This window comes from Pseudorasbora parva, chromosome 8, assembly GCF_024679245.1.
Source record: "Pseudorasbora parva isolate DD20220531a chromosome 8, ASM2467924v1, whole genome shotgun sequence".
Taxonomy (NCBI): Eukaryota; Metazoa; Chordata; class Actinopteri; order Cypriniformes; family Gobionidae; genus Pseudorasbora; species Pseudorasbora parva.
In genome coordinates this window covers 22,640,809-22,712,897 of record NC_090179.1, presented here as the reverse complement: position 1 = coordinate 22,712,897, position 72,089 = coordinate 22,640,809, and the positions used below count along the sequence as shown (strand labels likewise).

The following is a 72,089-nucleotide window of genomic DNA, read 5'->3' as shown; positions in this document are numbered from 1 at the left end:
ATCAGACTATGCAGTCTAATATCTATGCAGACTAATATCATAGAACCCCCCATCCCATCACCACAGACCAGAAGAAGGAGGTGTGCCTGTTGAAATTCAACAGACATTGGAATGGAATGGCTTCCATACTTGTAGAGATGCTTATTTAAGAAAAGATTTCCAGAACTATGTGTACTGAAGCATTCCACACATTTTATTCATTCTTGGGGTCAAATTGACCCGCGAGGGAAGGATTTGTTACATTTTAAATTTCAACCACAAAACTCCTTGAATCCAATACATTTTTTGTGCATTCGTGGTTCAAGTGCAACAAAAAGGGAAGGGTGGGGGTAAAACAGTCTTACCTGCAGAAATATCAGCTGTCTGTGAAGTTTTATGCAAATTCATTAGTTTATTAAAAGTTGATGAGTAATTCTCTAGGTTTTAGACAGAGGAATCGTTTTAACTAATTGTATTCTCCCTTCAAAGAATTGCATAATCTTGCATAATGCACTGTGAGTTAAATGAGCACACAGAAACCCCTTTCTGCCCCAAGGGTTCCGAGATGAAAAACTGATGAGCTTCTGAAGAGCTTACAAGTGGAAAGTCCTCTGGTACAACAATCAGACATCATTATTTGCACTAATTGTGAAGTGCTACCAGATCAGAGCTTATGTGAAATACTTTGAGCTATTTATACATTTATTTAATTTACTTTGAGCCATTTATATACATAAATAGCGACCTCACAGCTTGGTCTATAATTTATGGTTACATTGTTAAAATCAACATTTACCAAACCGTATGCATTTAAGAAGTTTAGCAGAACATTCACTCTTTAGAAGAAATAATGTTTTTTGAGCACCAAATCATTAGAATGGTTTCTAATGGATGACACGGAAGACTGGAGTAATGACGCTAAAAGTCACCATTACAGTGATTTTAAAATATATTAAAAAGTTTTTTAAAAAAAAGTAAAATTGCACATAATATGCAGCCTTGATGCGCATAAGAGACTTTCAAATGCAAAAAAAAAAAAAATCTTACTGACACCAAAATTGTATCTTTTGAAAAACAACCACCAAATTCAATAAATAGGCAGCAGGTGACAATAAAATGCTGTGGAGAGGGGTCATGGTTTAGCGGAGTCTGTCCCTGGGTGCTTCTCAATATCCCTCCTCGTTTCCTCGCTCCTCCGTCCGCCATCCTATGACCCAGAAACCGATGGAGCTCAGCCATCTTGTAGGAGATCTCAATTCTCTAATTGCACCGCGAGGAGGCGAGGATCGAGGAGTGAGGAAGCTTCCTGAGGAGTCATGAGCGAGGATACACAGGTGGATACTTTGCGGAAGTGTTTTATCGACTAAACGAGACGCAAGCATTAATTCTCCTCCCCCTTCATATCGTGCCACAGTTTATTCATTATTATTATTATGTTTACATGTACAAGACACAAATGTATGTCAAATAAAAACAACTGACAGTTGCAGAATTATATCAAAAAACAAGAAAATGAAAGAAACAAATAGAAACTAATACTATACATCAATGAATAAAAAGCAGTTAATAACTGGGATTCGTTGTTAATAATAACTGGTAATATTAATTAAAATATGGACAAATGTGGTATTTTGTGAAGGCTGAAGCTCACAATATAAATAGTTATCTCTAATATTCAAGAATCCCGACTAAATCGAGCAGTGCAGTCATTATTAATTGACGCCATTAAATAGCCTAACAAGCCAGACCCACATCAAGATGTTTGGTCTGGAAACTCACCATAGACAGGGCTCAATCCGAGGGGCGGGATAAACGGTTGTCTTTCAAACTCCCTCTGCATGCGATAGGATAGCGCTACACCAACCAGAGCAACGAAGGTGAAAACGAGATTGTTGATAGATTAAACATTCACCGTATCCGGTCGGCTAAACTCCGAACACATCTTCCCTTCTTAAGAATGACTTCAGTGCCGTTCTTTGTTCTTTTCTCAGAGAAAAGCTTAACTCCAAGTCTTCCAGAATCGCAGTCAAAGCTGATTCGAAGACCGCCGCCGTTCACCAGTTTCTGTGTTTACTAGAAGCACGCAAGCGCAACTCGGCCGTCGTCATAATGGCCCCGCCCGCCGACTCTATACACGATGTGATTGGCCCGTCCAGATTGAGAGGAATACAGCTCAGAAGGGTATTGAGAGTTCCTAGACGACACTTGCGGGCAGATTAAATTTGCTCCCGCTAGGGTGCGTCTAGATTTCTAGGCTAGTCGTTAAAGGGAGCTAGGATATATCATTTCACTTGATTCAATTCCTCCGCCCTCGCGTCTTTTCCTCGCGCCTTTCCCTTGCGTCCTGAAGGGGTGGAGCTAGGGAGCGAGGAAAGGAAGCTAGGACTGCGACCCAATTCGCATACTATCCATACTAAATAGTATTCGAAAATAGAATTAGTATGTCCCACATAGTAGTATGTTGAAAAGAGTATTCCAACGATACCCGGATGGTTTACTATTTCCGGTCCGAATTCAAAGTATGGGTGCGTCTTAATCAGCTCCCTAGTTCAGTTGTCAGGGCACTGATCAGGGAGTCAGCCCATTGACTTATGTCCCGATCAGTGCCTGACTAGTGAACTAGGGAGCTGATTGAGACGCAGGGTTGTATTGATGGGCACTCAAACGGCTGATATTGCCCACAACCCATTGCGAGTCGGACGAGGATTCGATTAGAACTACAAACGCGGATAAAAATTGTAAAAAACTACAAACATGCCGGATGTGCGAGTCTGACGGTTAAAGGTCCCGTTCTTCGCGTGTTTTCGAAGCTTTGATTATGTTTACAGTGTGCAATATAACATGAGTTCATGTTTCGCGTGTAAAAAAACCCAGTATTTTTCAAAACAATTTACTTATCTGTACAGCGCTATTTCCTCTGTCCTAAAAACGGCCTGATGATTTCCTTGTTCTATGAAGTCCCTCCTTCAGAAATACGTAACGAGTTCTGATTAGGCCAGCGCTTCCCGCGCGGTGATTGGACAGCAGCTTATCACACGTTCCCCGGAAAGGTCCCGCCTCTTACCATAAGGGGAAGATACGTGCGCTCAATGTTATTGCAAAAATGTCTATATTGCCTTATCAATTTGAGTCGGAATCAGACCCGGGGAATATCGAAGAGGATCGATTACAACCTGCTCAGGAAAGACTTTTGCTGGATGTTTCAGAATGGTAAGCTGTCTATTCAGTAGTTTAAACTGATCATTACAGACACCAACAATCGATGGTGTCTGAATGAATTACTATACTTTTATATGCTAAGTTTTTCGGATTAGTTTCAATTACCATCTAACGTTAGTTAACAAAGCTAAACAGCGTTGCACTTTGTGTCATGAGTTACATAAACTGTTAAACGGACCGACTTAAATAATAAAATACACTTACCGGTTGTCCACCATAAACAACGCCTTCTCCAGACAAAGAGGGAACGGCGTCGTCTTTTAAGAATAATCTTTCTGCGAATCCGGCATTAAACTGATTGAGATTGAGGAAGCAGTCCTCAGCAAAATGTTCTGCACATAATTCTAAATTGTGATTATAATTTTCCGGAACCGAGTTAAACATAAACTGTAGCCATTGATCTCTACGTACAGCGTCCGTGGGAAGGCCAAACAAAGGTGATTTGACTCCGGGATGAAAATAACAGCGTTTCAATGGCATGGCGACAAACACACTCTACAAAAACAACGTTTCCTATTCTCGTCGTGCGATAGCAAAAGGACCACGCCCCGTGTTCTTGTGGGCGGAGGGTTCGTCAACAAACGGTTTTAGTTGCGTCATTACAGCAGGAAGTGCAGGGGTGTAGTCCAAACCAACCGTTCGCTGTAGGCTTTGAAAGGGAACTTCTGTTAAATAAAATATCTCGCTTGGCATTGAACTTTGAGCTTTATAATTTTACAGGTATTATGTATGCTCTAACAGCAACATTACACACTAACTAAAGTTTGAAAGATGGAATCGCAAAGAATGGGACCTTTAAGTAGAGAGGTTTAGATAAAGGGGTTTGAGTGACCAACTGTCAATATTTAACCTGACAAAAATATATTTATTCAGTGTTGTCCACATTATATTTCACCTGCAGCAGCATTGTGAACTTTTGTAATGACACGTTTGGCCTTTCACTTTTAAATGCACCTATTTAAACTGAAAACACATGAGGAGAGTCTCTGCATTAAAGACCCACACATGGCAGATCAATGTGCGGCTACATTTCTCTCCGATACGGTAGGAGATTAAACTGAAAGTGGAGGATTTGAACTGTGACGAATCTGACGATGCCTTACAGGGAGGGCAGTTAAACGGTGACGGGATGCACGTAACTAAGCGACAGAGTCCGTTAAAGATGGCGAAGTAGTATGTCCAGAAGCTTGCATACTTTTCTGCTACACACTCAAAAGTATTTACTTTTTCTTCACAAAAAAAGTACATACTTTTAGGGTGTAATATAAGTAGGCGAATTGGGACGCAGCATAGGAAAGGAAACGAGGATGCACAAATAAGAATTGGGAAGCACCCCCTGTGTCCCTATTAGCATATTTAATAGTATTCAAAAATAGAATTTGTATGTCCGAAACTGTAGTAAGCTGCATGTAACTAAGCGACATAGTCCATTAAAGATGATGAAGTAGTATGCCCGAAAGCTTGCATACTTTTCTGTTATACACTCAAAATGATGCACTTTTTCTTCACAAAAAGAGTACTTTTAGGTCGTAGTATGAGTAGGCTAATTGGGACGCAGCATGTGATGGGAGAGAGTCAGTGGATCAAGCACAAATGATGAACACCTGTCTCTTGTTGGAGTAACTGGTGTGGAGAGGGAATATATACCAGGAGGAAACAAGGATGAAGAAGAAAGAGCTGGAGACAGACACACACTGTGACTCAACTTGGGAAATGCAGAGAGGACCTGCTATAAAGAAAACCGGTGACTGATACTGAGAGATTTTGAAAGGACGTTTGATTTGCACGATGAGCACCGTGTTGTAACCTGAGGGAACTAAGTTAATAAATCCACTTACAAATCCCAGTGAGCTGATCCCCTCTCTTCTTTCTTACCATCATGCGAACTTTGCTGCAAATGCTAATGGGAATTTATTTGCGAATGAAACAAAGCTGGGTGTAGCCTGACTACACAGCAATATTGAAACCATAAGCATCTTACAAATCTCACAGTCAATATGACAAGTAAACAGCAATTTGCTATATGTCCATTCTCACCTAGTTATTTCTTTATTTAACGCTCCCATATCTCTCATATGCCACGGCGGATGAAACATCATCTGGTCAAATGCAATTACAAGCATGCTGAGTCATACTGGTCTTCTGTGTTGGAGACATCCGATGATGTCTCTAAAAGGGGTTAAACTCACTCATCTATAATGTCATTTATATAGATCAGTGGTAAAACTGCATATCAACTATCAGGTGGTCTTGTTGACCCATAAAGGCCTGTTCACACCAACCACCATAACTATAACGGTAACTATATTAGCATCTACATCAGCGGTCAAAATTATTCTGTTTATTATAAGCTTAAGCTCTTTACAGCAGGATGAATTCTGATTGGCTTTCTGAAAGTGATTCAAATTATTTAATTTGTCTGCGCCCTTATCCTGATAGCTGTGGTGTGAATCTTAGCATTTTTTTCTCTGATTGAAAAAGATTATCGGTATCTTAAAAAAGTGTTTCAGGACATCACTTTGAAGGCCAAAACGTGGAAGCGAGTTAGCTCTTCCGGTTCCATCGCCCCGAAGTCAATGGTTTTTTTTTTTTTAAATTATGGGTTTGAATTTCTGAAATAAGATCTGTGATGAACACAAGCTCAAGACACATTCATTTTTTTTATCCAAGACATAAAATACAACACCCTACTCTAGATTTTTTAAGCTGTTACAGGTTTTGATATAGGCGGTTGCTAACAAGTGGCTAATGGGAGTACGGAGGCTGTCGAGATTACATTTTTACATTTAATCATTTAGCAGACGCATCCAAAGCGACTTACAAAAAAGGGGAGAGCAATAGAAGCAACGAAACAAACAAGGCCAACAACCTGTAAGAGCTGTAAGAAGTCTCAGTTAATTAGCACAGTACAGTTTTTTTTTTTTAGATTACACTGCATTATGTTAAAAAGGTAAGCTCAGTCCACTTTTGCAGCCTCTTTATGCTCATAATTGTGCTCTTATAAACTAAAGTCTAGCTCAGATGTTCTGGGAAAATGTTTTAGATAAAAACTGAAAGAGTTGTGGGAAGCTTAGTAATGCAGACCGTGGTGTAGTCCATAGCTTACCTTTAGCTTTTTACTTCTGGCAACTGCATTTAAGCTTTAAAATTCATAAAAGTTGTGTTCATCTGTGATCATTTTCTTGATGGACAAGACATGCAAGTATCATAAACTTTTGTTGATCACAGAACTTGTTTTTAGCAAAAATCTATATGTGAAAATCCTATTGAGAGAGATGTTGTAACGAGACTGCGCCCCACCCCCTTCCCCCCATTTTGGGAGTCATGGTCTGCCAGGTATTGGATTTGGACATGACTGGAGAAGAGATATTCTGATGATTACCATGTACATAATTTTCCAAACTCAATGGAACATGAAGTTTTAATCCACCCCAGCCGATCTGAGAAAGCAGCTGCTGGTAAACATATGCCATTTTTTCACCACAGGGTGTCAGTCATCATAGTAGTGCTGCGATGCTGGAGTGTGTTGACATCTGATGAACACGATCCTTTATTTATTTGTATTAAACATTTTGAAAACTATTCTGTCATTTTTCATTGTCAATAATTTTATTCTATGTAATATACATGTTAATGCCAAAATGATTAATATTCAAAGTAACTAGGCCTATAGCTAGTTGACTGTCATTTTCCTCCAACGTTACATGTACGTACTGAGCATTTAGTCTAAGGCTGGACTAAAAGCACCAGCGCACACAAGCATTCCTTTTTATTAGTTAAATTCATTTAGAAATGTAAACTTGTCATCAGGTATAAAATATGGTCAGTATGAGAAAAACGCTGTTAATGAGAGGACGAGCACTAGACTGTTGCAGGATAGCTATTTATAATTCAGAATGCACAAAAAAAAAATATAGAAACATTTCAGGAACGTGCAAGGTAACGTTAGTAAGTTAAAGCGTCTAACGTTAGGTCTCTGTTCCATTCTGCTGCAGGCAGCTTGTATGGATTGACGTTTCTGATATCATCCAGCTCCTCTAAATACCTCTGCCTGGCACTGGTAGCAATTTCTCTCTGTAGTTAACCTCCATTTCTTTTTATTTTGCATTTTAAAATTTCTCAGTTTAAACGACGTGATAATTCCTCGAGCCGTATTTCCTGCTCCGATCTCTGTATCGCTTTTACAGTGTTGCCCCTGGCAACCGATAGTCGGGTCCCAAAATGATGGACGGGCGCAAACACCGCCCAATTTGTCACGTGACAGCAAGCTACCATGACGTATGTCCTCATTCTCAATTGTGTTTTTGTTGAGGGAACCAGTGCGATGCTAACTGCTGGTTGGCCTACAAAGTGCTGTCATACCTGCACCACTCTATAGTTATCATCCTTGGTGTAAACGGGCCTTTAGATTACCCTACTGCAGATGGCCATACCCAAACACTTCACAGATCAGCCTAATTCACACAATCTATCCATCTATCTATTAATCTATGTGTTTTCAGAATCGAAAGTCTTGGAACTCTTGTATGCTGTTATGCAAATATCCATGTGCACATCTCAAAATAGTCTGATTTATGTTCACCCCAGTTTGTTGTAAACACACTGCGCTCGAGGGTTTAACTTATTTTGAAGCTCCCTGAAAACAACCCTGATTGTTTAATATTCCTGTATTTGATGCTGCTCAAAATCCAGCATGTTTTACATATGCATAGCTAAAACTTAACATAAATTTTCAAATAATAAATTGGCAAGAAAGACGTTTTATGAGCGTTTAAGACCAATATGGTTCCTTTAAACAGAGCTGCTCAGCGAGAAGGAAGTGTCAGGACTGAGACATGATGACAGGCTGTACAAAGTGACACTGATTTCACTAGAAGTGATTTGTGCCTTTTGGATTCCAGATGGGCCCACTTGTCTGTGAAATCAGCTTATAAAATGAGAGTACTTTTATGTTATTTTGCATTAGTTTAAGATAATCTTCACATAGGTCTAACCCTGAACAATACAATAATCAACATAATCAACAATAATCATTTGAAGCAGAATTAAAGAGATATAACGGGCGACAATTGTTTAATTAACCAACAGTACGATCTGAAGGTAATAGCCAAGATAATAGCATTTCTTTCTCTTAATTGGATCAAGGTATAGCAATTAAAACATTGTCCTATCATCTTCTTGCAATCTTGTTCCTCGTGACAGAATGCAGGTCAGACCATCTCATGGGAGTACCGTCTACAACACAATAAAACATTTTGAGAAACTCCCCCTCCTCCCCAAAACGATCAGTCAGTGCTGTCTGGCGCAAAAAAAAAAAAAAAAAAAAAAAAATTGTCTGAAATGCCTGAGTGGTGACTCATGATTATAATAAATTGAATACACTGCACTCTCTTTTCATAGAATATACCCTAATAACAGCAGTCATTATAAGATAGTCATTATGTTTTCTGAAAAGAGGACTATTAATATTCATTGACAAGTAACTAATGATACTGACAAACAAGTAGTCTAACTGATAATTATGAATTTGCATTCATCAAATGGGATTTTTATGGGATTTTATGGAAATATACTGGACCATGTTTTTTTATGGTCATGGAAAGCTGTAAATAAAATAATAATTGTGTAATAAAAAGTATGGATAAGTCATGGGAATTTCTTTCTGTGGTTGTGTGTCTGATATCTAATATATATATAGCTAAGGTAGAATAAAACCAACTTGGTTTCATTATGCTTTTTTAAATAATCCTTTATTTCCAATTCCAACTAGTCATTCAAACTGATTCACAAATTAGTTTGAATGATTCTTTTTTTTTTTTTTTAAACATGCAAATATGTATGCTATTTAAATATGTATAGTTAAAAAGTAGAATTGAATTAAAATGCTTTTAAAAGAAATTACATAATTATATTGTAATTTAAATCTTTTATTTATTTATTTTTTGTTATATTTTAAGCAAAAGTTGTATCCCTAATTTCACACCTGTGGTGTTACAGGATGTTGCCCCTTTAAGAAAAGGGGGAATTGTATTTGGACTACTTTCTGTGTGTAAAGGTCACAGACAAACGACAACCAGGATCTTTTTTTTTTATTTTTTTATTTTTTATTAAAAATCATAGAATTTGCTTTAGGGCATCGATAATAATATTTTTACTGTATGGCAAACTTATCTGCTGCTGAACAACAGAGTCTTTATAGACAGACAGTGTATAGAAGCAGACCTTGTTGTAAGTCTATGGTGTAGCATTACGTCTGTGGTGAAACCCATTAAAGTTTATTAGACTAAAGAGCATTACACAAATAACCTTATGTAACATAATTGTTTTTATTCTAAATTATTTGATATCAGTATAAAGACCCCGATTGCCAGCATTAAATTGCATGAAATTATTACATTGCTTCTAGAGACCACCTTTGAGGAAACTTGCAGAGTGTAAACACCTGCCTGTAACTTTTTTGCTTTATGTAGCCAATTTCAAACTTCAAATATTACCATGTTTATTTGCTATGCATTAAAGTAGTATACAACATATCCCTGAACTGTGCAAATAAATGTTGAATACAAAGTGTTGGATAAACACAAGGAAATACCGACTCGAGTATATTGAATTTGATTTTTCAGGTGTACCGTGTGAATATGGGAATGTTTACATCTGAAAGCCATGTTTTCCATTTGATTTTTGACCCATTGATGGTAAACTATAGCTGCGTTTCCACTACAAAATCTCATGATGAACCGTTCTCACAGAATCAAATTGGAATTTGTGTATTGCAATTCCCGAACGAATTACTCTTATGAATACTTATTACTGAATCAAGAGCACCACACCACACCAGACAGATTATTCTTATGAGCTGGATCTTTTATATGTAGGCAGCTCAGCCGACTTGTTGCCTCACTGCCCTATCATTTAATGACTTTGCAGGCAGTGTTTGCGCACTATGTCACCACAAAACTGATTTCGGAAGTGAGGAAGTGAAGCTAACTTTTGATTCTGATGTGCCTTGATGCCTTCCTATCTTGGAATGCATCCTCCGAAGGCAGCGTTCATTCGTTTTCAGGCACATCCAACAGCTTATGTGTTTCTTATAAATCACTAATCACTAAATCACTATTTTTTTGTGAATACATAATGAACACTTTCTTAATTAGTGGATGAAGAAAATACAATGGGCCTGTTCAAAGACCCACACTTGTAGTTTTTGCACTTAACCGTTTGTCTGCTTACTTGACATATTTCCTGTATTAGGCCCAAGTGTTCATGCCGTGAAGACTGCAAGTATTTGTAGAGCTTTTGATAACCCGATGGGACACACTTAAACCCTATTCTGACTGGATTAGATTAACATGGGGACGTAGGGGTAAAGTAATTATTACCAGAGGTTCTCAGTGATTTTAGTCCCGTCCAAATGTGCCATCTCGGTAATCAGTACTGACATGTAATGATTACCGAGACTTTTACCTTCTGTAAAAAGGTCCGGAAAAATGACTTTGGGTAATACTAATCCTGTTCGAATAGACCCGCTGTAAAAATGTATGGTAAAATTCCGTCATTTCCTGTTTAAAAGTTTTTAAAAAGCGCATTTTGCGAGCTTGGAGGCGCTTGAAACATTCGGTTGTGTTGTAGGTGGTGGGACAACTCTGTGGCAAACGTCCAGTATTTTCCGCACATCATTTAAAGCAAAAAGAAGATCAAAAGCACTTATTAGAGGCACAACACTTATTTTAGTTCCAGGAAAGTGTCTATTACCAACACAATCCAATCAGAATCGTTAGACTGGATCTAACTGTTTATTAAAACACATATTATATAGGAGACGGAGTTCAGACTGCGCTCATGTTGTGTTTGCTCACATGGTAACGGCAACTTTATACACACATGACGACACGGGGGTTAGCGTGGTGCGTAAAGCTAGCTACTCCTACCACTTCTGCTAGTTTTATTGAGATGGCTTATCCCGTGCGAATTGGCCATCAATATTACAGATGTCCTGAGGTAAAAATTACTTTACCCCCACATCCCCATGTTAAACTAATCCAGTCCGAATATGGCTTTAGTCTGGTTCCACAAACAGGGCTTAGACTAAACCAGGATAAAGCCTTAGTGAGGACATTTATAGCGTTTATAAACATGCCTTAGAAAAAAACATTAAATTGTGTGCATTTTGAGACAAAACAATGGGGCTTATATTTTAAGATATGTCAGTGCAAGTAAATATCATCAAATTATTTATGAGTAACCTAAAAGGTTCTTTTAGGTTACTCATAGCCAGACTATGTCAGTCCTATAGTTAGCCGAGATAATGAAATGACGGGTATTACTTATTGGTTGTTTACAGAGCTCTATTTTGATTTTCAATACTTTGCATTTTAAATAGACTAACATGTCTGTTCAGTAGTCTATATGAAACAGAAGAAAATTTAAAAAAAAATTAAAGACAATTTTCACAGACTTAGTCTAAGCCATGATTAAGTCTTAGTTTAATTAGGCCATTTAAGTATCTTTGATAAAAATGCTTTAGAAAAAAAAATGTGTGTGCATCTTGAAACAAAACAATGCCACTGATATATTTTAAGATAGACTTTAAGATTTAGTCTGCTTCTGTGAAAACAGTGGTATGTTTACCATTAAATGATATGTAGCGTTAGCCTAGCTACACTGAAAAAAGTGTGTTGGGTTTACATGATTTAATTGTGCACATCAGTCCCACATGAATCAATTAAGTTAAACAAACATAATTTGTTAATGTAACATCAACATCATGGAATAAATACATTTTAAGTGATCCAGTTAAGTAGTTTAAAAGTGAAATTTATATGGCTTCCTGACATTATTCAGGCATTCAAAATCATATCACTTCAAATTCATCCACTTCAGTTTCATATATTTTACTGTTACACAATGAATTATAATACTACACTAGCTAGTTGACAAACCTTTAGCTAGCAATAACAAACATTAGCATCTCAAATGCTAAGCATATTTGTAATTTAAATTGTTCTAATAATTCCAACCTAATTGAATATTAAACACTATAAAACAATCAAGTCTCCCCCTTTCTCATTGTGCTCAGAAAATACATAACATAACTCTTTTACATATAAAATAGCAACATTTACTCTATCCTGATTTAGCCATATGCAAAGCATGCTGGGAACTAACAAGCCCAGCAGTTTCAGTTATGGTGCATTCACGTGCTCTCGGAATTATCCTACGAGTTTCCTAGGTAAAAATTGCACATGAACGTCCTCCCTTTTCAAACTTTTAGTAGAATGAGCTCGTAATCACAACTTCAAAAGTGGGAATTATCAAATTTCCAATAGCACGTGATTAGTTGATGTTCATGCCAGCTTAGATAAAATGTATTTTGTAGTCAACTACAAATAGCAAAAGTAGCTTTGACGCGCGCAATCTCTTCCAAACAACGCCATGTGATCTACGACTCTTCTTTCTTTCTTTCTTTCTTTCTTTCTTTCTTTCTTTCTTTCTTTCTTTCTTTCTTTCTTTCTTTCTTTCTTTCTTTCTTTCTTTCTTTCTTTCTATTTTGCGGATTGTCAATTAGATTGTATTAATGCTTGTCTGTGTTGAAGCACGTGCATTACGTAATTCATTTACATGCTAATTTGGTTACCATTTTCAGCATCATCTACGTCAGACGAGGGCTCGGCTGAACTGAAGTAACAGAGAGGAAATGTTATGTTAATACAATGCACTGTGGGTGCGTAATGGATAATTGCAATTCCAGCATGATTACAGCGGTGAGTCGGTGCCGTGGCAGCACAACAGTCACCATGCGCAACATTCCTCGCGTGGTCGCAGGAATACTGCTCCAAAAGTGTCTCCTGTGAGGAATCGGTGAAGTTGGCTGCATCAGCTTTATAAATGTGAGGATCAAAGTTGCTTAGACAGCAAGGTGAGTTTTATGGGAGAGGGATTATTGCATTGCGCTCTAGAACAACACAGCATTATTTTCCAAAGATTTGACCGTATGCGTTCAATGCGAATTGTGATTGTTAACGCATCCACCTCCACATGCTCTTTAAAAGTTGCGTCGTGATTCTTGATTAAATTGAAGCCGCATTAAGCGAAGTTTATGGTGCTGTCATTGCGTAAGCATGCGTAAGTTGGAGATGGTGGTGTTTTGGCAGGTTTGCGTGGTTTTCTATTCAAGCCAAGAACAAATGTTTCATTTTTATTTTCTGAAACACAAGCACAAGTGAAGGTCTGCGTAAAATGTCTAATTTGAAGTGTAATGAAATATTATTTCTTGCTTGGTTGATATAGAAGTTTTTATTTATTATTTTTTTATTATTCTGACAATGTAATAACTCCAAACAAATAGTGATGTGAATGTGATCTATTCAGCTGTGCCAAGCCTTTTGCATGACTCCCCATTGTAAAATCCAACTGGTAATTTCTCAGTCCCAAGTTGTTTATTAGCCGGTCAAGCTACAATGTTTAAAAAAATAGCTGGTAGTTTTTTATTGCTGGTTAGTGTGGACAACCACATTGCACCTGCTATATTAGACAGGCTTCTGGTCAAAAACGGATTTTGTGTAAACACAGATGTGTTTGTCTTTAGGTTGCTTTTAGTCCTCGCTCTCCACCTGTTTTGTGATGGATTGAGCCACGATGTCGCAGCTGTACTACCGCAGAACGGATAACTCCTCGTACCGGGACCGCATTCCCCTGCGGATAGTGCGCGCCGAGTCGGAGCTCTCGGGGCAGGAGAAGTCCTACCTCAATGCCGTGGAGAAGGGCGATTACGCCAGCGTGAAACTATCGCTGGAAGAGGCGGAGATTTACTTCAAGATCAACATCAATTGCATCGATCCTCTCGGGCGCACGGCGCTGCTCATAGCCATTGAGAATGAGAACTTGGAGATCATCGAGCTGCTCCTCAGCTTCAACGTGTATGTCGGGGACGCTCTGCTCCACGCCATCCGTAAAGAGGTGGTGGGAGCCGTGGAGCTCCTGCTGAACCACAAGAAGCCCAGTGGAGAGAAACAGGTTTGTGAGTGATGTGTTTAAAGTGCTTGTCTGCAATATTCTGCTAACGCACATAATCTCAACATTCCAGTAAAACTATAGGCTATCAATATTCCATAACATAACTTAAATACATAGTTAAACAGCTTATTTTTGAGGTCTAAGATTTGGTCTCTTGCCTAGTGGAAACCAGGTTTATTCTAAACTTGTGTTTAGAAAATGCTGTTTAAATAAAGCATAGCTTTTAATTTGAACTATGCAGCATCTATATGCAAAATATTTACATTATTAGTAAAACAATTTTTTTATGTGAAAATAAAAAAATGACAATTTTAGTTTAGATAAATAATTTTTAATTGATGATTTCATGCTGTCACTCATTAACCATGCAAAACAATTAATTGTCAGATTAAGTAGATGCAAACATTTTTATTTTTTATTTTTTTTAAAGACACAATATGTAAGATTTTTGGGTTAAAATATCTAAAACCCACTAGAACAGTGTTATTTTGTTGGCGTGTGTACTTGCATCATCCAAAATGTTTCCAAGAATGTTTAAATCCAGAGAAATATGCAATTTTAACCAGGACATAGACATTCAATGACATCATACCTCGATTTACGGGTTTATATAGTAGAAACCATCATGGAAACGCCAAAGACGCTTTGATTATGCATTTTATGAGACAGGCGAGCAACTGTTTGGGTGCATTCATCTACAGAAAATGAATCATTGTAATAGCTCAACATAAGTAGTCTTATTGTTTAAATCTCGTATCTTTAAGTCTAATATTGCAGTGTGCAACAAGTCTCTCATAGTAGCTGCCGAGCAAATGCATAGAGTAGCATTATAACATAACTTCTAACACACTCAAATGTATCAAATATGATAAAACAGTGATGTGTTACCCCGCATACACATGAACAAAAGAAGCGAAAGCATTGCCTGGTCTTACCAGACTCTCGTACATTTCTATTGTAGAGTCTGGCCACTCTCCATTGACAAGCGTTTATTTCCGCGAAGGTGGGTACTCTGTGGAAGTTTAAAACTATTGGATCTGCCATAACCAATCGCTAACGTTTGGTCGTGATGTATGTCATGTGCCCTTCGCCTGTTTCACACATGGAAGTCCGTCACAATAAATGTGCAGGCCACCTCAGTGATAAAACCATAGGATAAAACCTAAAACTCGTGCATTCGGATTGTGTTTTATTCACGCCACGGTGGAGAAGAGAGTTTTGTGATCGGGAATGCGCCGCCACTCCCTCTCTTCACTGATTGGACAGGTACAAATTTGTTCGGCAAAAACAAAAGAATACACCGCCGTCCCAGACGTAGTACTGAAGGAAAATGAAAAATGAGCGGAAGTGCGTAGGAGGGCAGAGCCAGGCTAGCGGAAGCAGTCGTCTGTGGCAAAATAAAAGCTAAGCGAAATCAAGGCGTCATCAAGCTACGCCTTTGTTTTAAATTGCAACCTATAGTGGTGGAAAATTACATATTGTAGCTTTAAATTAATTGGGTTAGCTTTGGCCAAGTGATGGATGAATGTGTGGCAAAATTATTATATCAGGCACACTTGTGCTTTCAACCGTAAAAGTAATAGGAAGCGTTTTCTTCTCCCTGCTTATTTATTTTGCTATCTAACTATGCAAAATATTATATGAATAGTGTAATTGTATTATTTGCGCTTTGTATTGTTTTTCCCTAATCTCTCTGACCCAACAGACATGTTGTCATTATTATTCCTGAAACGAAGCCCTCAAAATGGCAGAACTTATGGAGTCTGAATTTAGTTATTTAGCTAGATCTCTCTGTACATGCAACTTTCAAAACATCTCTTATCAAATCATCATGTAATCAACTCATTGTTGCAGATAGGAGTGCTTTTAGGGCTGAAAGGAATTACGTCTTCAGTTGTTAATGCTGATATATGAACACTTTAGAAAGAGTGTGCTTGGATGCCTGCTTCTTTTCAGAGGAGAAAACTGCCTGCTATAAAAAAGCTCTATGTACAGACACTCAGGCATGTGAACTGTTGGTCTAAAAATTGTTTGCTTTTCAACGGTGCGACCTTTTTCTGGGCCTTACTTCTATGTCCACCCCTCTTAACTTTGATTTAATTTCATTTTGATGTAATTATGAATAGACTGGTTGCTGAGGCACTGATTTAGAGAAATGATGGCATGGATGCACCATTCACTAACTAGAGCAGCTGCACATCTGATCGTCCCCTCCTCAATCCCTGAGCACTTTCCCCCCGCTGTCTCTGTGTCTCTTCCTGTCTATGTCTATTAATGTCACATTTAAATGCATTTGATATGCTAATGACTAAATCAGCATGTCTAAAGACCGCAAGAGGGCGAGTGAGTACACAGGAACAGGTTGTTTGATCTGATATCCTAATTGATGATTCTGATGATTATTCTGAAATTATGATATGATTCTCTCTTCGTGACGTGTTGCTTACAGAACTAGTAATTTCTGAAAATCTATTAAATGAGCAAAGTGGCTATTATGTGGGAAAAAGGGAAATTGGTTCTTTTCTTAAAGGTGCACTATGTAGTATTTTTGCAGTAAAATATCCAAAAACAACAAGGCCGTGTCATTTATTTTGTTCAGTTGAGTTCTTACAATTTCCCAAATGTTTCTAACTATTTTTAAATTGTGAGAAAATTGCTATTTTAACCGAGGAGCTGGGACATCTGAGGAATCGCCTGTCAATTTCGTCATATCTGCGTTACCCTTGGTTTCCGGTTTTATTCTGCAGAAACGCTTTACTCTTAGCAGTGTGAACAAGTTTCACAGCAGCTGCTGAGCGAGCGCACGGAGTAATGTCATAACATAATTTTAAACACTTAAATGTATCTAATATGATAAACAGAGCTGCGTTGCCTCATACTCATGACCGGAAAAGCAGAAATGGTGCCGGCGACTGTGTCCCGTCATAAAAAGTCTTGTTGCTGGCGAGCCGTGTTTTTGCGTAACAATCGCTCCTTCCTCAGCTCCTCAACACTCTGTCCTGCTCTGCTTCATACTACAGTAATTTTAATAATCACATCCATAAAAATTATTTCTGCACGAGTTCTAGCCCGATTCTTTTCCACCGGCTGATGGTGAAGACCACATGTCCCAAGATTCTAAGCTCAAACTTGGCGTCATCAAACGACGCCTTTTTTTTTTTAAATGGACGCCCTCTAGCGCAGTGGTTTCCAATCACGTTCCTGGAGTACCCCCAACAGTGCACTTTTTGCATGTCTCCTCAATCAAACACACCTGATTCAGGTCATCAGCTCATTAGTAGCAACTCCAAGACGTGATGAAGACCTGTGTCAGAAAAAGGACACATCCAAAATGTGCACTCTTGGGGGTCCTCCAGAAAAGTGGGTGGGAACCACGGAAAAAAATACATAGTGCAGTTTTAAGGTGAATGGAGTACTTTATTATTATTATTATTATTATTATTATTTATTATTATTAATATTATTATTATTATTATTATTTTGCAAAAAGGTCTTAGAATTACACTCACATGACAATTTTGATGCCATTTCTGGCAAAATAAAACATTTTCAGTTATAGAAGTCATTGCATTCAAGCTGAAGTCTGTTTTTAAGTCTATTAAATTGTCATCCATGATTACTTTTTCCACAACTGAAAACATCTGATAATAGGTCCAATTATTTTAAAATGGTATTTCAAGTTTGGAGTGAGTTGCGCTGCTCTAATCAGGTCTTGGTAAAATGATGCTGTGGTAGAGGCCTTTTTTCATGTCCCTTAGCTTTGTTGGAAATTTGAGTAATGAATCCAGAGAATTGCTTCTTTTCACTTATTAAACACAAAGCTGAGTTGAACTGTCATCTTAATGACATTTCAAGTCAAGCCCTCTACTTTTCCCATTCTTTTCCCTTCACCTCTCCGATCTATTGTGGTTAAGGATGAGCTTCAAAGCGTCATATTGAAGTAGTAGATAGTCAGTATGGCTGCCAGACTGAGCATGTCTCTCCAAATGGAGCCGTCATTATCTTCCTCAAATAGTCCAGCTTTTGCCGTTGTCACCGTGGGTTTGGAGCTCTTGTGAAAAGGATGGAGATATCAGTCGAAATGTGCTAATCACCCCTCTACCTTTAAATCGCACCTTTTCTTCTCATGTAGCTTTAATTTATAAAATCTCAACTCATCTTCTCTCACTTCACTCCTTCCTAACTCGTTATTCTTTCTCACTTTTAGTCACTTTTTTTAGCACATGCTGTTTGGCTTTCTCTTTCACACTCTTTCTTTCAGTCTCTCACTGTTTTTTGTATATCCATCTCCCCCAAATGTGGTGTGATCTTCATGTACCAGTGTATATCTTATAGCTCCCTCTTTAAGCTGCTTTAAAACTTGCTTCATATAAAGGATCAGATATAATGCACAACACTATTTTAAAGCAGTGGTTCTAAGCTGGTTTTACAGATTTTACTTTCAACCCCCATCCTTCCCCCGTACTTTGTAATCACAATGACCTAAAGCCGTAAAATTATACTTATTTTTATTTGTTTTGTCCAGAAAGCTTATTTTATTTCATTTTGGTAATGTTTTATTTGAGTTTTGTTACTTTTTATTTTATTTACCTTTAAATGACTAGATTTTATCAATAGATACAAATTAAATAAATGGTTTAATTGCATTCTTCATATTCTTTCAACTTCAATTGAAAATACACTGATCAGGCTTAACATTATGACCTAATATTCTTTTGTTCCCCCTTTTGCTACCAAAACGGCCCTGATCCGTCAAGGCATGGACTTCACTAGACCCCTGAAGGTGTGCTGTGGTATCTGGCACAAAGATGTTAGTAGCAGATCCTTTAATTCCTGTAAGTTGTGAGATGGGGGCCTCCATGGATCTGACTTATTTGTGCAGCACATCCCACAGATGCTCAATTGGATTGAGATCTGGGGAATTTGGAGGCCAAGTCAACACCTCAAACTCGTTGTTGTGCTCCTCAAACCATTCCTGAACCCTTTTTGTTTTGTGGCAGGGCACATTGAAAAAAGTTGAAAGAAGCCACAGCCACCAGGGAATAGCATTTCCATGATAGGGTGTACATGGTCTGCAGCAATGCTTAGGTAGGTGGTACGTGTCAAAGTAACATCCACATGGATGGAAGGCCCCAAGGTTTCCCAGCAGAACATTCCCTATGCATCACACTGCCTCAGCTGGCTTGCCTTCCCATAGTGCATCCTGGTGCCATGTGTTCCCCAGGTAAGCAACACGCACCCACTCAGCATCCATGTGATGTAAAAGAAAATGTGATTCAGCAGACCAGGCCACCGTCTTCCATTTCTCTGTGTTCAGTTCTGATGCTCAGCCTACTGTTGGTGCTTTCGGCGGTGGACAGGGGTCAGGGCGCCCTGACTACGGCTATGCAGCCACATACACCATAAACTGCGATGCACTGTGTATTCTGACACCTTTCTATCAGAACCAGCATTAACTTCTTGAGCAATTTGAGCTACAGTAGTTTGTCTGTTTGATCAGACCACACGGGCCAGCCTTCAGTCCCCGTGTGCATTAATGAGCCTTGGCCGGCCATGATCTTGTCGCCGATATTTTTGATGTATACTGACCACTGCATACCAGGAACACCCCACAACTGCAGTTTTGGTGATGCTCTGACCCAGTCGTCTAGCCATCACAATTTGGCCCTTTGTCAAACTCGCTCAAATTCTTTCACTTGCCCATTTGTCCTGCTTCTAACACATTCACTTTGAGGACAAAATGTTCACTTACTGCCTAATATATCCCACTCACTAACAGGTGCCGTGATGAAGAGATATTCAGTGTTAATAATGTTATGCCTGATTGGTGTAATTAACAATTTCATGCATAACCATTTGAATTCAGCTCAAAATACCTTAAATTTGGGTCTCTATGCTGACCTCTTATGGAAAAAAGATAATGATATATTTCATGACAATGTCATGCTATAGCCCAGTTTATAAATTTAAGTTTTATAAGCAAGTAGGTTAATATAGCCATGAAAAGTGTTAACTTGTTGGTGCTATTAGCATTTCAATACAATAACATGGCTTAACCTGAGAAATGAGTTTGGAGACATGGCTATTTGATGCCAAAGGCAGGTGTGGGGAGTCTTAACCAGTATTATTTTTTTATGAGGGTACACCACAATGTATGCATGTGATGACCATAGACTGTAAAAAAAAATTCGACGTAGTGTCCGTGACGTCACCCATTGGATTCCGATTGCCGTTCTGAAGTGAGTAGAGACGAGCTGGGCGTCGCCATCTTGCCAGCGAGTTATTGTGTGTCCCTCCCGGATAACAGAAAATGGGCAAAGAGGTATTAGATGACGCAATGACTATAGACGGCAGATAAATGGCTATCCACCTGTCACTCAAAGTAATCACGCCCTTAATTATGTAGAATTTTAAGGCTTTATATAAAGTAAATGAATGAGTTATAAAAAAATTCACCCCCCTCACAGTTGTCATGAAGGTCAAAATTAATCATATAGGCCAAAACAATAATTTATACCAGGCTGTAAACATGTTTTTTTCTGCTGTACAGTTGGGAATTTAAACATGGGGCTCAATGAGATTCTGCTCCCTTCTGGAGCCTAGTGGCCAGTCGAGGAATTGCTGCTTGCATTAATTCCGTATTAGCTTCAAGATAGATCGCGGGAGGTTGCAGCTTGGTGATGATGTGGGAGCTACACTGTTTTTACAACGTAAACTGCGTAGAAGACCGGCAAATTCTAGAATGAAATGGTTGAACAAAATCATTATTTTTGATTGTTTTTGTGTGCACAAAGTATTCTCATTGCTTCATCAAATTAAGGTTGAACCACTAGAGTCACATGACTGATTTTAACGATATCTTCACTACTTTTCTGGACCTTGAAAGTGTTTGTTACATTGCTGCCTATGGAGCGGTCAGAGAGCGCTCCCATTTAATCAAAAACATCTTAATTGTGTTCTGAAGATGAAGGAAGGTCTTACGGGTTTGGGACGACATGGCTGTGAGTAATTAATGAGAGGACTTTCATTATTTGGTGAACTAATCCTAGCGTTTGGCATTGACGAAGATCACATGTGAGCGAAACATTTGCCCTTTTCTCAGTAAAACATTGACTTTTATCTCACAATTGATTACTTCTTCTTTGGTTGTGCACTGTGCAGACTCTCTTGACATGTTTTAGTACATACATTTCACATATGAGCTTGTCCAGACTTCTTGGCAGATTTGCTCTATAGTTTCTGAGGATAATGGATTATTTTTAAGCACCACCATTTAAGTACTGCATCCTTCATGGTTGAATTAGGCGTATGGATTAGTTCTTCAACTGTAGCACTTTAGGACATTAAGTATATTTTTATTAATGCTGATGATGGTAATTTATCCCTTGTCCAAATCATTGTCCTTAAGATGAACATCGTCACAAACTTCAGAAAGAGATTGCTGTATATCCTTATATATTGCGCTGTTCATTCTTCCTTCTATTTCTGTAAGGTGCAATCCTTGCTGATGAATAGCATCTCTTCAGCATTGTGCTTCAACCAAGGCAATTTATTGGAGGTGTTGTTGCGGGCACTTTAACATTTGCCACACATATTGCTTTGGTTACAAAGGCTCGGTCTTACATGACCACAAAATCTTTTCCCTTTGCAACTGGGTCACTATTATGCTTTTCAAGCAAAAACTCTGCCAAACTCCAGACAGGATTTCACACGGTTCTTCTCTGCAACTGGAGCTCTGTAGCTACTTCAAAGTGATCATAGGCCTCTCTAGCCTCTATCCCAAGCGTTTTGTGCTCAGAGGATTTTCAGGAAACTCCTTTTCCTTGGCAATGTCTGGTTCATTTGATGTAGCTTCCATTTCATCATAATTAAACCAACAGTGGGCGCTCCTATTGTTTTATACCCCTTTTCATGATTTATGCATTTGTTTTTCTCTCCCATTTGGACTATTCTTTAGTGTTCATTTTCATAGCTGTCCTTCACATTCTGAATAATAACAAGAGCTTAATTGGGAGGTTTCTATGCAGCAAGGGAGGCTATTCCAGTCATTCACAGTGAGATGGCAATTGTAAAGCAAATGCATCCTTATTAAGACAATTGTTTTCATCACTAAACGCTTGTCAAAACTGTTATTTTAATATCATTTAGATGAATCCACATTTTATTTATTTTTGAATGACATTTGAATGAACTTTTGAATTATTAATTCCATGACACACACTTTTTTTTTCTTCTTTTTCTTTTTAACTGTGACCTGTTGCCACCTACTGGTGTGATAATGCAGTTGATATGATCTTTATTTGAAGCAACGTTACTTTTAAACAGTACTTGATTTTGGATGCTTATAGTTTTTAAAGGCCCACTGAAGTGCCTTGAAACAGAGTCCTGCACGGGTCCATTTTTGGAGACCCGCCCCCGCCCGTACCCGCAAGGTTTAGCACCAGATCCGACCCGTGACCCGTGAAAATTTCAAAATTAAATCCGTACCCGCCCAGACCCGTTAATATTTGGCCCGTTACCCGACCCGTGCCCGCGATAAATCACACACGCTAAAACATTCAAATTAAAATGCTTTCTTTTTTTATCCTACACCTCTCTCAACATCAACAGCGTCATGAATGGGCTAATGAAACAGGCAAAAGTGCCTTTAAAGACTCATTGTCAACAATTTCATATAGCTACTCCACTCACCAGCTTTACTTTTACTTCATCCATTGCTACTCCTGCAACGCTTGCTCCTTCTGCGCTACGAGAGGCATCAACTAAAGTTTCAATGTCGCAGTGGTGGTGACGTGATGGGTTAAATGGTATATCATTGTTGCGTGTATGTGTAATGGTAATTTGGACATAGAAAGTGTAATATCCTACAATATGTTGGATGGGGGAAGAAGGAGGCGGGAACCGGCGAACATTTAAAAGACTTTAACCAAACAAAACGAAAGTAACGTGGGCAGCCCTTCATGGACATCTCCCATGCGCACACGCATAATAAAACATAAACACAACTCAACGTCAAATCCAGGTCATCTGAAATACTGGTGATCTCTCGTCCTTATATGCTTCCGAGCTCCCTCAGAGAACTCGAGACCGGTGTGGCTCGCAGGTGACGCTCATTCACAATCACGCCCCGGTCTCTCTCTCTCTCGCTCTCGCGTTCACTTTGCCACAGAAATATTGCACACATTTTTCATCCGCCCATCCGCGCTACTACCCGCCCGCACAGAGTTAATTATCCGCCCGCATCCCCGCCCGTGAATTTTATAAATGTCATAATCCACCCGTTTTAGCCACTTTTATGCGGGTACCCGCGGCATTATTCAATGTGTTGACGTAATTTCCACTGAAACGGCTCCAGCTGTTAGCAGCTCCTCCCCTATTTTGAAACAGCCAATAGCGTTTCGTTAATATACAGTTTGACTAGAGTGCAAGAGCAGACATTTCTGTTTGGTAAAGCCAGTTTCCTCTAACACTGTTTACCATCATAATCTCCTCCATATCGCTTTGAAATGCAGCATTCTGTGCAGAATTCAAATGGGTCGATATGTTTGTTGTCGGTGCCGACTCCAGCATATGATCCGCTCTGCGCTCTTGTGTCTGTAGTCTAAATTTAGACCAGAGCTGTTGGGGTGTGTGCGCTGCTGCGGTGTGTGAAACTAACGTGAAAACAGACTTCATTCACCTCAAATGAAAGTATATTTACACTGAATCATTTCCTATCACATATATAGTGCGCTATGTGCTGTTCACCATGTAGAAATGAGTAAATGTGTGTTAACAACTGACCGATTTCAGCCGCAGCTTCAGCAGTGTAGGGGGCGGGCTTTAGATTCTAGATTCTTTGATTGGACAGAAGATTTGACGAGAAAGTGAAGTCTGCGATGATGTCACCAAAATCTGAGATTCGTTTTAGCGGAAGTGAGAGACTGTAAATTTTGAATGCTTATATCTCCTAAATGCAAATTGTGTCATAGTTTTGGAACATACCAGCTTATTCATAACTTGCTAACACAGTCATACTAAAAGCTAAACAACTTCAATTTTGATTTCAGTGGACCTTTAATTAATATCTTGAACTAGATTTTGATTTTATATTTTCTGTTTTTGTTTTAATTTCAGTTAATGTTTTAGTAATTTTGTGTTTTTGTAAAAAAAAAAATATATATATATATTTTTTTAATATATATTTTATATATATATATATATATATATATATATATATATATATATATATATATATATATATATATATATATATATAATTAAAAATGTGTATATCTTTGTATTTTATGACAAAATAAAATAATTTTTTATTTATTTTAAGAAATTATAGGATAGTTTATTTTATACTTAATGCAATGATATTCAGATATTTTAAGTGTGACACTTTTTGGGGAGGCTGTATGAAATACAGTGCATTTATGTTGCCTCCTTTTCCCATTTCTAACAGGTACCACCCATCCTGCTTGATAAACAGTTCTCAGACTTCACTCCTGACATCACCCCCATCATCCTGGCTGCCCACACCAACAACTACGAGATCATCAAGATGTTGGTGCAAAAAGGTGTGTCGGTCCCCCAGCCTCATGAGGTGCGCTGCAACTGCATAGAGTGCGTCTCCAGTTCGGACGTGGACAGTCTTCGACACTCGCGCTCCCGGCTGAACATCTACAAGGCCCTGGCCAGCCCCTCTCTCATTGCCCTATCCAGCGAGGACCCTTTCCTCACCGCGTTCCAACTCAGTTGGGAGCTCCAGGAGCTCAGCAAAGTGGAAAACGAGTTTAAAACCGAATACGAGGAGCTCTCCCGTCAGTGCAAATGCTTTGCGAAGGATCTCCTGGACCAGACCCGTTCCTCACGAGAGCTGGAGTTGATCCTCAATTTCCGCGACAATGTCAACCTGCTCCAGGACGAGGCCAATAATGAGCTGGCTCGCCTGAAATTGGCTATCAAATACAGGCAAAAAGAGGTACAGTTCTGTTATGATGACGATGATGTATTTTTACATTTTTAGTGCTATCAGTCGATGAAAAAAAAAATGGTGTCGTCAAACGCATAACGCAAACGCATCTCCAAACGTTTTGGAGACCGAGTTTGCGTACAATTTTTTTTTTTATAAATCACAGCGCACATGCGTTTTGTGCATATGCAGTGGTTATGAATCAGGCCCCTGATATTTTAGGGCTTTTTATGGGTAAAAGTTTTTTATTTTAAAAAAGAGGCTAATTACTTCTTGCATATTGTGATTTACTATTTCTCCTAAGGTTGACTAAGCTAAGGACAAATTACCCCTTCTAATTACCATTAGAAGGTCCTGAGGGGAGCCAGAAGAAACTCAAGCCTCTATTGTACATTCATTTAAAAGCACTGAAGTGTTACAAACCCAAACTAAGAATTGGGTAATTTCTCTTCACACTTGACAAGGTCATCACATGCCTCAATGCTGTATAGATCTCGTAAAAGATGCCCTTTTGACCTGTGGTGACTTACTGCAGTATAGGAGTGAAGGGTTGTATCCACTTTCAGGAGTGTGTAGTGTGGGTTCTTACTATTGCTTTAATTACTTTGCCTCTTGAGTTAAGTCTGTTCACATTCCATGGCTTTGTTAGAAAATAGGCCAGAATCCATAAACTAAGCATTTTGCTGAAATTGTTGCCTCCTTTTGGTTTTGCCAGTACTTTACACCCTTAGGATTTTAGAGGAACTTGTTATATTATTTGGTTTATTGCTTACTGTATGTGCGTCAAGTCACCTTTATTTATATAGTGTTTTATACAATACAGATAGTTTCAAAACAGCTTTACAGTGATAATAATGAGTTAATGATGCAAACAGAATTCAATTCTGCTGCCGATTATTCAGATGAAATCAGTTCAGTGTTGATGGGTTTTCGATTAAATAACTGTGTAAAGTAGCCTGACAAGCCAGACCCACATCAAGATGTTTGGTCTGGAAACTCACCATTGACAGGGCTCAATCCGAGGGGCGGGATAAACGGTTGTCTTTCAAACTCCCTCTGCATGTGATTGGCCCGACCAGAGTTTGGCGTTTACAGCTCAGAAGTGTATTGAGAGTTGCTAGACGACACTCGCGGCAGATTAGATTTGCTGCCGCTAGGGCGCGTCTAGATTTCTAAGCTATATGTAAAGTACATCAATTATAAACCTAGTTTAATTCGGCTATAAAGCAGCTCTGCAGAAAACAGTGATGTCATCACCCAGCTAAATTAACCCTGGTATGCATTGTTCTAATCATGTATTTCAAATAAGTTTTTATTATATGAAATTGCCTCAATCATACGAACGAAAAAAGGGGCTGTACCACAATGGAGTAGTTTTTCTATAATTTCTTTTCGCTTTCATATTTAATATAAGCACATTTCTTTTAGAAATTGATAGATTTATATATTTGGTACTCATTGAAACCAAAAATAAGTAATATCATTTAAAGGTGCACTATGTAGTATTTTTACAGTAAAATATCCAAAAAACCACTAGGCCAGTGTTATATATTTTGTTCAGTTGAGTACTTACAAAATCCCGAATTCTTCCAACCATTTGTATATTGTGAGAAAATTGCTATTTTAACCAAAGAGTTGCTCCTCATGGGGAGGTGAGGAAGTCGCCTGTCAATTGTGTCATATCTGCGTTACCCTCAGTTTTCGGTTTTATTTTGCAGAAGGGCTTTACTCTTAGCAGTGTGAACAAGTGTCACAGCAGCCGCTGAGCAAATGCACAGAGTACGTTCATTTTAAACACACTTAAAGGTGGGGTAAGTGTTATTTCAAAACCGTTTTAGAAAAAGGACACAGGCTGAATGGAATAACAAACTTGTAGCCAATCAGCAGGTAAGGGGCGTGTCTACTATTGATTGTGAGAAGAGTGCCTGCTCTCGCTCTGTGCACGTCATTATTCAAAACACACGAGTCACACATGACAGACATTGGTAGAAAAATAGCCTAACATACCGGTATGCTGCTTTTGCTTGAATATGCTCGTGTGTCATGTTCACTTGTTAGTCCATTTGCGATCGTATTGTGGCTCACTTCAGCGATGATAAAGACCCGTTCATTTTCACACCGTATGGAGCATCTGAATCTCCTCACTGTCTGTTTCAAGATCAGCTCAGAAAATGTTTCCGACAATTAAGATACTATACTCCTAATATATGTCTGTTTCCCCTTATCCGGTCATAATTGTAATATATCGTTAGCTGGACTGTCGTGCTTGTGTTCTATAGAGTTGTTCATGAGAAGAGTTTGTGTTTTTGTGATTGCTGTAATTCTAATCTGGTCATAATTGTAATATGTCGTTAGCTGGACTCGTGCTCGTGTACTATCGAGTTGTTCATGAGAACGGTTTGTGTTTTTGTGATAGAAGGGATGACTTTTCCATTGAATATTCAGCCTGGATTAGTTACATACAGATTCTGCTGTAGTCGTTGCCTGGGTTACGTATGTGTGGGGCAGAGCTATCAAAATAGGGGCGAGACCCTTTTGGGGGTAGGGGCGTGTTTGTTTTGGTGATTTGAAATATCAACAATGGTTACCAGAAAGCACTTACCCCACCTTTAAATGTATCTAATATGATAAACAGAGCTGAGTTACCTCGAACCCATGACCGGAAAAGCGGAAATGGCACCGGCGACTATGTCCCGTCATGATAAAAGTCCCGCTGCTCACAAGGGTGTGTTTGCTCTTCAATCGCTCCAGTAGCCTTGCACAGCTCCACAAGACTAACCGCGGAGATCCACTTTTGCGACGCGACTGAAGCGCGATGTTGTGACGCTTCCCCTCATTTGTGTGTTGATGGGCGTTCCTCAAGTTTACTGCTATGGGCGTGCTTTTGAGCCAGCGGGGAATGAAAAACAAACAACCCGCGAGAGACTTCCCCCAGTCTCCATGTGCTCTACTTCTATTGGATAGTCGCGTCGCGTTCAACGGATTCATTTGCATAAAGATGGGAATCGGTCAGCTTTTTTGATGTGCAGCATTTTTTCAAATGCAGCGCTGCCTTCCCGGAATGCAATGCGGACGCGTTAAAGTAGCTTGACGTCACCCATAGGAATAAAGTGGAGCGCGGCGCGACAGAAATGTTGCACGGACAAGTGGATCTGCACCTGCTGCTCTGCTTCATACTACAGCAACGTTAATAACCCCATCCATTAACATGATTTCTGCCCGAGTCCTATCCCGATTCTTTTCCACCGGCTGTGAGGGGAAGACCACATGTCCCAAGACTCTGAGCTCAAACTTGCCGTCATCAAACTACGCCTTTGTTTTGAATAGGCGACCTCTAGCGGATGGAAAAGTTTAATCCCTATCGTTCCCTATAATTTGGTTAACTCATCCTCACTCTCATCACATGGTAGAGGTAACTCTCCTCTTTTTCTATTGCCCTTTCCGTAAAATATTGCTGTATTCATTTTCTGAAAAGAAGAAATTGTTTTGTTACATATATACATAAACACACTATACTACAATAAACACTATAAATAAATAAATAAATAAATAAATAAATAAATAAATAAATAAATAGCTGCAATCATATTGTTAATGCTACTATGTATAAAAAAATCCCAATGGAGAAATACTGCAAATCCATTGTAGTACAGCTTTGCCATATGGCAACAAGGATATTTTCTCAATTTACAGTAAAACTGTTAGACAATGTTGATTTCTGAATAAAAAATCTAATAGACTTATCAAAGAACCCCCTTGAGAAGAGATTATTAGAAATGAGGTCAATAAAGCAATTTCTGAAGCACTTCAACAGGTGTCTTCCATGTGAGGGTCACAGGGGGAAAGAGAGTTTTGGAGGGACATTCAGATGTCATTTGACTTAAAAATAGGCTACTTTAAGGTCTGCACTTTGAATTCCCTTAGTGCATTTTCTTCCCTTTTTTTCTTCTTCTGAATAATAAGGAAATGAGGAGAAATTAATTGTAGCCATATGGCAACTCCGTACCATAAAGGGTTAAGTTCTCATTTCAGGGCAGTCAAATCAATAATACTGTAGATGTCTGTTACATAAATATACATTGGTTATATTCTTCTCAACTGTGATTATATTAGACACAGTTCAGATTAAATGCCATTTGTTCCAGCAATCATTGGGCAGAGACGGTCTAATCATATTATTATAAATGTTACTAATAATGTCTCCAATTAAGCATGAGCATATCCACTATAAAAACAGATCAGAAGCAGCATGCTTTGTATTACCTCAGATATAAAGATATTTGATCACTAGATTCTCAGTGTTGAGGAGAAGGATTAAAAGTCTATATATCTCCTATTGACGTGCATTGTACTGTAGTGTATCCGATTTGCTCGAATATCCTGCTGAACAAGTACATTTTCCATGCTCTGAAAAGAACATGGGCTTTCATGTGCCAGCTGTACAAAGTTTGTATGACATGACGGCATGGTGGTCTTACATCTGCAGATGATCTGATAAGGGCCTATACATCATAGCTAAACCTCCTTTTAAAGAATCTGTTGGAGTGGAAAAATAGCATGTATTTTGTGCTTAAAGGGTCTCTGCGATTTTTAGTACCCTACACAGTTAAAACATATATTGTAATTTTACAGGAAATTCCTGGTAACTAATTGTTGTACATTTACAGCAGTAATATAGTTTTTAATACAAAATATTATAAAGTTTTGTATTTATACAGCAGTGCTACTGTGATTTATAGTAGTGTTATTGCAGTAAAATGGTGTCATTTATTATATAATTTACTGTATATTTACTGCAACTCAATTGCCAGGAATTTCCTGTAATTTTACTGGACTGAATTACAATTTAATTGAGAATGAAGACATACGTCATGGTAGCTTGCTGTCACGTGACAAATTGGGCGGTGTTTGGGCCCGTCCTCCATTTTGGGATCCAACGCTATCGGTTGCCAGGGGTCAAACAGAGACCTAACGTCAGATGCTTTACTACCTTGCACGTTCCTGAAATGTTTCTAGATATATTTTGTGCATTCTGAATAATAAATAAATAGATTTCCCCACTATCCTGCAACAGTCTAGTGCTCGTCCTCTCATTAACTAAGTTTTTCTCATACAGACCCTATTTTATACCTGATGACGAGTTTAAATTTCTAAATGAATTTAACTAATAAAAAGGAATGCTTGTGTGCGCTGGTGCTTTTAGTCCAGCCTTAGACTAAATGCTCAGTACGTACATGCAACATTCAACGTTAGAGGAAAATGACAGTCAACTAATAAAGTTACTTTATTAATTTTGGCATTAACATGTAAATTATATACAATAAAATTATTGACAATGAAAAATGACAGAATAGTTCTCAAAATGTTTAATACAAATAAATAAAGGATCGTGTTCTAGCCTGGATGCCAGCTGAACTCAGCCCCGCCCAAAAATTTTTTAGGTCGGGCAGTTCGGTCTGGCCTTGCTCCATAGAGGAGTAATTATCCCTGAACAGAAACTGTTCGGACCAATGAAATCATCAGGGCGGGCTTTAGACAATGATGGACAGATGATCAACAGTAACGTAATCATGCACGTCATCAAAGGGGCTTAGATTATATTTTTTCGAATCCTAAAAAGCTTGTTTCTATATGCATTCTCCATCACAATTTCTCTCAGAAATGATGATCATGTTGGGTAAATCCTCTGTGTATCATTAAATTATGTAATTTTTTTACAGCACCGGCAAAGATTGTGTGTTCCAGCCTGATACCAGAGCGCGTACAGACAGGGTTGCCAAGTTTTTACAACAAAACCCGCCAACTACAAGCCCTAAACAATAGCTTCTCGGGGGGGTTCTCCGGGGGAAAAATGGCGTTTGGGGGGTAAAATGTGTGTTATTTTGGCAAGGTTGCCTGCTATATCACAATAGTCGCTTCAACCCGCGGACATAGAAAACAACCCGCGGGGAAAAAAAGCGGACTTGGCAACACCATGGGCAACACAGTGCAGTTGAGCTCTGATTTGACAATGCGTCTCTTCGTTGCTCTGATTGGTTGTAGGTCTATCCAATTGATGTCTTTCCTGGTTCGGTTGAAACACGCCTCATAATCACAGCCCAATATAGCAGTTTCAGACTCATATTCTGACTAGAATTGAGTATGACCACGTCAGGCTAATTGTGTTCATCAGATGTCAACACACTCCAGCATCGCGGTCACTAGTAAGACGATGACTGACACCCTGTGGTGAAATAATGGCATATGTTTACCAGCAGCTGCTTTCTCAGATCGGCTGGGGTGGATTAAAACTTCATGTTCCATTGAGTTTGGAAAATTATGTACATGGCAGTCATCAGAATATCTCTTCTCCAGTCTCTGTCCGAATCCAATACCTGGCGGACCATCCTCCCAAAATGGCGGAAGAGGGTGGGGCGCGGTCTCGTGACGACATCTCATTCTCAATATTGTAATTGAACTTACTGTGTATATTTTTGTATTATTGTCTTCCGCAATTAACAACAAAACAACAGCATATTTTCTTTGTTTTATTAACACTGTGCGAGTCAGTGAGTGTCAGTTTCCAGTCAGGATTTTTTTTTCAAATGTGTAGAAAAAAATTGAATGGAGACCGAGCTATTGCCATTCATTTTCTGTTCTACCTTGTTATTCCAGGACATGTATTTAAACAGAAGGGTCTGATGGACAGAAGTTTAACATTATGACTTTCATAAATTAATTCATTTCATGATGTATGGTTAAGGTATTTAACAGACCCTTTTGTCCAAACATATACAGATTATACAGTAGATGCATACATAATGACATGTATTTCTAGAAAAACATTTACATTTACATTTAATCATTTAGCAGACGCTTTTATCCAAAGCGACTTATAAAAAAGGGTAGAGCAATAGAAGCAACGAAACAAACAAAGCCAACAACCTGTAAGAGCTGTAAGAAATCTCAATTAATTAGCACAGTACACAACTGTTTTTTTTTTTTTTTTTTTTTTTTTTTTTTATAGCCAGCTACAACAAATACTCACGTACGGAAAATACAGAACACTGGATTTGGATAGCTAAGATAACAACCCATTAGGACTAAGGCTGATGCCCCAACTGTTGTCGTTAATGCGGATTCAGTGGCCCAATGGGTTGGTTTTGTATGGCATTCTAGCTAAACGCGCAGCAATAGCCATCGACAGCAAAAACTCACGTACGCAAAATACAGAACACTGGATTTTGGTAGCTATGATAACTATGTAACATACCCGCCTGAAGGCACAAATCCGGATGAGAGATGTAGATATGATCAGTAAGTGCTATTCTGTATTGGTCAAGTGCAATAGGAAAAGTGCAATTGGAAAAGATGTGTCTTAAGATGTTTTTTAAAAATGGCTACAGACTCGGCAGCACGAATTGAGATCGGCAGGTCATTCCACCAGGTGGGAACGGTCCAGGAAAATGTCCGTGAGAGCGATTTCATGCCTCTTTGGGAAGGAACCACGAGGCGCCGCTCATTCTCAGAACGCAAGCTTCTGGAGGGTGTGTAAGTCTGAACAATTGAGTTTAGGTATAATGGTGCAGAACCAGTGGTTGTTTTGTAGGCGAGAACTAGAGCCTTGAATTTGATGCGAGCAGCCATTGGCAACCAGTGCAGTTTGATGAAGAGAGGCGTAACATGCGTTCTCTTCGGCTCATTAAAGACCACTTTTGCCGCTGCATTCTGGATCAGCTGCAAGGGTTTGATAGTGCATGCTGGAAGCCCAGCCAGAAGAGCATTACAATAATCCAGTCTGGAGAGAACAAGAGCTTGAACCAGGAGTTGTGCAGCCTGTTCTGATAGGAAGGGTCTAATCTTTCTAATGTTGTATAATGCAAATCTGCAGGACCGGGCTGTTGCAGTAATGTGGTCAGTGAAGTTTAACTGGTCATCAATCACAACTCCAAGGTTCCTGGCTGTCCTTGATGGAGTTATGGTCGATGAACCAAGCTGAATGGAGAAATTTTGATGAAGTGCTGGGTTGGTTGAGAAAACAAGTAATTCTGTCTTTGCAAGATTGAGTTTAAGATGATGCTCTTTCATCCAGTCAGAAATGTCTGTCAGACAGGCAGCGATACGAACACTGACTGTAGGATCATCTGGTTTAAATGAGAAGTAGAGTTGAGTGTCATCAGCATAGCAGTGATAGGAAAAGCCATGTTTCTGAATGACAGAACCTAATGATGACATGTAGATGGAGAAGAGAAGTGGTCCAAGGACTGAGCCCTGGGGAACCCCAGTAGCTAGATGATGTGACTTAGACACTACACCTCTCCATGACACCCTGTAGGACCTACCAGAGAGGTAAGACCTGAACCACTGGAGGGCAGTTCCTGAGATACCCATCGTCTTAAGTGTTGACAGGAGGATCTGGTGGTTAACTGTGTCAAAAGCAGCAGACAGATCCAGCAGAATTAGCACTGAGGATTTGGAAGCTGCTTTTGCCAGTCTCAGTGCCTCAGTTACCGAGAGCAAGGCAGTCTCAGTCGAATGGCCGCTTTTGAAGCCGGATTGGTTGTTGTCTAGGAGGTTGTCCCTTTCAAGAAACATAGAGAGTTGATTGAACACAACTCGCTCAAGGGTCTTTGCAATGAAAGGCAGAAGGGATACCGGTCGGTAGTTTTCTAAAAGTGCTGGATTCAGAGAGGGTTTCTTAAGCAGTGGGGTTACCCGAGCCTGCTTAAATGCTGTGGGAAAGGTTCCCGTATGAAGAGAAGTGTTGACAATGTGAGTGAGTGCAGGAGTGATTGAAGAAGAAATGGCCTGAAGGAGGTGAATGGGTATAGGATCAAGTGGACAGGTAGTAGGGTGATTGGAAAGGATGAGTTTAGAAATATCTGCCTCGGAGAGCGGAGAGAAGGATGGAAGCGTGTTCGTGTTAGTTGTTGAGATGTGCTTGTCAGTTTGTGATGAGGAGAACTGTTTGCTGATGAGGGATGTTTTGTTTGTAAAAAATGATGCAAAGTCATCAGCTGTAAGAGTTGATGAAGGAGGGGGAGGAGGAGGACAAAGGAGAGAGGAGAATGTTTTAAAGAGTTTGCGAGAGTCAGAGCATTTGTTGATTTTGTTGTGGTAGTATGTTGTTTTAGCAGTGGAGACATTTGTAGAGAAAGAAGAGAGAAGCGACTGATACAAGGTAAGGTCAGTATAGTTTTTAGATTTCCGCCATTTCCTCTCTGCCGCCCTGAGTCCAGAGCGATGTTCACGGAGAACATCAGACAGCCAGGGGGCAGATGGGGTGGGGCGGGCTGGTCTGGATGAGAGGGGGCAAAAACTGTCTAAGGAGGATGTTAGAGTGGAGCAAAGAGTGTTGGTAGCACTGTTAGTGTCCAGTGCTGAGAACTGAGCAGGTGGAGGGAGTGAAGATGAAACCATAGTGGATAGGCGAGAGGGAGAGAGGGAGCGTAGATTACGCCGAAAGGTAATCTGTGTAGGAGTGCGTGTTGTATCAGGAGTCAGTATGAGGTTAAGAGTGATGAGAAAGTGGTCTGAGGTGTGTAATGGAGTAACTAAAGTGTTGTCCGTGGAGCAGTTGCGTGTGTATAAAACCATTACAAAAACCATGTAAAAGCCAATGTAATTCTAAATGTTAAGTTGTTAAAGGGTTAGTTCACCCAAAAAATTTTAATTCTGTCATTAATTCCTCTCCCTCATGTCGTTCCAAACCCGTAAGACCTTCGTTCCTCTTCAGAACACAAATGAGGATATTTCTGATGAAATCCCAGAGCTCTCTGAACCCTCTATAGACATTAGACAGCAATATAATTAACACTTTTAAGGTCCAGAAAGAAAGTAAAAGCATTAAAATCTTCCAGTGGTTCAACCTTAATTTTACGAAGTGAGGAGATTTTGTGCGCAAAAAAAAAAAAAAAAAAAAATTTGACATTATTCAACAACTCGTCTCGACACGCCTGCTACTGGTAGAAACCTCCTGAACTGACCGCAGGGAAGGTTTTTTCTTACTTAAAGAGATACTTTAATGGCTTTGGAAATACTAGATGAGATTTGTCTGATATTAGGTAAAAAAATAACATACTATTCGATTTCTCGCAGAAACCGATCGTTTCGTGTCTTAAAGAGGGGGGTGAAACACTTAGTTTCAGTCAATCTCATGTCAATCTTGAGTACCTATAGAGTAGTATTGCATCTCCGAAAAGTCTTTAGTTTTATTATATTTATAAAAGAAAGATAGGCTGTACCGAGTATTTCCGGAAAAAAGCAAGCGGCTGGTGGCGTATCATGTGGGCGGAGCAAAAGAATGACGATCGCGCAGCTACTGCATGAGAGTGTCTGAAAGCTGACATCGTCATGCGTGGAAAAGAAAACGTTACCCTAATAAACCATGGCTATCAATCAGATTCAACTAATACAGATATGATCCAGAATCGGATCCGGAGGATGAAATAAATTGAACAGGATAAGCAGCAACAGCAGGACGTCCGTCTCTGTGGTATGTACTGTATTTAGTGGCCTGTCAACATTTGTGTGTGTTTACTCGTGGTTTATGTGGAGATGATTTGGTTTATGGACTATTGTATGCGACTAAACCTTAGCAGTAGCAAGCAAAACGTTTTTGCACGTCAGATAGTGTATTAAAAAAAACAATGGAGTAGATTTGAATGAAGAAGCACACTTTGTGTGAACATCCCCTAGGTTTATGTTTAGATGGTTTTACAATAAACAAACTGACACCTATATTGGTCAGCTAAACAAATGTATTTAAACACTCACCATGGATCGCATGCTCCATTGATAAATTTACTATACACGATAGTGTTGTTTACTGATGTTTACTCACGCGACGATAGCCAACAACATAGACATTTGAAGCAGTTTTACTCACCGCCTGCTTCCAAAGCAGGACCGAACCTATATCCCTGGGACCGCTCCGTCAAACCAACAACAACAACAACAAACAGACCCAAACTGACTTTATAGTAGGATACCAAGTAAATTATGTTTTCATTGGAAAAAGTACTTTCTCCAGACTGAGTGTTTGCTTGGCATGTTTCTTTTTATTTTAAGTGACGTTCCTATTTGTCCTGTTGAGGTGAATTAAGGTGCTGTTGTCATTCTCATGGCAGCCCCATGACAGAGTCCTTTATTTAAGCAGGAGAACAGATTGTACCATGCTAATCGGCCCTGACGGAAAACACTTAAACTCATCTCAGACTTGACCTCATCGCCTTTAGAGCGCCTGACTCTGCTGTAATGAGGATGCATTTGTTTGTAATTTGGTTAGGCGCCCTCCCACTTCCGCTTGACATTTTAGATGCTTCGTTAATGGCTTTGGGCAGATCACTGGAGACAAGATGAAGAGGATGAGGGAGAAGAACAAATAAGCAGCAAGAACAAGAGTCAATGAATGGCTGCAAGTTGCAGTTTCAGAACCAAACATATAAGTAAATCTTAAATCTATGCATGTTCCTTTAGGCATGATTAATTATTAATCAATTATTAAAAAGATTGAGACAATTTAGCTTATTTTTTCTCTATATAGTTTTGTCAGTTTTAGCATTCTCTTAACTGTAAGTTCAGCTGTCACAACTATTTGCTGGAGCATCAGAACTCCATTGCATGTCTGCAAAATGTAGTTTTTTTTCTAGCTTTATGAGCTTTTTAGATACAATTTCATCAGTAGATAAAATATACTGGGAAAAGCCAACAGGACTACTGTAGTACACAAAAACAAAATGGATATTTTTATTTATACAGTTCACTTATTTCTAAAGTAAATTCTTGCATGTAACCTGAAAATTCAGAGTTGCTTGTTCATTTTTACACATTTTTAATATGTCTTCCCCTAAACACCACCACAACATATTTTTATCTATTGCTCTTTCACGGCAAGCAACTGTGAATTTTCTGGTTATATGTAACCAATTTGTACAAAAATAAATGTATTGTATTAATATAAATGAATAGAATACATTTGTAGCTGCTGATGTTCAGGGCTGTCGTTTCTCCATGTTCAAAAATGGTAGTGATTGTGCTGGGCAGACTCCATAAATATGCTTCCGAACTTGAATGGTTGATTTTGTAAGACAGTAATTCCCATTTCATTTCAAAGGAAGGCCATTTGCAGAATTTAGTAGACACTGCTAAAAAAACATGTCAAGTCAAATATTTATGGACTATACATGCAATTATAAATCGATAAGAAATTCAAATCAATCAGATGTGAATGAAACAAACTGAGGGATCTGGACTTAAATATAACATTTTAGTGTCAAACAATACAGCTTAATTATTATATTCTATATAAAACGATACCTTTTTTATGAGTTTTGGCTGTTCATTAACACGACAGCGTCTTTTTGGGGGCCTGAAAATACTGAACAGATGAATGTAACAATTTATCTAATATGATAAACAGAGCTGTGTTACCTCATACTCAGGTCCGGAAAAGCGGAAATGATGCCGGCGACTGTGGCATAATAAAAGCCCGATTCATCTTATTAACAATCGCTCCAGCGGCCTTGCTCAGCTCCACAAAACTCGGTCCTGCTCTGCTTCATACTACAGTAACGTTAATAACTCCATCCATGAGTCCTGTCCCGATTCTTTTCCACCGTCTGTGAGGTGAAGACCACATGTCCCAAGATTCTGAGCTCAAACTTGGCGTCATCAAACTACGCCTTTGTTTTAAATGGGCGTGCTCTAGCAGACGGAAAAGTTACATAGTGCACTTTTTAAATAGTGTAATGTTTCTTTAAGTTGATGCTCCTATGTCATAAACAAACTATGTCAAAGTAATATATGTACACAGACATACAATTCTATTAAGTCTTACAAATGGTAAAAATTAAAATTCTGGGAAATCTGACCAAAAAATGTAGGGAAAATGACTTGGCAGCTTGCTTCCCAAACCACCTGTTCATGCTTTGATAGTAACGTATGATTTTCCTGTATTCTCTTCTGTTCTTTTCTCTCTCAGTTTGTAGCACAGCCAAACTGCCAGCAGCTGTTGGCCTCGCGCTGGTATGATGAATTTTCTGGCTGGAGGAGACGTCACTGGGCTGGCAAGTTCATCACCTGCGTTTTCATCGGCCTCCTGTTCCCCCTGCTCTCCCTCTGTTACCTGGTGGCACCCAAGAGCCGCTATGGCCTCTTCATCCGCAAGCCCTTCATCAAGTTTATTTGTCACACCGCTTCTTATTTGACCTTTCTCTTCCTCTTGCTGCTGGCCTCCCAGCACATTGTCTCTAACAATCCCAATCGTCAAGGTCCAAAGCCCACCACGGTGGAGTGGATGATCCTGCCCTGGGTTCTAGGTAACACCACGTCCCTACAGAACTGATACGATTGCATAATCTGGTCCTAAACTGAGCTATTTGTTTGTGTATTAATATATAAAGGAATTTGAGATACAGTTGTGATTTAAATACTTTAAAAGGCAAAAACTGAAAAGACTAAAAAGGCATTGCATCCTTGAAATATTATAGAAGGATTAAGAAAGAATGACAAATGATCGTTTTAAGTAAAATAATAACCTTTACAATTAGATTTAATTAATTAACATTTTACAGAGATAGTTTATCAAAGGGATAGTTCACCCAAAAATGAAAATTAGCTCATGATTTACTCAGGTGTATATGACATTCTTCTTTCATTGAAGAATACAAATGCAGCTAACTGTCGTACGTGAGTTCACAAGAGACTGGTGTTCCAGCGTATGATGCTCCGGTGAGAATATGCTAGTTCTCGCGAGAACCTAGTTTTGTTTTGCTCTATCCTCTGTGCTTACGTGTTCGTCAACGAATCTTGCGTTACGCCTGCGTCCGACATCATAAGCTGGAATGCCAATCTCTCATAAACGCTTATGATGTTTAGCGGAAGTTAGCGATTAGTGTTTATAAAGTTTTAAATATGGATATTTTTTACACAAATGCATTGCTTCGCTTCAGATTAACCTTTATTAACCCCCCCTGGAGCCGTGTGGAGTATGTTTATGATGGATAGTTGCACTTTTGTGGACTTCAAAATTTAAACAGCCATTCATTGTCATTATAAGAAAATTTTCTATATATACCTAGCATGACTTGAGGCTGTGTAAATATAAATTATTAAAATACATTAAAAAAAATTCAGTTCATGCCTTTGAAAGCATAATTTTCATAGGAATTAATTTGAGAAGTTAAAACACTTACTTTGCTCTGCCGGCCACCGTTTAAATCAATGCCTGAGGCTGCAGCTGCGAGCTGAGTGCTGTGAGTGTGATCTCCCATCCCCCATGGGGAATTGAAAAACATGCGGAAATGGCTCCCTCTGCTGGCTGTAGTCTTTAGCCTCTGGCCAAAAATTCCTCCGATGACGCAAATTGACGATATTTGCATCATGGGAGGAATTTTTCCAGAAATAAAAGGCATAAATCTCTTGTCTCGGAGGACATGAGGAGGGGGAGCACAATCATTCGAATATATCAGGGTTTCTACTGATACAAAGCCATATGCTAATCGCTGAAGTAACCTTTTAAAATAAAATTGCATTTCAATTACACTTGTGCATTAGAACAGTTTTACTATATGTTCTCTTGCCAGATACACTTGGACCAGAAAACTATTAAGTTCTTTGAGCACGAACCAACAAAATCTCTTGGCTGCTTTTGCAGGATTCATATGGACAGAGATCAAGCAGATGTGGGATGGTGGATTTCAAGATTACATGCATGACTGGTGGAACCTTATGGACTTTGTGATGAATTCTTTGTACCTTGCAACCATCTCACTGAAGATTGTAGCATATGTTAAGGTATGTTACATCACAACAATCACTGGTGGGAATCACTTGGGAATGGAACAAGAGTAATTTACTCTTCCTTCTTTCCTAACAGTACAGTGGTTGCAAATCCAGGGAAACCTGGGAAATGTGGCACCCCACACTGGTGGCTGAGGCGGTGTTCGCCATTGCCAACATCTTCAGCTCTCTTCGCCTCATCTCGCTTTTCACGGCCAACTCTCACCTAGGTCCTTTGCAGATATCCTTAGGGCGGATGCTCCTGGACATCCTAAAGTTCCTGTTCATCTACTGCCTGGTGTTGCTTGCCTTTGCTAATGGACTCAATCAGCTTTACTTCTACTACGATACTGGTGAGGATGTGAGCTGCAAAGGCATCCGCTGTGAACGCCAAAACAATGCTTTCTCAACGTAAGTCTTGGAAAAAAAAGTTAAAAGTTCTAAATATCTAATATTAATACTTATCTAAGTCAGTTATATCTTAAATAGTTAGTCATTTCAGCCCCTAGACTACAATGGAAGCTGAAAAAAGTTGTGTATAAGTTGCAACTCTACATCCTGTTTCTGTTTGTATTCCCTTTGTAGGCTATTTGAGACCTTGCAGTCTTTGTTTTGGTCCATTTTTGGGTTGATCAGTCTATATGTGACTAATGTCCAAGCCGACCACAAGTTCACAGAATTTGTGGGTGCCACAATGTTTGGGACCTATAATGTCATCTCCTTGGTGGTCCTCCTCAATATGCTCATTGCCATGATGAATAATTCTTATCAACATATCGCTGTAAGTCCTTTCTGAGCACTTCTAGAGAAATCTTCATAATGTCCTACTCTAGTAATTCTTGCATATTACATATAACGTATTTTCTGGAAAATAACATGGTTATCGCAATGGGTCAAAACTAGATTGTTGAGAGATTTTTATTTTTTATTTTTTTTGTGCACTTTATTATAATATGCAGAAATAATGTGAAATATCAGTAAATTAATTCAAGCATTCACAGACATTATGCTATTTACACATATTTTAATTCCCCTCACTGCATAGCAAATACTTAAAAAGGGGTGATGAATTAAGAACTAAACTTTCCCTTGAGCCTTTGATACATAAAAGGTCATGGTATCCTGTAAGTTTCAGAGCTGAAAAGTTCCTCGTTAGTAAAAAAAATAAAACACTTTTATAGACTCCAGGCTCAGAAAATGAGAGCTCTCAAATCAATGACAGATTAGAAGGGGGACACAAGATAATTGTGTGTAAACAAGATACAGGTTGACACTGGATTTGCTGACACATTGAGATTAAAACACAATGCTGTGCCTTCTATATTGGATACGACAGGAATAGTGCATCACGCTTATGTGAGAAAACATGTTTTTATATATATATATATATATATATATGTGATAGTATTGCATTGTTGCAGATCGTATTAATTATGTGTACGTGTCTAACAGAGCATACCTTAGCACACTGTCACAGGCTGGAAAATCCTTTATTTCTTGGTTCATTCGGGATTCGGGATCAGACTCCCAGGGTTCACTGTGTGTTTTTCAGACGGGCTACCAAAACGTAAGAATGTCGGCAGGCCGGTCAATAATAAAAAGTGAAATAAAATTCCTTTCTTTATCTGCATTGTTCACTCTCTTGACTTGATATTTGAAGAACGCACGCCCACTTATGTGTGTGCGGTTCGCGCTTGTATCCACCCATCGGGCGGGCCAAGTAATAAAAAAAAATCCATCGTGGGTGGATAAGATAAATCATTGTGTTTGTTTGATAAATACGTTTTGAGAGCCCTGTCAGAGAATTATTCTTGCCACTTTCAAAACAATCCCTACCATGAACTGACAGGGGAGCTGAAGCTCATTAAATATGCAAATCGTCTTCAATCCTAGCCGTGGGCGTTTACTTCCAAGTCTCCAGTGCGGCACGTCCATCAAAACCCAGCGTTCAGGAGAGAGCCTCAAAACCAGTGTAGAAAATAGCCTACTACTTATTAGTTATGATGTTTTTGACACACATTTCACACACATATATACATAGATAGATAGATAGATAGATAGATAGATAGATAGATAGATAGATAGATAGATAGATAGATAGATAGATAGATAGATAGATAGATAGATAGATAGATAGATAGATAGATAGATAGAGATCCATCCATCCATCCCTAGCTCCTCCTCTCATCAGTCAGGATTTGGTATTCTGATTCTCCCTGAATCTAAATTCTCGAATTAGGTTGTACATTTTAATATTGACATGCTATCTGCAATCCATTGTTGCTTCTGTTCTGTTTACCCTAGGGGGGTTCATCACTGCTCTCCCTAATCTTATCCATGTTAGGCTGCATGGATGCGTAGGGAGTTCTCGCCAGAATAGATCCATACTGCCAATCCAAACTATATGCTAATTGCATATCATCTTTGACAATAGTGGTCCTGACAGAAATCCAAATATGTGCATTTGTTGACATTAGTTGCATTATATAAATCGCTTTAGAATACATGTCATGGTAAGTTTCAGATGATAAAAAGATGTGACTTATATTCTGGAAAATACAGTACAGTGTGCAGCACCTTGTAAGTCACTTTGGTATGAATACATCTGCTAATTTATAAGTGTACATTTCTCTGTAATTAACTGCCTGTCATATTTATGTGGCTTTTCTGAAGGACCATGCTGATATCGAATGGAAATTTGCCAGAACTAAATTATGGATGAGTTATTTTGAGGAAGGAGGCACCTTGCCACCACCCTTCAACATTATCCCCAGTCCCAAATCCATATGTTACCTGATTACATGGATTAAGGTAAATGTGTTCAAGAGGAGGTCAAAGAGGACTGAGACATTTGGGACATTAGGGGTGAGACCTTTTCTTGTTTCTTATTTCTTTTTTTGGTCTTATTAAATTTGCCTTAAGTGAATAATCATATGACATCAGAGAAAAGTGAATTGTATTGATTTTTTTGTGAAAAGTTCATATGTAATGGAGCCATGGGAGTTTCATTACCATTAAATATGCTTCATAAGATGTCTAATGTGCTTGGTTGTCTTTGAATCAGAAGATTCTTTAACATTGTAGAGGACAGTTTCATTCTATGTCAAATGTTTTTGTCCTTTTAGAGAAGAGCCGCTGAAAATGTGAGACTCAACCACCAATACCAGGTAGCTTATCATCAAAAAAACAAACATTTTCTCTACAGTTTTGATTTGACTCTATTGTTTTGATTTCTGTGTCATTGTTCCACCAATTAATTGTACTGCGATTTCCCTAAATGCAGGAAGTCTTGAGAAACTTAGTAAAACGATATGTGGCCGCCATGATTCGAGATGCCAAGACTGAGGAGGGTCTCACAGAGGAAAATTTTAAAGTAAGTATTGCAAAAATTTGTTCACAACTAGCTTAGTTATTTTATACTCACATTGATTTGAGATTTAAAAACGAGTTGCATTTAAGCTTGTTTCCCTGGCCCTTAAAGGATTAGTTCACTTTAAAATAAAAATTAGCTCATGATTTACTCACCATCAAACCATGCATCCTAGGTGTATATGGCTTGTTTTCTTTCTAATGAACATAATCAGTTATATTAATAAATAGCCTGACGCTTCCATCCTTTATAATGGCAGTAACCCATAGTCTATAGTGATAGTCCATAATTTATAGTGAGTCCATTGAGTTTGTAGCTCAAAAAAGCACACCCGTCCATAATAAACGTACCCCACATGACTCTGGGGGTTAATAAAGGCCTTCTGAAGTGAATCGATGGGGTTTTGTAAGAAGAATAACAGTTTGAGCTTCAAACTTAATGGACACTGCCATTATAAAGCTTGGAAGCGTCTGGATATTTATCAATATAACAGATTGTGAAAGTCATATACAGCTAGGATGGCTTGAGGGTGAGTAAATCATGGGCTAATTTCCATTTTAAAGTGAACTTTAAACAATAGATGCAACAGTGGTCTTGTACTTTACACTGACACCTATTGGTGTGGATGAAGCATTACATCACCGCAAAAGTTATTTTAAAGCTACACTGTGTAACTTTTTTAGTTTATTCTTGGCTAAAAACACTTAGGTCTTTCAAAAATATATGTGCTCATTAATGTATATTTAATTCTTTTAAGTAATAAAGTATTCTCGTAAGTTTATATGTCATTGAAAATACATACGGGTGAGGGGTTCGAATGCTGGTCGCCATGTTGGCCCTCCATCTTGAAAGTACATTAGCCAAAGAGGGACATACCCGTAAATTCAAGCTTCGCCTTTTGCGTTTTAACAGTCGATGGCACTCTTGGACGAGGTCGAACTGGAAGCCATGTTCATTTTGGACTAAATCGGCCACCGTAGGAGTTAAAACAAAAACGGAATTGAGAGGAACAGAAACTAATATTCACTGGATGGTCATATACCTTTCCACTGCTAGATGGGGGAAAATATCACATAGTGTAGCTTTAAGTTATCAGTGCCATTGTGTAAGTAACCTATATGACCGATTATTGTTGTATTTTGCAAGTAAAAGTATCCAGTAGTAGAAAGAGATAATAAACTGCAATAAAATTCTGAGATAAAATTTGGGTCATGTGATTTCAACATGGCTGCTACCATAAGGTGACTACTCTTAACTAGAATAAAGCTGTTATTTTTTCCTTGCCCATTTCTAATTGATACACATGTCAATTCCAATTAGTCTTCATCTAATTTAAGTATGCATTTTTACATGGTTGTCAAAATACTAGTCATTGTTGACATACATTGATATACTGCAGTGCTTCGATTAAAAGACACATCACTCTCATCACTTCAACAGGAGCTGAAGCAGGACATATCAAGCTTCCGGTATGAAGTCATTGGAATGATGAAAGGCAACCGGAAAAGTACTCGTACAAATAAGCCGGGCACAGCGGCATCCAATGTTTCTCATCCAGATGGTTCTCTTCAGTATTCCTCTGCTCTTCGGCCGAACAACAAACTGCATTTGTACAATGTCGCTGCAGCGTTACAGCAACAAAACTCTGAGGAGACAAGAGAGTCCATCGGTTGTCTGGTCAATGGATCACCAGTAGTTTTGACTGATCCGATACTCAAAGACAAAGCCAGGAAGGACTTCCCTAAGGATTTTACAGACTTTGGGTTATTCCCGAAGAAACATACCAGCCTCAGCTCAAATAAGATCTACTCACTCGCTGAAGAAGCAAAAGAATCAGTTCCTGACATATTAGATTGGGTGAGAGAGGAAACGCTTGAGAAACCTCTGGCTGGAAAGATTGAACAGGAAGAGAATGAATCAAAGTGCCTGATGGAGGAAGAAGGAAGTGTGTTGGAGGACCAAGAGAAAGAGCACACTGCATCTTCACACGAACATTAGATAAACAGACCTTTTGTAAACAAGGATCATCTGAATCGTACTTTTATGCACAGATATGGGCCAGGTTTTATGAGATGAAAATGATCTCAGGAAAAGATATTTGCTTGGTGTTTTTGGACTCTAGGAACTTCCCAGCACTACAGACTCCAAAAGCAACCATAAATGTAGAGGAGGAAAAATTGAGGAAGCTCGGAAAAGCACTACAGTGTCCAACTGACCTGATAAATAGTTGTATTTTTGATTTGATTTTACATATTTATCCTATACATTTTCACAAACATACCCAAAACGTACCGACCCTAAACTTTTGAATGGTAGTGTGTAAATGAACACGAATACAGTTTAATCTACTTTGAGCTCCAACTAATCTAGACTTAGTTCCATATGATGCACCACCTTATTTAAAAAGAAATATGACTATGCAATTCAAGTCTAGCATTCATAATACAGATGTCTGTAAATCTGGTTACCAGATTTCTAAGCACTATCCTGAAAAGTGTCATGTTGGATACGGATCTAACTCGTGAAATGTTCTGAGCTCTGAGTTTTACCTGACTTTCATGGACCACATGGCAATCAGTAAAAATTCAGCTGTGATTTATTTTGAAAAATAAAAACTCGCTCTCCTGGAAACATGGTCCAAGATTTGCATTCTTTGTTATCTGCATGTTCCACTTACATCATTATTGGCATCCAATTTAGTTTTTTTTATTATTATTATTATTATTTCATGTCAAGCGTGGATAGACCCACCCACCTAATGCTCAATTTTTTGCTACATTTATTTATTTTGAAAAATTAAGACGGCATGTACTGGAGTTTTTCCCTATGCACACAATGTCATCTGTCTTTTTTCCAATCTGATGAGGCCGGTTGCCCTACCCTAGCTGTTTAATATTGCAGCAGTCATAGAATCTTTCACTCTCATAATCGCTTGCTATTTGTCTTTTGTTGCCATGGCAACATGCAGTGCCCGCTCTTGTTCTTAATTAATTGACTTCACAGTAGTTCCTTTTTCTGGGGGTACGCATGCTGTTTTCAATTATAAGTGAATAAAGTGTCAGCAGATCATTTCTCAGACTTTGTTTCTGTGAGAAATATGTCTTTGAGGTAAATGTGGGTGCAATTTTGTTGTGAATCTGTTCCTTATCTTCTAGGAATGTTCTTTGTGTGTGTTTTTTGTAAATAACAGCAATCGAAGAACTAATACTGTTAGGTGGGGATTTAAACTAGAAATCTCTTCGTAGTTGGTGTTTTATACTACTCATCGTCCACTTTATTAAGTGGGTTACATCTTGCTAGTACTGGCCTGGACCCCATTTTGCCTTCAGAACTGCATTCATTCTTAATGGCAGAGAGTCAACAAGGTTCTGGAAATATTCTTTAGAGATCCATATTGGTCCTTATTGACATGATCATGTCACGCAGTTGCTGCAGATTTGTTGACTGCATATCCATTATGTGAATCTCCCATCCCACCACATCCCAAATGTGCTCTATTGAGATCTGGGGACTTTGGAGGTAATTTGAATATGGTGAAATATGTGAGTGCGCTTTATTTCTAGAATAGTTATCCTAGTTTCAGTGATAATAACATAAATAATAAGCCATGTATGAAAAATGTCTAAATCAGAGTACAAGCAGTTTATTATGACACGCTAAAATAACTTTATGAAAAACTATGAATATTTATTAATTTGCTATGCTGAAAATCAACCTATTTTAAAAAATATTGTTAGCTCATGCTAACTGGCAAGCTAAATAGAGGTCATTTTTAAATATGAAGTCCAAATATTTTTATTCAACCACCTAATTATGTTTGGTGGAAAAACAAAGGATGTGAAGTTCAGAACTGTGTCATGCTGCCTCCGAAATCGAATACTAGTATATTAACAGAGTAGTACAGTAAGCGAAAAGTCCCCGGCTGACCCACTACTTTGACGAGATTCGTGCACATTCGATTGCGCATTTGATGGACACTTTACTATCCCATGAGGTCATGGGAGGGGATTTTAAACCCCCAAAAAGTTGGGACACTCTACAAATTGTGATTAAAAACAGGTTGCAATGATGTGGAAGTTTCAAATTTCAATATTTTATTCAGAATACAACATAGATGACATATCAAATGTTTAAACTGAGAAAATGTTAAGAGAAAAATCAGTTGATTTTAAATTTCATGACATCAACACATTAAAAAAAAGTTGGGACAAGGCTATGTTTACCTCTGTGTGGCATCCCCTCTTCTTTTTATAACAGTCTGCAAACATCTGGGGACTGAGGAGACAATTTTCTCAAGTTTAGGAATAGGTGTCTTAGGTCTTCTTTGTCTCATCTTCCTCTTTATGATGCAGCAAATGTTTTATGGGTGGAAGATCTGGACGGCAGGCTGGCCATTTCAGTACCTGGATCCTTCTTCTATGCAGACATGATGTTGTAATTGATGTGGTAAGTGTTCTGGCATTGTCATGTTGGAAAATGCAAGGTCTTCCCTAAAAGAGATGATGTCTGGATGGGAGCATAAGTTGTTCTAGAACTTGGATATACCTTTCAGCATTGATGGTGCCTTTCCAGATGTGTAAGCTGCCCATGCCACATGCACTCATGCAACCCCACACCATCAGAGATAAGGCTTCTGAACTGAGCGCTGATAACATCTAGGGTTGTCCATGTCCTATTTAGTCCAGATGACGTACATCCCAGTTTTCCAAATTTTGATTCGTCTGACCACAGAACACTTTTCCACTTTGCCACAGTCCATTTTAAATGAGCCTTGGCCCAGAGAAAACGCCTGTGCTTCGCGATCATGTTTAGATATGGATTCTTTTTTTGACCTATAGAGTTTTAGCTGGCAATGGCAAATAGCATGTTGGATTGTGTTCACGACAATGTTTTCTGGAAGTATTCCTGAGCTCCTGTTGTGATTTCCATTACAGTAGCATTCCTGTATGTGATGCAGTGCGGTCTAAGGGCCCAAAGATCACGGGCATCCAGTATGGTTTTCTGGCCTTGACCCTTACGCACATTGGATGATATTTTGCACTGTAGATGATGATTACTTCAAACTCTTTGCAATTTTTCTCTGAGAAACTCCTTTCTGATGTTGCTCCTCTATTTTTCACCACAGCATTGGGGGAATTGGTGATCCTCTGCCCATCATCACTTCTGAAAGACACTGTCACTCTGAGAGGCTCTTTTTATACCCAATCATGTTGGCCTAATACGTTGCAAATTGGTCCTCCAGGTGTTCCTTATACTTTTCCGGCCTCTTATTGCTACCTGTCCTAACATTTTTTGGAATGTGTAGCTCTCCTGAAATCCAAAATGAGCCAATATTGACATTTCAAAATGTCTCACTTTCAACATTTGATATGTTATCTACAGTATATTGTGAATAAAATAGAAGTTTATGAGATTTGTAAATTATTGCATACCTTTATTCACAATTTGTACAGTGTCCCAACTTTTTTGTAATCTGGTTTGTAAAAATGGAGGTGGCAACTGATGCTAGTAGGTCACGTGATAATGAGAACATGTCGGATGTATGTCCGGATTACATACTATATAGAACATACTTAAATCAGCTACAGTCTCCTACGCAGTTTACAGCTCCTGTGTCCGCATCACATGTGTCTTGGTGCACACGTGAACAGCATCCGCCAATGGCGAGCTGCCGTTCTGACGTATAACACTGAGTAGGAGACTGGCACAGATGAGAAGAGATTGTTGAATAAAGTCATTATTTTTGTTTGTTTGTTTTTTTTTGCCCCCAAAAATTCTCGCTTCATAAAATTAAGGTTGAACCCCTGGAGTCACATGAACGATTTTAACAATGGCTTTATACCTTTCTGGGAAAGTTGTAATTATATTGCTATCTATGGAGAGATCAGAGCGCTCAGGTTTCATCAAAAATATCTTCATTTGGTCTTACTGGTTTAAAATTACATGAGGAGTAGTTAATGACAGAATTTTTAGGTGAACTAACCCTTTATTTGTGTTAATTATTTTAACTGAAAAAAGTGTTTTTTTTCACTTTAAAAGGTTTGCTGTTCTTTTCTTCTTGCACTTTCCTTTCACATCTCACGATCTCCTATCTGTTTACAGCAGAATCCCTCCGCAGCTTGAGCGGATTATGTTCATGTTCTGATATTTACTACCAGTGTCTCTCGGCTCACAAGCATAGCATGCAACACTTACAGCACGTCTTGTCCAAAAGTCATAAAAGCACAGACGGGAGGGGAGGCAAGAGAGAAAGAGTGGGAAGAAAGTACAGGGGCCATTACCAGATGCGTCTTCATATCTGTCTCATTCTTTTTCACTTTGGCCTTTTTCTGTGAGATTTATTCTAAATAACAGTTTTAAACATCACATTAAACATTTTCCAAAAGATAACACAAATCTTGTTTTGACAGTGTCGATGTTTAGATTTACAAGTTTTTACAAGGAAACAATTGGGGTGTTAACAGGTCAGAAGAAAGAAGGCCCCTGAAGGGAGTATGGTGAACAGTGACAGATGGAATGAGATTGATTAGGTTTGCTTCACATATATGTTTTTTAATTAACTGTTAATAATATTTAAGTTCTGTATTTTCTTCAAGAAGTCTAGGGCCAAAAAAGTTCTCTTTAAGGGCAGAGATGACTGACTTCAGATTGGGCAGCATCCTTAAAACCATGCTAAAGTTAGTATACAGTGTGATGTCGAGAAAATTTTTTTTTAGTATTTATTTATTTCTGTTATTGCAATACTTTTCCACAGGATGGAGCCACTTATTCAAAATGTTCTAAAGGTTGTCATAGATACAACCAAAACTTTTCCAAAGTTATAGCATCTGGCCACAAGAGTGAGCCAAGCACAGACATGAATCTGGATCAAACGGCTGTATCTGATGCTTCAGGGCTTGATTTGTATTAGTGTCAATATGCGGACACTTGGAGTCAAGCGATGGCGTTATGTAAAAACTGATTTACTTTATTCCTGCAGCCTTCGGTTTGCACAAATTTATTCTTCATGTTTTATTTCACTGAAAACTTTCTCTTTAACTTACAGGTTTAACAGTAGACTTCCTATAAAACCTTTTTACCCCCCCCCCCCCCCCTCTCTCTCTCTCTCTCTCTCTCTCTCTCTCTCTCTCTCTCTCTCTCTCTCTCTCTCTCTCTCTCTATATATATATATATATATATATATACACACACACACACACACATGATTTTGAAAAGTGTACTACAACAAAAAAGTTTTTTTGTGACAATGAGCATGTGACCTTCATACAAAAGGTCAGATGTTCTTGCTTATAATGAAACAAAAGTTTTTATCATAAATCATAATTTTGGATATAGATGAACATCAGGATTTAAACAAACTGAGTTCTGCTGCCATAATAAAATGCATTCACTCAAATTGTTATTCTGATTATATTAATTTGTAATGGAAAAATGGGTAGTTAAAAATGCAAAATAGAACCATATATTGAACCCTTTGTCAGTTATGAAAACATTGTGTAACAGCAACATATGTATGCTCCATATTTCTGCAGATATTTTTAATATGCCAAATATCAGCAGTAAAGAACAACTGTTGTCAAATAAAACAATTCAAAAGTTCCTCACCAGCCCTAATATAGACTAGCAGCTCTCTTTGTATATAATTATTCTTTTGTTAGGAATTCTACAACATTTCCTCCTCACACCTCATCTCGTTGTTGAATTAATCCTCCACTCTTTGTGTTTTGCTTATTCAGTGTTAGGAGGTGAGATCATAGAGCCGTACTGGTGAACAGGAGAGGCTGGTGCACTGACAGTTTGCCAGTCTGTCCTGAGCTGAGAGCTGAGCTATAAAAGCCCTCTCCCCCTCAGCTGGAGCCCATTTCTTGCTCTGGAGTCTCACAGTGGGGAAAGCAGGGATGAAGCTACTCTTTGCAGCTACTTTTGCACTCTTTGTGCTGTCTGCCTTTGACCAGGCAGATTCCTCAGCCTATGACAAGATCGTTGCCCATAGTCGTATTCGAGCAAAGAAAGAAGGGTAAGAGTTAATATTAATTATTAACTTGTTTAATTACAAATAGTTTATTTCAATTAAATATTAATATTTCAATTAATATATTTTATATAATTTATATATATATATATAGATATATATATATATATATATATTCCTCAGCCTATGCAAACTTCACATACTGTTACAGTGATGCTTATATATTATTACTGTATATTTTTTCTAATTGAAGCTTTCGCAACAAATGGTTGCGCAACAAATATGTAAACAGTGTGAATGTTGTATTAGTATTATTACTAAATGCAGAGAGGTTTACTGTCATACAAAAAATTTGTTTTGACTTATATATATATAGTATATATATATATATATATATATAAGACTTATACTATATATATATATATATATAGTACTTATATATATAGTATTTATAGTATTTATATATAAGTATTTACAGTGAAATACCTGATTTATTAGTATTTTAGGTTACCTGACAAAATGTTTTAGTGTTTTTTAATATCTTTTGTCACTTTTTTGATCATTTTTCCAAATAATGACTGTCTTATGATCAGTATTAAATAAATACAGCGGCGTTAAGAATGGTTTGAAATTGGTAAATTGCAGTTTATTCTCTTAAATGTAATTATTACATCAAAGTCAAATATTACTCTCCCAGAAGGAAAGCACCATGCTGTCACAGAACAATTTGACACATCTGTTGCACTTTTCTGTCCCAGCTTTACTCATTTCGTCCCGTCTTACCTTTACCTCTCTGCAGACCAAATGTGTGCGCTCTCCAGCAAGTCGTGGGGACCAAGAAGAAATACTTCAGCACTTGCCGTAATTGGTACCAAGGGGCCATCTGTGGAAAGAAAGCGTAAGTGTAATGTTTTATGATTTCTGGAGACTATTACATATCCTGTCTTTTTGACAGAAACTGGAAAGTTCCAGCTGCTCCAATGGTCAAAGGTGAAAGGTCAGTGTCCCGACTGGTAAGAGTGCGTGAAGACTTCCAACAGTTACACGCACATATGAATTCCTACTTAAGCTGAGCTCCGAATGCAGCTTAATAGTTCAATTTACAATGCTTCCTATCCAAATGCCTTTGTAAAATGCAGAATCTGAACGCAATTGTAGATTTACAGTTCAATATGGCTGCCAAAACAAAGACAAAGGATTGCTCGCAGCTACAATCCAAATTCCATGTGGTTCTACGGCACAAACCACCAAAGAGCTGCAGAACCTTAATTGGTATAAAATGGTGAGACCCACTGACATTGTCAGGACATGCCATCGATGATTAAAGAAAGCAGTAGAGCTCGCCTGGAGTGCTTGGCTTGTGTTGAAACACCTTTCTTGAAATTTCTGTCCTGGGGCAAAAATACACATCTGTCTACAAGGTGGAAATGTCAGCAGCCTCTTTGGTTTTTTTAGGAAGCTCCAAACTAAGTGAACTTAATGACTTGTAAAAAAAACAACAACAACAAAAAGATTTCAACATCTAGATCAACAATATACCGTATGAGCGGCAAAGTTCTACTGTGAAGGCTCCAGTGATGAGGTTGTGGTTTCTGGAGGCCAACACGGTCAGCCACAATCGTTGATTCATGCAGAGTTAGTTATGCCTCTCATTTCTTTTTCTTTTTCCGTGGTTGGAAAAGAGTGTAACGGCAACATAGAGAGTTTCCCGGGCCTCTCAAATGTGGCCAAACAGCACCAATGTGAGGTAGCCTCCAGTGGTTTCAAACTTCCTTAGTTGCAAAGCCAGACTTGCCTGGGATAATCTGTAGATTTTCTGCTTATCTTGCAGTTGTGTATATTGAAACGCCAGGAACTGTTCTGCTCCGAGTATTTTCTCTGCACTCAGCAGACCATTACATAGTGGTCTGGCAATCTTTGCAAATATCTGGTTTAGTGTGCTTGGCTTACATAAATGAGATGAGTATGAATGTCTCAGATCTCCTTTAAAGATTGGTGTGAAAAAAAAAAAAAAAAAAAATATATATATATATATATATATATATATATATATATATATATATATATATATATATATATATATATATATCACTGATGGTGTTTCAACGTGCAGATTATTAAGATTGACAATTACTACATTTTGTAGTGTCTGTTTTCATTCAAGTCATTAGTTTGACGTTCTACAAAGCTTATATTTTGCTAGATATCTCCACCATCTGATGGTTTTAGCTCCATCCTAATGGTTTGAACATACAGTATGCTTAATGTTGTGTTTTTCTTTGAAGCTTTCTCTGGTGAGTCACCAGTTAAGTCCAATTGGAAAAGCTGACCTTCTCCCCAGGGACTAATGTGGTTGCATTCCATTTGTATGTGTGGTCTGCAGAAGTGATGTTTTCCTCCCGTTTTTGGAAGAGATGCTTTAGAAACTCATGTTCTAGTGAGGCTCTAATGAGCTCCCCAACATCCCTCAGCTATCACTTCCATATTTCCCTGCACTTCACTTCCATTGAAGACATGGAACCCAGCCATGACCCAAAACTATTGCTTCTGGATCCTCGGTCACATAGAGGACAGCTTTGAAATCCCTATTAGTTTCTTAGTCTCGTGATTGCTCAATCTCAAAGACTTGTCAGTTTCCACTCTTCCTCAGAACTGTCCACAGACTGTCAGTTCTCATCTGGTGATTTGCAGGCTACTGTCTTTAGTTTCTGTGGAATTCAGAAATATAGCTAAATCACATGGAACCGTTTTGCTGGTGTGGAGATTTACATGTGCGCTAACCTTGACTAGTGTCCATCTCTGAATCTCCACCACTGCTGGAGTATGTTTATTATCGGCAGCTTTGAGAACTTCTCAAGGGATTTTAACCCTCCAGTGGTATTTTCTCAGAGGAGCTTTTAAAAAACCTGTTTCCCATTATCAGCTGTTTATTAACTCTATAATATGGCTGCTGTATAGTTGGTATAATTAGCTTCGGTGAGTTTTATTGAACCCATTATTCATATTAAGAGCCTTTTATAATGCATATGAACTTTATAATGCATAGGAACTGGCTAAACTCATAGTGAATGGAAAAGAAAAAGAAACCTGCAACAATGATGCACAACCTTGGTCTGACAGAAAATGTTTATGGTGGCATTTACAAATATAATTGAAGTTCTGAAGTATGATGCTTAGTAAAATATTACATTTTAAAGCATGTGTAGATTTATATTCAGACAGTTTAATAATTTTAGAATTTCTTTTAGATAATTTATTATTTATTTTATATTAGATTATATAGATACCTATATATATAATGCTACCAAGAGCAAATGACTTCTCATCCATGAGATTCCATTTGTGTGGTCATGGAAACATATTTACAAGTTTGGTTTAAAGGGCCATTTTCATTGAAAACAGAAAAACCAGAATGCAACCTCCATTACTGGAAAACTGCTGATTCGACATTTCCTTCCATTGTACATTGTAACTTCCAAACCAAGCTTTTTCACTGGGTTATAAATTTACTTTAAAGGCTTTCTGTATCCAAAAAATACCCCTCAGCCTTACTAAACCACCAAGCTGGTCTCATTGCTTGGCTCCAGGGCACTTTAAGTATTAATGCAATGCTGTGACAACATAATGATAGTGGAATAAGGCACAAACCTCGGGACCACATAGCATGTTTATGTACAAAGACAGTTAATGGTTGCCATATGGAAAGACTGTCTGTCCAGTACCGTGAACTGTGTTATCATTAAAACCAGGATAGCTTGTAACGACGAGTGAACGGCATCCAGGGAAAAAATGATTTTGAGCTTATACATTACTGGTATTTTATTTTTTCAACTGGCACCAAATGTCTGAGCTTCAATACTCACTTAACACATGCTCTTCTGTTTTTATGTCTTCCCTCCCTTTGTCCAGAACTGTGTTGTATGAGTGTTGCCCAGGTTACATGAAGCTGGACGGCTTGCGAGGCTGTCCTGCAGGTCAGTTGATTTCGTAATAGTTGCATTTGAATGTCAAAAAGTCTTGTTATATTGTCAATAAAATACTAATTTGCTATGTTAAGTATGCTGAGTAGGATTGCTACCTAATTTGAAAGCTTTAATATAGGGCACGGCTGCAGTCTTGTGGGTAATCTGTGTCAATTTCCTTGCAGTTGCTCCCATTGACAACGTCTATGGCACACTTGGCCTGGTCAAAGCCCAAACTACCCAGGACTACTCTGCTCTGTCCAAGCTACGGGAAGAGATTGAAGGAGCCGGGTCGTACACCTTCTTTGCACCCAGTAATGATGCTTGGGATCTTCTTGATCCGGTAAAATCTAATTCCTTCTTTCTATCTTCATCATGAACATGGAAATCGAGTAATTTCTTGACTGTTTTGCATTGGCTTCCTCTCTGTTCCATAGGAGGTGAGGAGTGCTCTGGTGAGCAATGTTAATATCGAGCTGTACAATGCTCTGCACTACCACATGGTCAACAAACGTCTCCTCACCAAAGACCTCAAGAACGGAATGACCGCGACCTCCATGTACAACGACTTGAACCTGCTCATCAACCATTACTCCAATGGGGTAATTTGATGTCTTGAAAAAAATGGAGGGTTATGTTTCAGGTTACTTACTTCTCCATGAGGGATTTATTTTACACATGGTTCTTGTTCAGGTTGTCACTGTGAACTGTGCCAGGATCATTCACGGCAACCAGGTGGCCACCAACGGAGTGGTCCACGTCATTGACCGCGTCATCACAGCTGTTGGCAACACCATCCAGGATGTGCTCGAAGTTGACGATGAACTGAGCACTTTGAGTGTAAGTGTCAGAGCCGTGTAGTCCATGAACCAAACCCATTGACCAAAAGTTGTTTATGCTCCATTTCTTTTCCAGAGTGTGGCTACTAATTCCGGTTTGATTGAGAAGCTGGGTCAGCCGGGACACTTCACCCTGTTCGCCCCCACCAACGATGCCTTTGAAAAACTGGATAGAGAGGTTATGGACAGGCTTATGGAAGACAAGGATTCCCTCCGAGGTAAACTCGAGATGTAAAGCCCCATGATTTCCCACTGCACTGTTCTCAAATGGAGTGCTTTAAGTTGCAGAAGGGACATGTTAAATGTCATATTGATGGCAGACTTGGTAAAAGAAAGGCTTTATTCTTATTTAATGAGACAAATGTGCAGGAAATCAAGGGTCTGGCAGTTGCCTCGTGCCGTGTTTATTGATATGAGTCAACTGAGTGAGGCCAAGTATTATTTTGCCCCCTTTCAAACCAGATGGGCCCGCGGCACCCCGAGCTGGAATTCTCAGACAGTTGGCAAATAGTGCCATAACAACACTTATAGGACTACTTTGAGATTTAGACAGGGTTACAATTGAGCCACTTGGAGAAGAGATCAAATCTGAAGTTTCTCGGCAGCAGAACTGAAGTTTATGGGTACGTCTTACAGTATTTTCAGCATACTGAGGTTGATGTTTGCTTTGGAGTTCAGATGCATTAGCATTTCCAGTGATCATGTAAAAGGATGACATAATATCCCACTCTCATGAATATAAGGTTTGTCTGAAATGCACTAAGGCTTATATTAACTGCTTGAGTAAAAACTAAAATAAAACTAATATTATGGCCAAATCTGTAGTGCCAAGCGGAAAGACATTTGATCTGCTACTTAAGCAGCTTTCATTGAGGGAAGCCATGGAAATGAAAAAGGAAAACTCCAAGCTTAACCTAGATAATGATGCCTGGTACAGTTAAACATTGAATGCATATAACACCGTTAAATTTAACACAAAGAGCAATACAGCGAGACGACAGCCTGCTTGAACACATGCACCCTTTTGGCACCAATGGTCATGTTTTCCAAAGTGATGCGAAATACATTTAGTTACCATTAAAGCGATATGTTCATTGTAAGGCCAAAGGAGAAAGATCTAAGACCTTCTGAAAAGAGCATAATCTTTGTCTTGCCAGAGACATATAGACAGGAAACAGCTGTTAGCTTTACGATCCAGTGAAAAATGGTAGCGATGGGATCTCTGCCTTCTTATTAGTCCCTAGCCAAACTTTTGACTTGAGACTCGCTCTATTTCCAGTCAAATGGTTTCGGAGTTACTGAAACTCACTCAGGGAGGACCCAAAGGCTCCCAAGGACCCCTGGTTCCCTTTTGGGAACTAATGGGAGATGCAATAACTTAATTGAGTGCATGCAAGTATTTGCATACTATCTACTCGATCTATAAATGTAGCTCACAGAATTTAACGTCTTTAGCACATTTTAAAGGTTATATCATTGTGCGTTGTCATTTAACATGTTTGTATGATTTTTTACCTAACGTGGTATGTTCTAAACATTAAAAAAAAAACATAATATAATTTTTTTTCATGAGTTCTTCATATCTCAAGAGACGTGTAAGAGGAATAACAGATACGCATGGATGACAGAGATTGATGTTTCTTCTCTTCCAGCTCTCTTCAACTACCATCTGTTGAACTCTGTTCAGTGCTCTGAGGCCATCATGGCCGGCACATCACACGAGACCCTGGAGGGCAGCAATATTGAGATTGGCTGCGATGGCGATAGTCTCACAGTCAATGGCATAAAGATGGTACTCAAGAAGGACATTGTCACCACCAATGGAGTCATCCACCTCATCGATCAAGTTCTCATGCCCGACTCAGGTAAGCTTATCCTATTGGTCTCTTTTACCTTTTTTCAGAGAGTGCAGAAATGACATATATGGCTGATTTATACTGTGAAATCGATATAATTATACAAATATACAATATATATTACAATATCCCCCCCTCCCCCTCCCCTCCCTAGTTTAACATGTTAAAATTAATGCAACATCCGTTTTTCCTGTCATCCTTTGGGTAGCGTTACATTATGATCATGCTCTTAATGCAAATGCTTTAAACCATTTAGGCGCACCAAGACTAAAGAGAACATGCTGTCAATGAATGTCCTGTCTATGTAAAATTCCCAATGCACATAAAGATGCACTCCAGAATCGAGTTCTCTTTCGCGCTTAAACGCACAATAACAAAAATGATGCCAAAATATCCGTTTTAAGAGCCGTCGTAAACGAGCGTAAAGATTTATGAGAAAAGGAGACGCGTGTGAGATCCATGTGGTGTGCAGGTTCTTAAAGCGACAACAGTAGGAAGCGCGCAGGTAAATATGACACTTATTATGGGTTTATGTGATGATTGCTTTAGGTTTACTTAAATTATAAGAATTGTTTAAAGCCTAATGAATGTTAAAAAAACGATAGCTTTCAATTGTAATGTTGAATGGCTATAATTAATATTTAAAATGGGGGGGGGTTTATCGAGACATCGGTACCAGTATTGGTATTAGTGTTACTGGCCTTCTTTCATAAAAAGATGCCATTAAACAAGTATAAAATATATATTTTTTAAAACGTTTAAAACGTAAGTGTTTTTATTTGCGATTAATCTCAATTAATCACAGAAAACGTGTGATTAATACCCTTCAAATCCATATATGCATAATCCATGTATAAACTTACAAGCTTAAGTACAACTTTAATACATAGATACTGTAAATGCACTCTACAATCTTTTACAGCACAAGCTCTCTGATAAAACCTCCTCTTCTGCAATACTTTCTAAATGCGGGGATTTTGCTTTTTTCATCTAAGCTAAACAGGTTATGGAGTTGGTTGGACAATCTCAGGCCACCTACAGTGACATGTTGACAGAGCTGGGCTTGGCCGCAGCCATGAGACCCCAGGTGGAGTATACGCTCCTGGCTCCACTCAACGCAGCCTTCAACGGTGAGCAAATACATGTCAATCTCCCTCTCTTTAAACTAACTTTCATAGTCTCCTTGCCTTAACTCAGCTGCTTGTCATTGTCTATTTTAATTCTACCTTAGCAAGACCTGTGTTCTTTCAATTGCTGATGTTCCTTTCCTTGATAACTTCTGCTGTCCCATAACTATGACTTTGATTCCTCGAGGGATAGCAGGTGTAAAAACATATGATTCATACAATGCATGGGTATGGAAAATGGCAGCTTGCTGACAAGGTAGCTGTCTTTCTGTTAATCTATGGCCTCATTGGGATTCCAGCACTGAAATGATGGTGAAAAAAGAGAAGACGAAAGCTTCTGTTGTCCCACCTCCCATACAGAATGTTTCAGACCTCACAGGAGGCTAAGCTGGATCTTTCACCTCATCATAACATGTTTGTAGTTCATTTGTGGCTAATGACAGGTGAACACATTCATCACATTATATTTACTGGGGTAAATCGTTCCTTTACTAGTCTGCATGAGGGAAAGGGGCAGTGCCTGGGGTTACAATAACTGAAAGTCCTGTCTGGGAATGCACATTCTGCAAACTGCACACCACAAAAGGCCGGTCAAGTCTTTACATGCTGCAGCTTGAAACATATATTGTTTTAATAGTATAGCCTCTTTGGTTATGTGTATGTTTTAATACGGGAGATGTTAAAGGGTTAGTTTAAAAATAAAAACTAGCCCATGATTTACTCTGTCTCAAACCATCAGGTTTATATGACATTCTTTCAGACTAATAAAATTGGAGTTATATTTAAAAAGTCCTGGCCAATCCAAGCGTTATAATCGGTTTAGATGTCTATAAAAGTGCATCTATCCATCATATAACTGCTCCACACGGCTCTGGGGGTTTAGTAAGAGCCTTCTGAAGCAAAGTGGTGCATTTATGTAAAAAATATATCGATATTTAAAACTAAAATAAGTCATTTTCGGTGGACAGCTGTATGCATTGATTTACGGCGAAAGAGTAACCCTTGACCCCTTGACGAATGTGTATTGACAAACGCGGAAGCGCAGAGGATAGAGCAAAACAAAACACATGAATTAGAAGTCTAAAACGAGACTTTTTAAATAGAAATGTCAAGAGGATTTCTATATAAGAGAAGAGAGGTTTGAGTTTGTTGCCCAGCCCTATCCACAAGAGGCTTCAAAGCTTGCGATACTCCTGTGAATCGTGTCAGTGGTTACTATTTTGTCGTAAGTCAACTTGCATATGGCTGTCTGCCAGAAGTTAGCTATTTGAGTCTTTTAATATGGATATTTTTCTTACACAAACGCATCACTTCGCTTCAGATTAAACTTCATTAACCCCACGGAGCCATATGGAGCACTTTTATGGACTTCAAAACAGAAACAACCATTCACTGCCATTATAAAGCTTGGAAGAGTCAGGACTTTTTAATATAACTGATTGTATTTGTCTACAAGAAGAACGTCATATACACCTAGGTGGGCCTGAGGGAGAGTAAATAATGGGCTAATTTCATTTTTGGTGAACTGTCCCTTTAATTAGCTCTTTTTAATCTTTCTAAATCCGAGTTGCATTAAATGAGGTTATCGATTCCTCTGCAATCTAGATGAGGTGATGTCCATGGACCAAAGCTTCCTGAAGATCATTCTGGAAAACCATATTCTAAAGAACAAGATTGTGCTGAGTCAGCTGTACAACGGTCAACGCCTGGAAACAATCGCAGGGAAATTTCTCAGAGTCTTCGTCTACCGCACAGTCAGTGTTGTTTTATGTCTGTTCTTGATTTACTTATAGATTAAAATCTTCTTGATATATTATATATAGATTCTTGTTTTTTTTTTTTGTTTTTTTTTTGCCCCCTCAGAATCCAGATTTTAAAAATAGTTGTATCTCTGCCAAATATTGTCCTAACTAACCATACATCAATGGAAAACATATCAAGCTTATTTATTCCGATATTTCAGTTGATGTATAAATCTCAATTTCAAAAAAATTGACCCCTATGACTGGTTTTGTGGTCCTGGGTCACATATATCACATATCATATCACATATATAACATGATATACATTTGTATTTATATTAATATATACTGTATTCATATGAAACTGCTAATATATACATTAATATACATTTTATTTATATTAATGTATTTTAAGTCTGTGTTGAGGCATTTCAGATATTTACAGTTTATTAGCATTAAAAAATAAGTTGCTTTATCCAATGAACTAAAATAAAACACATTTTAAAGGATGGATAAACACACACCAATAGTCTGCTAAAATTAATACTAAAAATGCGTATTTGTTCTTGTTCTCCAGATGTGCTTGTATATATGAACTGTACTCTTATCTCTTTTAAACAAAATATTTTTATAACACGTTTACAATACCTTTCAAATATATTTTGGCCATATGGGGACACTTGAACAGAATCCTAATCCTAAAAAGTCTCTATTACATCACTGATACGTTAGGTTTTTATGAATTCTTACTTTGACATTTATTGGCATTGAAAGTTTTAAGTAATAGCTGGATAAGTTTTCATTAGTATACTCAGAGGAAGTGAACTGTCTTGTAATATTTTAACTACGAAGGCTGTCTGCATTGAGAACGCCTGCTTGATCCGCGGAAGCAAAGACGGAAGTAACGGGGCCCTCCATCTCATGAAGACCCTGATCATGGCACCAGAGTCCAACATGTACCAACTGCTGATGAAGAACGGCGCATTCAAGTAAGAGACGGTGAAGACTTGTCAAGTCATGTGACTGATTTCTTGTCCTTATAGTGACTATCACTTCATTCCTGCAGGATCTTTTTGTCCCTGATGGAAGCAGCTGGTCTGACGGATCTGCTCAAACAGGAAGGAGATTTCACACTTTTTGCTCCCACAGATGAGGCTTTTGCAGGGCTCAGTGAGAGAGACTTGTCTCTTTTGAAGAGTGAGTTCTTTCATCCATGTCATTTTCAAGGCACACCACATCTAGAATTACTGTTTAGCTTTGTTTTATTCAGGATTAATGAGATTAAAGATCAAAGACGGAGGCTACAGGATATTTTAGCATCTCTTCTCTGTGATCAGGTGACGTTAATGCCCTCAGAGCCATTCTGCTCTATCACTTCAGTAATGGCGTCTTCATCGGTGGAGGTTTGGAGACTGGAGTGACTAACCTCCTCAAATCTCTCCAGGGCAGCAATTTGAAGCTTTTGTATGTAAGTATCCAGCACTCCTGCAGTCCAGCCTTGAAATTAATTTCAAGTCCTAACATCTGTTATAGGGACACATGCAGGAACCTTCATCCGATTATATGTTTCTGCTCTGTAATATACGGAGGGAATTTCCTGAGTAAAATAAACCAGGCCTTGTCATGAGCCACTTATCTCGATGCAACCTCTGATTTATATGTAGAAGAAGAAAATATTTGATTTGATATGCGGAACTATTAAAAGGTTACAGGATGTTTTTTATGGTGAACAGGTTTTCTTTTTGTAACCTTAATATACCTTTAGATTGGGAAGCTCACATAAAACATTTTCTTTCTTTGGTTAAATAAAATGTTGTTGTAAGGTTATACTGTAAGTGTAAACTATGTCAAATATCATAAAAAGTCTAAATTAGCTATCAATATATTATTTCATATTACTAAATATTAATACAATGAAAATTATATATTATATATATATATATATTATATTATATTATATTATATTATATATATTATATTATATTATATTATATTATATTATATTATATTATATTATATTATATTATATCAAATATATTATATCATATCATATCAAATATATTATATTATATTAATTATATTATATTATATTATATTATATTATATTATATTATATTATATTATATTATATTATATTATTAGGGTATTTATTTATTTTTGTTATCTTTGTTCATTATTTATACAGTTGTACATTAATATAACTTAATTTTTACATTTTTGCTTTTTGTGTCTTTGTTTGAACTTTGTTGTTATTGTGCTTATTTGTTAAAATGGAAAATGAATATACAGATCTGGAAAAAAATTAAGAGACCACTTAACATTAAGAAATCCACGATAAGTGGTCTCTTAATTTTTTCCAGTATACTATATATATACTAAGAAACAATATAATAATATTTACTTTGTGTTTTATAATCATTTTTATTAATTGAACATTTTTTTGCAATTTTTAGGCAAATGAGAGCATGCAGGTCAACACTGTGAAAGTTCCTGAGTCTGATATAATGGCCACAAATGGAGTCGTTCACTTCGTCAGGACCCTTCTGTACCCTGAGGGTGAGAATTATGAAATTGGAGCTACAGTCATGTTTTTCTTTGTGGATGTGTTGTCAAGTCCGTGTTTCAAGAACTACCAACTGTCTGTTTTACTTGAAAGATATACCTGTTGGGAGCCAGGAACTCCGTTCACTTCTTACAAGGATCATCCGATACATCCAGATTAAGGTATTGAATTTCAACAAGCATGAGCCCGTTTAGGGGCCCGTTGGCCTTGACGGTCTGGAACTTGATTATGTGCAACCAAATTAAGGCCTCATGCCTTGATATGATCTCCCAAAGCAGATGTCCAGTGGGATCCAAATGTCAACTTTTTTTTTTTTTCTTTGTGTAATTCTACTGACATGCCTACAAATTGTATTAGACAGGATATTTACATTCGATTACAGTGAACTTCTGTCTCAAGGTGTATTTTCTTTGCAGTACGTTTCTGGATACAGATACCAGGAGATCCCTCTGACATTTATAAGTATGTTTATCACAAATGGTTTTCATTTCAGTGCAGTTTTCTCAAAAATGTGGTTTTCTTGACTGTAATAATGTTTCCCATTTTACCCTTTAGGAAGAGTCATCACAGGTAATTAACACCAATGAAACTCACTACTCGTAAGAGAGCTGAAGTTTTTTTGTTTAATGAGTATTTTGTTTCTTATCTGCAGTTCCTGGTGATGTTACCAAAGTCACTAGAGTCATCCAGGGAGAACCTACCATCACCAAGGTGACACGGGTTATTGAGGGCGACCCAAACATTAGGAAGGTTACCCGTGTGATTGAGGGTCAACCTTCTATCACTAAGGTCACCAGGGTGATCGAAGGACAGCCTTCCGTGACTAAGGTTACGAGAGTCATCGAAGGGGATCCAACTCTGACCAAAGTCACCAGAGTCGTTGAAGGTAAACGTCTATTACTTTGCGCTCCTCACAGACCCATGTTTAACCTTACATTGTTTTGTGTGCATACGTTTCATTAAAGTTATTGTCATGTAAACAATAAGTTCAGTAAATGTATTGTAATTTCATTGTATGAAAAGGGATTTATACAAAACAAATTCACCACAACCAACAATTTGTTGACTAATCAAGATTTTTCAAAAGTTACTTGGTGAGATAAGTGTAAGTAAAGTGAATATAATTGTTGTAATTTTGTCAGTATTACAGTGTCTAATATTGCAAAAAGTGTGAAAATAGTTTTTAATTGTGCATTTCTAGGATATATAAATTGCTAGCTGTATCAAAAATTATTAAAAGTGTATTCTTGTATTGTATTCTTGTATGTATTCTTAAAAAAAATTTTATGTAATTTTTACCACATAATGCTATTAAGCACAATACATAATATAAGTGATGTGATGGAAATGTTCTAACGGTTAAACGAATGACAGAATTCTCTTGTAGTGCAATTTTTTTTTCTTTTTTTTTAAAAAGTCCACTTTGTCAAATGCACCAATAGTTAGACACACCCTAATAACTATGAATGACTCAATGTTGCCTTTTAGTCATACTCATACTCCAAATGTTTGGTCATTCTCCAAAGGACAAATGTGTTTTAATGTTACTTGGAATATGACTACGTAAATCGCATGTGATATTTCGTAACAGTGCTTGTTGCTCAAGACATGAACCAATCCTTTCATCGTACTGGATTTCACAAGTATTGACACCTGCTTAATGTTTTATATCAACAGGTCCTGAATATTCAGTCACCAGCTCCTCCGATATGGAGCTTTATGGTAGTGTGACGTTTTGAACCCTTTATTAGCATGCTAGTGTCAGCGCTAACATTTTGTCTTCCTCCAAAACCTTATTGTTTTACTATAAAGTTTGTCATATTCCAGGTTACGGAATACATTGTCTTTCTGTTGTGCTAAGGGTACTGGTACTAAAAGACAACTAAAACTTTGTTTTCCCCTTTTCCTTCCTTTCCTTTCTACTGTTTTGGTATTAGCTATGCTACAAGCTACGGAGTAAAGCCGACCCAGTCAACAACTAAACTCTACCCCCTTTTCCATTTCTCCCTAGTTCATGTATAAATGGATAAATGTCAGAAATATTCATTATTTCTTCTTCTTCTTCTTTCATTCTAGATTTCAGCGAGGACCCTGAAAGCATCACTAGATACATTCAAGGTGAGATTCTAACATTTGCAAAGGTATCTCAAGCTAAACTGTCCCAACATGGTTGACCTCTTTGTCTTTTGTTTCCAGGGGAAAGAGTGCCCGGAAGAAGGCCAGGTAAATAACTCACTAAACCTCAGTTTGACACTTGTTTATGTTTTATATTGCACGTAGATTGAACAAGCAATGCGACAAACTTTGATCCCTGTGACCCCACTATTCATATTTTTAGGAATACCCCGGAGGAGAACCTAGAACTAGACTGGGCATAGAGAGCTCAAGTAAAACACAAGACCTGAAGAGTATGCCGTATACTTCCTTCATTTACTTGCGCAGTGGTCCAGAACTTACCAGGCTAAGTTGAGTTTAAGGCAAAAGAAAAACAAAGCTCCAGAGATAATGGATGAATTTTGTTCAAGTACATTCAGTCCAAAAGTGATACAAAATTCCCCATATGTGTATGTAAATAAGTTCTTTCTCTTTTCATATGTAATGTTACACAAAACAACATCTGATGCTTTCTGCTGCTTTTGTGTTACATGATTTGGAAACATTTGTACAACTATGCATTTCCAGAACACGTTAGCCATCAAAAAATGTTAAAAAAATGAAAGTGTTCATATAGGGAACAGTTAAAATGAACAAGTGCCTTAAACCAGCAGTTTGAAATGTATTTTTCTGGGGTACGGTTTACCGTTGCATGGACTATGATTTTATGGTGCTCATGTTTAGATGGTGTAAAATCTAAAACAAAAATAGAAATGTTGCATTGTTTTGTTATCAAATCTTGAATCTTTTCATGGTGGGATAGAGGTTTTATTGTTCTTCCGTGGTGTTTTTGTATGTCTATGTAATTGTGTCCATTTATATAAACCGTGCACAAATGTGCTGCACCAAAAACTCAAAGCTTTATCTCAAACTGAATTTTCATGTTACCAGTCTAAGGTTCATTTGACAAACAGGTTTTGGCTCCTTTGCATTTATTTTTCAATTTCCATAATAAACTCAACTTTTAGACATGGAATTATGTGTCAGTGTTTTAACATTATTACATTTTTTTTTTTAAATTAAATGTTTTTATAAAAAATCTAATACAAAAAGTATAACAATGAAATATTAATAAGAGGACCATAATATGGACTACATAAATATTTTAAGCATTGAAATGCTATCTTTGGCAGTTTTTGCTCAGGGAAAATAAGTATATCTCAACTGTGAGATGACATTTGATGAAAAACAGTTTATCAGAATTGGCGAATCACACCATTTCTGATTTGTATGTAAGCACAATCTGCACCAAATCCCCTATTTATATACATTTTATAAATCAGAATTGGCTTATGTAATGTATCATTTCTTAGAGTGTGCAAGGATTTTGTGCATTTATCAACTTTTCCATTTAAGACCCTTTTTGTTGTCTTTCCCCCCAGGAGAAATACTTCCACATTCTTATAGCCTGTGTGAGTTCAAGGCACACCTTTGTTACAGATATTTTACATAACTTCTTTAGCATGTCATACCCTGATATTTTATGTCAATATGGAATTTAGCGAACGTTATCTAAAGAAAGTCAGACGAAAGAAACCATGTATGAACTAGTAGATCAACTTTCTTCTTTAGCCGGTAAAAAATAAACTTTTGGGAAACACTCAATGCTGTTTTGTTTTAATTGTTACTACAAGAAATGCTGGTTATAAATGTGAGATAATGGGCAATAGGGTAATTTATTTTTACTTTTACTGTACTGTTTTAGATATTATGCACAGTTTGGACCAGGCAAACTATCAAACTGTATATACACTAAATATGTGTAAATGTAAACCACTAAGCTAACTAAGAAACCCTTTTTTTCAGAACGCAAGACTAAACTTGCTGCTTTTCATTTCCATATGGGTGGAGGTCAAAGCGGGACATTTTAGACGGGGACTAGTGGCGACACGCATCCCACTGAAGTGCATACAATGCAGCTGGATTGATTTGAACTGATTCCAAGAACTACAGTCAGATACCAGCATGAAGTTTCTGACAACCTGTTTGAATCACTTCAGCTCCTTTTATTCTGATTATGAGAGCAGCAAGTCATGTGATCTTATCCTGAGCTTTTGCTTCATCGTTTTATATGAAAAATACTATGTGACTATCTTTCTTTAGCAGCAGGGCCGTCAATTCTCAGGGCCCTCAGCTATGGGGGAGTCCCCTGTGATTTTAGCAACAACTTGCCTTGGGGCCCCGGACACCGTAAAGCTATGGGCCTGATTTGCATTCATGTTAGAGCCCAGCCCTCAATAGCTTGTTCAGGCAAGATGGGCATCGCAAGGCAAGGCGAGCTGGAAAATGGATTGTTCTGGTGGGCTGCAACTCATACACTCCCTCTGAAACTATATATACAGTATTGTTCAAAATAATAGCAGTACAATGTGACTAACCAGAATAATCAAGGTTTTTCGTATATTTTTTTATTGCTACGTGGCAAACAAGTTACCAGTAGGTTCAGTAGATTCTCAGAAAACAAATGAGACCCAGCATTCATGATATGCACGTTCTTAAGGCTGTGCAATTGGGCAATTAGTTGAATTAGTTGAAAGGGGTGTGTTCAAAAAAATAGCAGTGCGGCATTCAATCACTGAGGTCATCAATTTTGTAAAGAAACAGGTGTGAATCAGTTGGCCCCTATTTAAGGATTAAGCCAACACTTGTTGAACATGCATTTGAAAGCTGAGGAAAATGGGTCGTTCAAGACATTGTTCAGAAGAACCGCGTACTTTGATTAAAAAGTTGATTAGAGAGGGGAAAACCTATAAAGAGGTGAAAAAAATGATAGGCTGTTCAGCTAAAATGATCTCCAATGCCTTAAAATGGAGAGCAAAACCAGAGAGACGTGGAAGAAAACGGAAGACAACCATCAAAATGGATAGAAGAATAACCAGAATGGCAAAGGCTCAGCCAATGATCACCTCCAGGATGATCAAAGACAGTCTGGAGTTACCTGTAAGTACTGTGACAGTTAGAAGACGTCTGTGTGAAGCTAATCTATTTTCAAGAATCCCCCGCAAAGTCCCTCTGTTAAAAAAAAGGCATGTGCAGAAGAGGTTACAATTTGCCAAAGAACACATCAACTGGCCTAAAGAGAAATGGAGGAACATTTTGTGGACTGATGAGAGTAAAATTGTTCTTTTTGGGTCCAAGGGCCACAGGCAGTTTGTGAAACTACCCCCAAACTCTGAATTCAAGCCACAGTACACAGTGAAGACAGTGAAGCATGGAGGTGCAAGCATCATGATATAGGCATGTTTCTCCTACTATGGTGTTGGGCCTATTTATCGCATACCAGGGATCATGGATCAGTTTGCATATGTTAAAATACTTGAAGAGGTCATGTTGCCCTATACTGAAGAGGACATGCCCTTGAAACGGTTGTTTCAACAAGACAATGACCCAAAACACACTAGTAATCGGGCAAAGTCTTGGTTCCAAACCAACAAAAGTAATGTTATGGAGTGGCCAGCCCAATCTCCAGACCTTAATCCAATTGAGAACTTGTGGGGTGATATCAAAAATGCTGTTTCTGAAGCAAAACCAAGAAATGTGAATGAATTGTGGAATGTTGTTAAAGAATCATGGAGTGGAATAACAGCTGAGAGGTGCCACAAGTTGGTTGACTCCATGCCACACAGATGTCAAGCAGTTTTAAAAATCTGTGGTCATACAACTAAATATTAGTTTAGTGATTCACAGGATTGCTAAATCCCAGAAAAAAAATGTTTGTACAAAATAGTTTTGAGTTTGTACAGTCAAAGGTAGATACTGCTATTTTTTTGAACACACCCCTTTCAACTAATTGCCCAATTGCACAGCCTTAAGAGCGTGCATATCATGAATGCTGGCTCTTGTTTGTTTTCTGACAATCTACTGAACCCACTGGTAACTTGTTTGCCACGTAGCAATAAAAAATATACTAAAAACCTTGATTATTCTGGTTAGTCACATTGTACTGCTATTATTTTGAACAAGACTGTATATATATATAGATAAATTGACATGAACAAATTGGGTGTGCTTGCTTTTTGAATCAGTGCATTTTCAGAATCATTGAACATTGTGATGATGTGCAATGTGTATTATGAGTAAATCAAAGTGTTTTTTTTATATATATATTTGATGAATGTAAAACTGTTGAAGGAAACATCCAAAACAAAATACTTAAGCATAATAGGGTCAAATTAAAGCTAAAACAATTATGACAGACATAAACAGGTTCAGCCATGCCTGAAGGGGCAAAGGTCACAAGCGCCAGACCTTTACATCCCAACACAACAGGCTTTAAACAAATGTGCCAAGGGGGAAAGTTAACTACTTTACACACACATTACACCATTTGCTTTAAAAAGAAAACACAAGTGGAGAGAGTCAGTCCAGTCGTAACTGTCCAATTTGCTTCCAATCATTGAATTTATGTGACATGTCTGAAATGGGGAGTTCCACTAAAAAGGAAGAACCAATGCTGGACGTATTAATACCCTCATTTTTAGAAAAGATCATTAAAATACCGTACGGATAAAAATCCCTGCCTTGGTTGGACTCCCTACATTGCACACTTTATGACTTTTTTTAAAATGGAATGATGTATTACTAATTGTGGCAGGGGAGGCGTGGTTTTGCAGGATCGGCAGAGGGAGAGAGAATGCGGAGCCGAGCGGGGCGTAAGTGGGTCAAGTGCAAATGAATAAAGCCTGTGTCTCATTGCAGTAATTGGCGTGGAGAGACGGCTTAAAAGCCACGGCCGAGAGAGACGAGGGGGAGAGAGTTGGACTGGGACTGTGCGTTGATGCTGAGTGATGAGAGAGAACAGAGCTGTTGTTGAAAAGTCTTCGAGAGAAAGAGTTTAAGTGTTTTGAGCATAACGCCCACGTGCGTACTTTGTGTTTGATAAAGAGAAATAAAACCCCAAGTCCCAGTCATGCCGACCCCGCCTTCTTCCTTACCCACACACACACACACGAACCTAACAACACTGGTGCTGAAACCCGGGAGGAAGAAGTGTGCACGCCGCCATGGAAACTCCGTCACGCCACCCACTTGCGGACCTAGTGCAATCGCTTGCGGGCCTCCACTAGGAAACCCACCAGGATCTGCGGGCCGTCAGGGAGGAGCAGCAAAAGAGGTTCGAGGCGCTCCTCCAGGCCCAGCATGAGGACCGCGAGCTGTTCCGGAGCTGGATGGACCGGGAGGTTCAGGCCAGTCCCAGACCCGCCAGCGATTCGGCCGCCAGCGATTCGGCCGCCACCATCGCGCTCTCAAAGATGGGACCGATGGACGACCCGGAGGGGGTCATCGACCTCTTCGAGAGGTCCGCCGCCGCTCGGGACTGGCCCAAGGATGACTGGCCAATGCGGCTCCTGCCCCTACTTTCTGGAGAAGCGCAGGTAGCCGCCCACCAACTTCCAGTCAAGAACCTCCTGGTCTACGACGACCTCAAGCGCGCCATTCTGCAGCGGGTCGGCCGGACACCGGAACAGCACCGCCAGCGGTTCCGGACTCTGGCGCTGGAAGAGTCCGGCCGGCCCTTCATCTTCGCGCACCAGCTCCGGGACTCGTGCCGCAAGTGGCTGATGGCCGGAGATTGCGACGCCGAGGGAATCATCGATCGTGTGGTGCTGGAGCAGTTCGTCGCGCGGCTTCCGAGGAAGACCGCGCAGTGGGTCCTGTGCCACCGCCCGGCGTCGCTGGACCAGGCCATCCAGTTGGCGGAGGACCAGCGGCTTCTCTCTCTCTCTCTTCTCTCTCTCTCTCTCCTCCTTCCCCCGCCCCTTCTCTCTCTAAACCTGTCCCCACTCCCAGGTCCAGAGTGGGGGTGCCGCCCCGGCCAGCGCCGAGGTGGAGAACGGGGGGTGCGCCGAGACATCGGCGACTCCCAGGCCGGCGGCCCGGGGAGGAGGAAACCTGGATCCGTTTACGGGATCGTTATCCCCGTCCCTCTCTCCACGCCAAGGGTTGGACCCACTTCCAGCCACTAGGGCGGCGGGGAGGCCTGGGCTGGCTTGTTGGCGCTGTGGGGACCCGGGACACTTCATTGATCGTTGCCCTATGATGGACGTGGGGACGCTGGTCCGGGTCCCCGACGCGCCACAAGCCGCCCCCGATCAAGCTGGCCTGTACCAGATACCTGTGAGTATCAAGGGGGGTACCTATCAGGCTTTGGTGGATTCGGGGTGTAACCAAACCTCCATCCATCAAAGTCTGATTCCACCTAGGGCATTGGGTAACAGCCGCATGGTTAAGGTGAGGTGTGTGCACGGGGAAGTGGTGAACTATCCGTTGGTGCCCGTGGATATCCAATTCCACGACAAACGCATAGTGTTGAGGCGGCAGTTAATCCGCGCCTCCGGCATCCAATAATTCTGGGGACGAAAATTGGCCAGCGTTTAACAAATTATTAGGGCACTTATGTGTGGATGCCTCTTGGGGGAAGAACAGAGGGGGGAGGATAGCGGTTGCGCAGGCGGGCGAGGTGGATTCGGGACCGCTGGGGGCAATTCCGGGGGAACAGAGCGCAATGGGACCGCCCATCTTCTCAGAGCGCGATGACTTTCCCTTGGAACAATCCCAGGACGAGATGCTCAAAAA

At 38.8% G+C, this 72,089-nt stretch overlaps 2 protein-coding genes across 3 annotated transcripts; both read left to right on the top strand.

Annotated features, from left to right (window-relative positions):
• Positions 1-12,369: 12,369 nt before the first annotated feature.
• trpc4b (transient receptor potential cation channel, subfamily C, member 4b) lies at positions 12,370-46,267 on the top strand. Its single transcript, XM_067450426.1, has 12 exons — positions 12,370-12,427; positions 12,842-13,114; positions 13,784-14,211; positions 24,659-25,177; positions 38,130-38,466; positions 39,804-39,943; positions 40,026-40,339; positions 40,514-40,709; positions 42,602-42,793; positions 43,054-43,095; positions 43,212-43,301; positions 44,739-46,267. Exons 3-12 carry the CDS (start codon positions 13,834-13,836, stop codon positions 45,294-45,296), a joined length of 2,766 nt encoding a protein of 921 aa, XP_067306527.1. The 5' UTR covers positions 12,370-12,427; positions 12,842-13,114; positions 13,784-13,833; the 3' UTR covers positions 45,297-46,267.
• A 4,848-nt stretch (positions 46,268-51,115) lies between these two features.
• On the top strand, positions 51,116-66,480 carry postnb (periostin, osteoblast specific factor b). Of its 2 annotated transcripts, XM_067451676.1 has the most exons (21): positions 51,116-51,315; positions 52,070-52,168; positions 55,180-55,244; positions 55,418-55,575; positions 55,670-55,834; positions 55,926-56,072; positions 56,148-56,289; positions 57,724-57,936; positions 58,923-59,057; positions 60,660-60,808; positions 61,649-61,785; positions 61,863-61,993; positions 62,134-62,264; positions 63,250-63,352; positions 63,453-63,520; positions 63,776-63,821; positions 63,915-63,929; positions 64,012-64,245; positions 65,436-65,477; positions 65,556-65,582; positions 65,698-66,480. In XM_067451676.1, the coding sequence occupies exons 1-21, from the start codon at positions 51,197-51,199 to the stop codon at positions 65,718-65,720; spliced, it is 2,349 nt and encodes a 782-aa protein (XP_067307777.1). In that variant the 5' UTR covers positions 51,116-51,196; the 3' UTR covers positions 65,721-66,480. The 2 variants fall into 2 exon arrangements, with proteins under 2 accessions (XP_067307777.1, XP_067307778.1); XM_067451677.1 differs by lacking the exon at positions 63,915-63,929.
• The last annotated feature ends 5,609 nt before the right edge of the window (positions 66,481-72,089 follow it).

What these genes read in the sequence shown, in the direction of transcription:
- postnb (XM_067451676.1), top strand. Translation starts at nt 51,197, where the DNA reads ATGAAGCTACTCTTTGCAGCTACTTTTGCACTCTTTGTGCTGTCTGCC. An exon ending in ACTCAACGCAGCCTTCAACG is followed by an intron (nt 59,058 to 60,659) that starts GTGAGCAAATAC and finishes TCTGCAATCTAG; the next exon opens with ATGAGGTGATGTCCATGGAC. An exon ending in GCAATTTGAAGCTTTTGTAT is followed by an intron (nt 62,265 to 63,249) that starts GTAAGTATCCAG and finishes TGCAATTTTTAG; the next exon opens with GCAAATGAGAGCATGCAGGT.
- trpc4b (XM_067450426.1), top strand. Translation starts at nt 13,834, where the DNA reads ATGTCGCAGCTGTACTACCGCAGAACGGATAACTCCTCGTACCGGGAC. An exon ending in AGCCCAGTGGAGAGAAACAG is followed by an intron (nt 14,212 to 24,658) that starts GTTTGTGAGTGA and finishes CATTTCTAACAG; the next exon opens with GTACCACCCATCCTGCTTGA. An exon ending in TCACAGAGGAAAATTTTAAA is followed by an intron (nt 43,302 to 44,738) that starts GTAAGTATTGCA and finishes TCACTTCAACAG; the next exon opens with GAGCTGAAGCAGGACATATC.